This window comes from Delphinapterus leucas, chromosome 6, assembly GCF_059928025.1.
Source record: "Delphinapterus leucas isolate spDelLeu-1000000601 "Yukka" chromosome 6, BTC_Dleu_Yukka2, whole genome shotgun sequence".
Classification (NCBI taxonomy): domain Eukaryota; kingdom Metazoa; phylum Chordata; class Mammalia; order Artiodactyla; family Monodontidae; genus Delphinapterus; species Delphinapterus leucas.
The window spans coordinates 36286428-36358516 of record NC_143134.1 but is presented as its reverse complement, the minus strand read 5'-3'; the positions used below and the strand labels follow the sequence as shown (position 1 = coordinate 36358516).

At 41.4% G+C, this 72089-nt stretch overlaps 1 protein-coding gene across 1 annotated transcript; it reads right to left on the bottom strand.

The window, feature by feature from the left end:
• Positions 1-48165: 48165 nt before the first annotated feature.
• Positions 48166-70482, bottom strand: LOC149748903 (tripartite motif-containing protein 54-like). The gene is made up of 6 exons (XM_089912620.1): positions 70377-70482; positions 69245-69306; positions 67385-67714; positions 64146-64304; positions 61900-62070; positions 48166-49721 (listed from the first exon to the last, which is right to left on the bottom strand). The coding sequence occupies exons 1-6, from the start codon at positions 70480-70482 to the stop codon at positions 48939-48941; spliced, it is 1611 nt and encodes a 536-aa protein (XP_089768746.1). The 3' UTR covers positions 48166-48938.
• Positions 70483-72089: the final 1607 nt, after the last annotated feature.

Here is a 72089-nt window from a genome sequence, read left to right as displayed (position 1 = left end):
ATCTTATAACTTGATAATAAGAAAACTAGCAACTCAATTTAAAAATGGGCAAAAGAATTGAACAGGCACTTCAGCAAAGAATGTATAAAAACAGCAAATAAGCCCGTAGACAACATGTAGCATCAGTCAAATGTAAATTTAAACTGCAATGAGACACCACTACACACCTACTAGAATAGCTAAAATGAAAAAGATAACCTGTACCAAGTATTAGTGAGGGTGTAGAGCAACTGGAACTCTCATTGCTGGTGGCAATACAAAATGGTACAGTTACTTTGGAAAACAGTATGGCAGTTTCTTATAAAGTTAACTATCACTTAACATATGACCCAGAAATTCCAATCCTAGGTATGTACCTAGGAGAACTGAAAGCTTAAAGACTTGTACTTGAATGTTCATAAAAAGCTTTATAGCCGCAAATTGGAAACCACCCAAATGTCCATTCAACCATGCTGAATGGTTAAATTATAATGTATCCATAGAATAGAATAGTACTTAATAAAAAGTACTACCTTGATATATGAAGCATAAGAATATGGATGAATCACATAATCCATACGCTAAATGAAAGAATCCAGACAGAAAAGATTATATTCTATATTGTTCCATTCATATGCTATTTTGGAAAAGGCCATCTTATAAGGCAGAAAACAGATCAGTAGTTGTCAGAAGCTGGGGTGGTGGTGAGGGGATTAACTGCAAAAGGCCAAAAGGGAACTTTATGGGGCAGTAGAAATGTTCTATATCATGATATGGTTGTGGTTACATAACCATATACATTTTTCAAAACTCATCATATTGTACAGTTAAAATAGTGAACTTATTATATGTAGATTATTATCTAAATAGAGCTAATTTTTTAAATAAGGCTATTACTTATCTATCAAAATTTTAGATGCACATATATTTGGGCCCAATAATTTCAAGAAACTTATTCTACTGATATACTTGCACATGTAGAATAATTGTGTACAGGGTTATCATGGCATTGCTTGTATGCTTCACTAAATGGGAATGGGGTAGTTAGGGGGCAGGGATGGGAGGGAGACTGTTTGCTTTTGTACTTATCAGATTTTGAATTATTGGATGTATTCATTAGGGAAAAAAAAAAAAAGTACTTTTTAAAGTGGCTTCCATGGTCCATGTGAGAGATTCTGGAGGCCTGGCCAAGAGTCTCCTTACCTCAGGGCAACTGTTTATCATGTGGCCCCATGCAGGTCATTCTCCTCTCCATCTGTGAAATGCCTCCTTGTTCCTAGAACCTTCTCACTTCTCTGCTATCATCCTTGGTGTTTCCAAATCCCAGAGCATTGTAAGAGCCTTCTCTTCTGGGACTTTTCACCCTCTGAAGGTTGGTTCTTTCTGACCACCTTTTCTCTCACTGGGATTAAGGCACTCCGGAGGAAGGAAGCATGTAATTTCTGTGTCTTTGGTGTCAGCACAGGGCCTGGCCCAGTGTGGGTGCTCAGGGTGCTATTTGATGACATAACCACCAGATGGCAGCATGGCTCTGTTTCCCGAAGGTCGAGTCCCGCTAGATCTGTCCTGTATGGCTATTGAGCACTTGGAATGTGGCTAGTCATAATTAAGATTGTTTTTCATGTAAAACACACATGGGAGTTTGAAGACTTAGTATGAAAAAAGAATAATTTATCTCATTAATAAATATTTTTATATTGGTTACATGTTGAAACAATATTTTAGATATACTGGGTTAAATAAATATATTAGCATTTTCATATCTTTTCATTCTTTTTAATGCGACTACTAGAAAATTTAAACTTATGCATGTGGTTCACATTATATTTCTACTGGACAGTGCAGTGCTACACCCTCTGTAAAATCTCCCAACAGAATTGGCACAGAGTCAAGACGGAGAGCCACATGGCACGTAGATGTCACAGAATTGCTTCACCATCACAGCAGGGTTGGTCCCAGAGGTCCAGGCCACAGTGAGGCCTCGAGAGCAGCAAGTAGCTTCTCTGACCATCCTGACTGCTCTCCCCTCCACTGGGTCTCATAGGGAATCCGTGTGGGAGAAGGCAGACCCCACCTAGCTCTGGCAGCGCCAGACAATATGCAGCACTTGACCTGTATTCTCTCACTGACACCTCACATCAAAACAATTTCAGGGAAGAACCAGGATCAGAGAAGTGGAGGGACATGCCCAAGTTCCTCAGCCGTTGACTCCTAGAGCTGTAATTAGACATCACTTGATGCAAACTGTGTCTTCCTCTGCATCACATTGCTGTCCTCGTGAGCACTGTCCTTCCACGTGCTCACTACTCTGTTGGAAACCTGGACTGCCAGTCATCTCTATTCTGTTCTGTTCATGGATCGCCTGTGTGTCCTTGAAGGCAAACACTGAGTGCCCTACCCTGCAGGTTATGCCCACACACAAGGACAGCTTTCTTGTGTCCTCAGACACACTGTGAATGGAAAGTGCTAGAGGGAAGACTGTCCCAAGGCAAGGCCAGGGAAGAAGAATTTAATGGGGGCTGGCTTCATGCCAGACCCTGTGCTATACACTTTTCTTACATTCTCTCATTTACACCACATAATACCCCTCCAAAGTAGGTGCTCTTACTCCCAATTCACAGTTGAGGAAACTAAGGCACAGAGGGATTTCAATGTGGACGAGCAGATGTTGAGATCTTGTGGTCATATTCTATGTTTTTTCTCAGAACTTCAAGCTGTGGTGTCTCAGCAGTATGAGGCTATAAAGAGTACCCTTCTGATGGTGGGTGCGGCTGGGCCTTTCAGAGGCTGCCAGGAGAACAAAGTGGGAGAAGAGCCCTGAGAGTCTACTCCAGACTGTCTGACCTCTGAAATAGTTGGAGTGAAACCAGGAGCGAGAAGCCCTGCAGGGAGTGCAGATTGCCATGTCTTTACCTCTCAAACCAATTTTATGGATTCCCCATCACCTACTGAACAAAAATTAGGCAGCTTATACCTGTGCTCATGGTCCAAACAGTCCATCTGTGGATGTTACTCCAGCCTCACCTTCCATGGTGCACATCTTTCATGCACCCAATAGCCTGCTCTCTGCTTCCCATACATGCCACCTTCCTTACCTGTCCCTTGGTCTTCACCCCCATCATTTTTCCCCTGGAAATGCCCTCTCCCATACAACCTACAATAGCCCTCTACATCTTTGCCTGTCCTCAGCTTACCTATTGTTCAAGACACAGCCAGAGCGCTTGTGAGCTAAAACATAGCAATAAGGCATGCTTAACAGATAAGTTTTATCCACAACAGTCAAGAACCTTGAATGCTGGGAAAATTCATCTGGAGATGTGAAGAGAGTTCCTGGCATTGAGTGGCAAATAAAAGTTTTAGGGCAAGGGAAAGACCTTAAAAGTGTTTATCTGGAATGTGTAACAAAGGTGAGGTGGAGAGCCCAGAAAAGCTATTTGGAGACCACATAACTCCATGATTGAAATGATGCCTTTGGCATCACCAACTTGGGCTTCAGGCTAGCCCAGATGCAAACTGACTACATGGCCTTGGGGAAGTTACTTCCAGTATGCCAGGCACACATCACAAACATGGCATTTAATTCTTACAACAACTCTATGAGATTATATGCTACTTTTATCCCCAGTTTACTAACAAAGAAACTGAGGCTTTGGGATATTACACTATTTCTCTAACTTCACACAGCTGGTAAGAGTTGGAGTCAGGAATCCATAGAACATATCTGTAATAAGGATAGCACAGTTGCCTAAAGTGCTCAGGCAGGGTAGCTATCACATGGTAAGCTCCTGCTGAGAAATGATGGGCCCAAACCAGAAAGTGGAAGTACCAATGGAGAGAAGACCTGGGTTCCATAGATAATGAGGTAGTGGAAAAAACAAAACTTTAGGTACTTCCCTGGTAGTACAGTGGGTAAGACTCCATACTCCCAATGCAAGGGGCTTGGGTTCGATCCCTGGTCGGGGAACTAGATCCCACATGCATGCCACAACTAAGAGTTTGCATGCCACAACTAAGGAGCTGGCCAGCTGAAACTAAGGAGCCCACGAGCCACAACTAAGGAGCCCACCTGCCGTATCTAAGACCCAGCACAACCGAATTAGTAATAACATGCATATTGATTGTACATGCTACAGAGCTCATTCACATCCATTATTCCAGAAGACTCTCCCAAGAGACTTGTGAGTAGATAGAGCAGGGAATCTTAGCCCCATTTTGCAAGTAAAGAAATGGAGGCATTTCTAGTAGAGGGCAGTTTCTGCATAACGTCTTCCCAGTGTTTTCCCACTGCAGTGTTAGGACACGGGGCATTAAAATGAGGTGAACCAGACTCTACTCAGCTTAAGCAACAATGGAAATTCAAGGATGATGGGGCAGGAGTGCCACTGGACCTCAGGGACAACTGGAAATGGAACTTAAAAGACATTAGGAACTTCCACTCCTGCTTAGGACATAGAAAGCCACAGGGAAATGTCTCTCCTACCCAAAAAACCAATCAACAAAAACAAAGGCAGATGACCTATAAAATCATAGTATCAAAAAAATGATTGCTTAACCCATCAGAAATCTGAGGTCACCAAGAAAACTGCTAAGCAAAAATACAAAAAGTGGGCTTCCCCAGTGGTGCAGTGGTTGAGAGTCCGCCTGCTGATGCAGGGGACACGGGTTCGTGTCCTGGCCTGGGAAGATCCCACATGCCGTGGAGCGACTAGGCCCGTGAGCCATGGCCGCTGAGCCTGCGCGTCCGGAGCCTGTGCTCCGCAACGGGAGAGGCCACAACAGTGAGAGGCCCACGTACCGCAAAAAAAAAAAAAAAAAGGTGACAGACCCCTCTTTAAAAAAAGGCACCCGAGTTAATTTTATCATTGAAAGTGCAGCAGGAGGGAGAGGGGGGTGCCACAGACAGGGATAAGAAGAATTTTTGAAGGCCAAATGTGAGCTAGTTTGAGGGTTTAGAATCTTTAGTAGCCCCAGATATAAGGGGAGCTTATATAGAGAGACACTGCTAAAAATTGGGGACAAAAAGGAAAACAAAGAGAAACCCAACAGGAATTCCTGGGCCTTATACTGAGTATGAGGTAGTGGTGGTCTACAGCTGGGAGAAGGATAGGGGAGCTGAGAGAGAACTTGCTGAGGTGTGGGCAAGCAGTGTCTGCTGAAGTCTGGGGCAGAGTAGGAGAACTGAGGGAACTCTAAGACTTTTGGGTCTTAGAATTAACACAGGCAATGGCAGTCTATGTTAGTCATCATCAAGAGAGGAAAGATTCTTGATCCGGAGAGGGCCCCAATATGGGAATTACCAGACAGAAACTTTAAAATAACTGTGATGAGCATTTTAAAGGAAAGACAGGAGGGACAACATGAATAGTGGAGAATTTTAGCATACAGATGAAAATTATCCCTTTTTTCAGAAAGAGTCAATGAAATGCTAGAAATGAAAAATATATCAGAGGAGAAGTCTTTCAGTAGACTTCCCAGTAAGACAACAGAGGAAAGAATCAAACTTAAGACAGGTCAATAGAAAATATTCAAACTGAAACACAAAAAGTAAAGAGTGAAAAGAAAAAAAACCATGTTAAAAAAGGATTTTTAAAAAACTGAATGCCTTATAACCAAAGGGTCCCAGAAATGCAAGATTTATTTAACATCTGAAAATCAATCTATGTAAAGCCCCATATTAACAAGCTAAAAGAGAAAATAAAGATTATTTAAATAGACACAGAAAAGCATTTCACAAAATCCAATCCATTCCTAATTTGTAAAAATTCTCAGCAAACTATGAATAAAATGAAACCCCCTCCACCTGTGAAACATATAATCAACATAGTGAATGAAAGCTTTTCAACAAATGTCAGAAATGAGACAAAGATGTCTACTCTCACCACCTTTATTCAATAGTGAATTGGAGCCCACTGGAATAAGTGCAAAAAGGTAAATAAAAGGCATCCAGAATGGCAAGTAAAAACGTCTTTATTCACAATGGGATGATCTCCTATGTAGAAAATCCAATGATTAGTTTTGATGAAACTAAAATGTCTAGCATCTTGCAGGAAACAAGATTTTAAAAATTGTGTTCTTATAAAGAACAACCAGAAATTGAAACCTGAAAGATTATAATATTTACAAAATCATCAAAAATATGAAATTCTGAGGGATAAACATGACAAAAGATTTACAAGATTTTAAAATACAAAACATCACTGAGAGGTATTTTTAAAGACATTAAAAAAAGACCTTGTTCATGCATAGGAAGACACAACCACCTGTTTGTTCTCTACATCTATGACTCTGCTTCTAGTTAGTTATGCTTGTTCATTTGTTTTGCTTTTTAGATTCCACACATAAGTGAAACCATACAGTATTTGTCTTTCTGTCTGACTTGTTACACTTAGCATAATAACCCCTATGTCCATCCATGTTGTCACAAATGGCAGTATTTCTTCCTTTTTTGGGCTAATATTCCATTATACCATATATATATATATATATATATATATATATATATCACATCTTCTTTATCCATTCATCCATTGATGGACATTTAGGTTGCTTCCATATCTTGGCTTTTGTAAGTAATGCTCCAATGAACATATGGGTCTTATATCTTTTCGAATTAGTGTTTTTGTTTTTGTCAGACAAATACCCAGAAGTGGAATTGCTGGATCGTAGAATAGTTCTATTTTTTGACTTTTTGAGGAATCTCCATACTGTTTTTCATAGTGGCTGTATGAATTTACATTCTCACCAACAGTGCATGAAGGTTCCCTTTTGTCCACATCCTTGCCAACACTTGTTATTTCTTGTCTTTTTGAAAATAGCAACTCTGACAGGTGTGATGTGATATCTCATTGTGATTTTGATTTGCATTTGCATTTTCCTGATGATGAGTGATGCTGATAGCTGTTGACTGCGTGTCTTCTTCAGAAAAATGTCTATTCAGATCTTCTGCCCATTTTTTAACTGGGTTGTTTATTTTTTGATGTTGAGTTTAAAAGTTCTTTGTATATTTTGGATATTAACCCTATATCGGATGTATCATTTGCAAATATCTTCTCCCATTCAGTAGGTGGCCCCTTCATTTTGTTGATAGTTTCCTTTGCTGTGCGAAAGCTTTTTAGTTTGATGAAGTCCCATTTGTTTATTTTTGCTTTTGTTTCCCTTGCCTGCAGAAACATATCCAAAAAAATGTTGCTAAGACTGATATCAAAGAACTTATTGCCTATGTTTTCTTCTAGCAGTTTTCTGGTTTCAGGTCTTACATTTAAGTCTTTAATATATATACACACACACATACACACATAAAGTCCATCTTGTCTTGTGTCATATAAGGCCAGTATTTCCTTATTGATTTTGTCTGGATGATCGGTCCATTAATGTAAGTGGCGTTTTAAAGGCCTCTTCTATTATTGGGTTACTGTCAATTTCTCCCTTTATGTCTGTTTATATTGCCTTATGTATTTAAGTTGTCCTATGTTGGGTGCATTTATATTTACAATTGTTATATCTTCCTGGATTCGTCCTTTGATCATTATGTAATATCCTTCTTTGTCTCTTGTAACGGTCTTTGTTTTAAAGTCTATTTTGTCTGATATAACTATTTCTACCCCATTTTTCTTTTGAATTCCATTTGCATAAAAAAATCTTTTTCCATCCCCTCACTTTCAGTCTGTGTGTCTCTCTAGATCTAAAGTGAGTCTCTTGTAGGCGGCATATATACGGGTCTTGTTTTTGTATGCATTCAGCCACTCTAAATCTTTTGGTTCATTTACATTTAAAGTAATTATTGATAAGTTATGTACTTATTGCCATTTTGTTAATTGTTTTTGGTTTGGTTTTGTAATTTTTTTTTTTTTTTTTTTTGCGGTACATGGGCCTCTCACTGTTGTGGCCTCTCCCGTTGCGGAGCACAGGCTCCAGACGCACAGGCTCAGCGGCCACGGCTCACGGGCCCAGCCACTTCGCGGCATGTGGGATCCTCCCGGACCGGGGCACGAACCCATGTCCCCTGCATTGGCAGGAGGACTCTCAACCACTGCGGCACCAGGGAAGCCCCTGTAGTTCTTTTTTGTTCCTCCCTTCTTTTACTACCTTCCTTTATGATTTGATGACTATCTTTAGTGTTATGTTTGGTTTTCTTGCTCTTTTTTGTGTGTATATCTATTATAGATTTTGGTTTGTAATTACCAGGTTTATATATAGCAATCTATATATTTATGTGATTATTTTAAGTTGGTGATCTCTTAAGTCAAACTCATTTTAACAACCTTGTGTTTTTAACTCACCCTCCATGTTTACTGTTTTTGACATTATATTTTACATCTTTTTGTTTTGTGTTTCCCTTAACTAGTTACTGTGAAATAGATGATTTTACTAATTTTGTCTTTTAACCTTCCTGCTTGCATTATAACTGGTTAGTCTACTACTATTGCTATATATTTACCTTTACCAGTGAGATTTTTCTCTCATAATTTTCATATTTCTAGTTGTGGCCTTTTCTTTTATGCTTAGAGAAGTCCCTTTAACATTTCTTGTAAAGCTGGTTTTGTCATGCTGAACTCTTTTGGCTTTGCCTGTCTGTAAACTATTTTATCTCTCCTTCAAATCTGAATGATAGACATTGGATAGAGTATTCTTGAGTGTAGTTTTTTCTCTTTTATCACTTTAAATACATCATGCCATTCCCTCTGCCCTGCAGAGTTTCTGCTGAAAAATTAGCTGATAGCCTTATGGGAGTTCCCTTTTACATAACTTGTTACTCTTCCTTGCCGCTTTTAATATTGTCTTTGCCTTTACTTTTTGCCATTTTTATTACAATGTGTTTTGGTGTGGTCCCTTTTGGGTTGATCTTGTTTGGGACTCTCTGATTCCTGGACCTCGATGTCTATTTTCTTTCCCAGATTAGGGAAGTTTTCAGCTATTATATCTTCAAATATGTCCTCTTCTCCTTCCGGGACCCCTATAATGCAAATGTTACTATACTTTATGTCACCCCAGATGCCCTCATTTTTTAAAATTCTTTTTTCTGTTCAGCTTCAGTAATTTCCACTACTCTGTCTTCCAGTTTGCTGATCCATTCCTCTGTATCACCTAATATACTTTTGATTCCTTCTATTGGGACCCCAGGGGTCCTAGGGCTAGTGCAGGCCCACTGGTATGCAGGGCCGGGTCCTGGGACAGTTGCGGGCTCAGGGGATTCTAAGGCAGCCGGCCTGCTGGTGAGTGGGGCTGTGTCCTCATCCAGTTAGCTGCTTGACCTGCGGTGTCCCTGGAATGGAGCCCACTGGCTGGTGGGTGGGATCAGATCTTGTCACTAATAAGCCAGAGGAAGGATTCCAAAATGGAGCTCACCAGCACCAGAGTACTCATGGTAGGATGAGCTCCCCTAATGGATTCTTCCAGCATCTATGTCCCCATGGTGAGTCCCAATTGCCTCCTGGCTCTCCAAAATCAGCAGGTGTGTCTGATCCAGGCTCCTTTTAAATTACTGCTTCTGCCCTGAGTCCCAGAGCATGTGAGATTTTGTGTGCCCTTTAGTGGAGTCTCTATTTACCTCAGCCCTCTGGGTCTTCCAAAATTAAGCTTGCCTTTAAAGCTAAATGTTCTGGGAGCTCATCTTGGTGCATGGCCCCTAGGTTGGAGAGCCCAGTGTAGGGCTCTGATGCCTCACTCCTTGGGGAGAACCTCTGCAACTGTAATTATCCTCCCATTTGTGGGTCACCCACCCATGGTATGGGTCTTGACTATACCCCTCCTACCCATCTCATTGTGGTTCCTTCTTTATATCTTTAGTTGTAGAAGATCTTTTTTCTTTTTTTTTACATCTTTACTGGAGTATAATTGCTTTACAATGGTGTGTTACTTTCTGCTTTATAACAAAGTGAATCAGTTAGACATATATATATATATATATATATATATATATATATATATGTTCCCATATCTCTTTGCTCTTGAATCTCCCTCCCTCCCACCCTCCCTATCCCACCCCAGCAGGAGGTCACAAAGCACTGAGCTGATCTCCCTGCGCTGTGCGGCTGCTTCCCACTAGCTATCTACCTTACGTTTGTTAGTGTATATATGTCCATGCCTCTCTCTCACTTTGTCAGAGCTTACACTTTCCCCTCCCCATATCCACAAGTCCATTCACTAGTAGGTCTGTGTCTTTAATTCTGTCTTACTCCTAGGTTCTTCATGAAATTTTTTTTTCTTAAATTCCATATATATGTGTTAGCATACGGTACTGGTCTTTCTCTTTCTGACTTACTTCACTCTGTATGACAGACTCTAGGTCTATCCACCTCATTACAAATAGCTCAATTTCGTTTCTTTTTATGTCTGAGTAATATTCCATTGTATATATGTGCCACATCTTCTTTATCCATTCATCTGATGATGGACACTTAGGTTGTTTCCATCTCTGGGCGATTGTAAATAGAGCTGCAATGAACATTTTGGTACATGACTCTTTTTGAATTATGGTTTTCTCAGGGTATATGCCCAGTAGTGGGATTGCTGGGTCATATGGTAGTTCTATTAGTAGTTTTTTAAGGAACTTCCATACTGTTCTCCATAGTGGTTGTACCAATTCATATTCTCACCAGCAGTGCAAGAGTGTTCCTTTTCTCCACACCCTCTCCAGCATTTATTGTTTCTACATTTTTTGATGATGGCCATTCTGACTGGCCATATCTGAGATGATATCTCACTGTAGTTTTGATTTGCAATTCCCTAATGATTAATAATGCTGAGCATTCTTTCATGTGTTTGTTGGCAGTCTGTATATCTTCTTTGGAGAAATGTCTATTTAGGTCATCTGCCCATTTTTGGATTGGGTGTTTGTTTTTTTTGTTATTGAGCTGCATGAGCTGCTTATAAAATTTGGAGATTAATCCTTTGTCAGTTGCTTCACTTGCAAATATTTTCTCCCATTCTGAGGGTTGTCTTTTGGTCTTGTTTATGGTTTCCTTTGCTGTGCAAAAGCTTTGAATTTTCATTAGGTCCCATTTGTTTATTTCTATTTCCATTTCTCTAGGAGCTGGGTGAAAAAGGATCTTGCTGTGATTTATGTCATAGAGTGTTCTGCCTATGTTTTCCTCTAAGAGTTTGATAGTTTCTGGCCTGACATTTAGGTCTTTAATCCATTTTGAGCTTATTTTGTGCATGGTGTTAGGGAGGGATCTAATCTCATACTTTTACATGTAGCTGGCCAGTTCTCCCAGCACCACTTATTGAAGAGGCTGTCCTTTCTCCACTGTACATTCCTGCCTCCCTTAGCAAAGATAAGGTGACCATATGTGCGTGGGTTTATCTCTGGGCTTTCTATCCTCTTCCATTGATCTTTCTGTTTTTGTGCTAGTACCATACTGTCTTGATTACTGTAGCTTTGTAGTATAGTCTGAAGTCAGGGAGCCTGATTCCTCCAGCTCTGTTTTTCGTTCTCAAGAGTGCTTTGGCTATTCGGGGTCTTTTGTGTTCCCATACAAATTGTGAAATTTTTTGTTGTAGTTCTGTGAAAAATGCCAGTGGTAGTTTGATAGGGATTGCATTGAATCAGTAGATTGCTTTGGGTAGTAGAGTCATTTTCACAATGTTGATTCTTCCAATCCAAGAACATGGTATATCTCTCCATCTATTTGTATCATCTTTATTTTTTTCATCAGTGTCTTATAATTTTCTGCATACAGGTCTTTTGTCTCCTTACGTAGGTTTATTCCTAGATATTTCATTCTTTTTGTTGCAATGGTAAATGGGGGTGTTTCCTTGATTTCACTTTCAGATTTTTCATCATAAGAGTATAGGAATGCCAGAGATTTCTGTGCATGAATTTTGTATCCTGCTACTTTACCAAATTCATTGATTAGCTCTAGTGGTTTTCTGGTAGCATCTTTAGGATTCTCTATGTATCTGTCATCTGCAAACAGTGACAGCTTTACTTCTTTTCCGATTTGGATTCCTTTTATTTCCTTTTCTACTCTGATTGCTGTGGCTAAAACTTCCAAAACTATGTTGAATAAGAGTGGTGAGAGTGGGCAACCTTGTCTTTTTCCTGATCTTAGTGGAAATACTTTCAATTTTTCACCATTGAAGATGATGTTGGCTGTGGGTTTGTCATACATGGCCTTTATTATGTTGAGGAAAGTTCCCTCTATGCCTACTTTCTGCAGGGTGTTTATCATAAATGGGTGTTGAATTTTGTCGAAAGCATTCTCTGCATCTGTTGAGATGATCATATGGTTTTTCTCCTTCAATGTGTTAATATGCTTTACCACATTGACTGCTTTGCGTATATTGAAGAATCCTTGCATTCCTGTAATAAACCCCACTTGATCATGGTGTATGATCCTTTTACTCTGCTGTTGGATTCTGTTTGCTCGTATTTTGTTGAGGATTTTTGCATCTATGTTCATCAGTGATATTGGCCTGTAGTTTTCTTTCTTTGTGACATCCTTGTCTGGTTTTGGTATCAAGGTGATGGTGGCCTTGTAGAATGAGTTTGGGAGTGTTCCTCCCTCTGCTTTATTTTGGAAGAGTTTGAGAAAGATAGGTGTTAGCTCTTCTCTAAATGTTTGATAGAATTCCCCTGGGTAGTCATCTGGTCCTGGGCTTTTGTTTGTTGGAAGATTTTTAAACACAGTTTCAATTTCAGTGCTTGTGATTCGTCTGTTCATATTTTCTATTTCTTCCTGATTCAGTCTTGGCAGGTTGTGCATTTCTAAGAATTTGTCCATTTCTTCCAGGCAGTCCACTTTATTGGCATAGAGTTGCTTGTAGTAATCTCTCATGATCTTTTGTATTTCTGCAGTGTCAGTTGTTACTTCTTCTTTTTCATTTCTAATTCTATTGATTTGAGTCTTCTCCCTTTTTTTCTTGATGAGTCTGGCTAATGGTTTATAAATTTTGTTTATCTTCTCAAAGAACCAACTTTTAGTTTTATTGATCTTTGCTATCATTTCCGTCATTTCTTTTTCATTTATTTCTGATCTGATTTTTATGATTTCTTTCCTTCTGCTAACTTTGGGGTTTTTTTGTTCTTCTTTCTCTAATTGCTTTAGGTGCAAGGTTCGGTTGTTTATTTGAGATGTTTCCTGTTTCTTAAGGTAGGATTGTATAGCTAAAAACTTCCCTCTTAGAACTGCTTTTGCTGCATCCCATAGGTTTTGGCTCATTGTGTCTCCATTGTCATTTGTTTCTAGGTATTTTGTTATTTCCTCTTTGATTTTTTCAATGATCACTTCGTTATTAAGTAGTGTATTGTTTAGCTTCCATGTGTTTGCATTTTTTACAGATCTTTTCCTGTAATTGATATCTAGTATCATAGCGTTGTGGTCGGAAAAGATATTTGATAAAATTTCAATTTTCTTAAATTTACCAAGGCTTGATTTGTGACCACGATATGATCCATCCTGGAGAATATTTCATGAGCACTTGAGAAAAATGTGTATTCTGTTGTTTTTGGATGGAATGTCCTATACATATCAATTAAGTCCATCTTGTTTAATTTATTATTTAAAGCTTGTATTTCCTTATTTATTTTCATTTTGGATGATCTGTGCATTGGTGAAAGGTGGGTGTTATAGTCCCCTACGATGAATGTGTTACTGTTGATTTCTCCTTTTATGGCTGTTAGTATTTGCCTTATATATTGAGGTGCTATGTTGGGTGCATAAATATTTACAATTGTTATATCTTCTTCTTGGATAGATCCCTTGATCATTATGTCGTGTCCTTCTTTGTCTCTTCTAATAGTCTTTATTTTAATGTCTATTTTGTGTGATATGAGAATTCCTACTCCAGCTTTCTTTTGGTTTCCATTTGCATGGAATATCTTTTTCCATCCCCTTACTTTCAGTCTGTATGTGTCTCTAGGTCTGAAGTGGGTCTCTTGTACACAGCATATATATGGGTCTTGTTTTTATATCCATTCAGCCAATCTGTGTCTTTTGGTGGGAGCCTTTAATCCATTTACATTTAAGGTAAATATCAATATGTATGATCCTATTCCCATTTTCTTAAATGTTTTGGGTTCGTTATTGTAGGTCTTTTCCTTCTCCTGTGTTTCTTGCCTAGAGAAGTTCCTTTAGCATTTGTTGTAAAGTTGGTTTGGTGGTGCTGAACTCTCTCAGCTTTTGCTTGTCTGTAAAGGTTTTAATTTCTCCATCAAATCTGAATGAGATCCTTGCTGGGTAGAGTAATTGTGGTTGCAGGTTTTTCTCCTTCATCACTTTAAATATGTCCTGCCAGTCCCTTCTGGCTTGCAGAGTTTCTGCTGAGAGATCAGCTGTTAACCTTATGCGGATTCCCTTGTGTGTTATTTGTTTTTTTCCCTTGCTGCTTTTAATCTGTTTTCTTTGTATTTAATTTTTGACAGTTTGATTAATATGTGTCTTGGCGTGTTTCTCCTTGGATTTATCCTGTATGGGACTCTGTGCTGCCTGGACTTGATTAACTATTTCTTTTCCCATATTAGGGAAGTTTTCAACTACAATCTCTTCAAATATTTTCTCAGTCCCTTTCTTTTGCTCTTCTTCTTCTGGAACCCCTATAATTCGAATGTCGGTGCATTTAATGTTATCCCAGAGGTCTCTGAGACTGTCCTCAGTTCTTTTCATTCTTTTTTCTTTATTGTGCTCTGCAGTAGTTATTTCCACTATTTTATCTTCCAGGTCACTTATCCGTTCTTCTGCCTCAGTTATTCTGCTATTGATCCCATCTAGCGTTTTTTTTTTTTTTTTTTTGGTTTTTGGTTTTTTTGCGGTACATGGGCCTCTCACTTCTGTGGCCTCTCCCATTGTGGGGCACAGGTTCTGGATACGCAGGCTCAGTGGCCATGGCTCATGGGCCCAGCCACTCCGCAGCATGTGGGATCTTCCTGGACCGGGGCACGAACCCGTGTCCCCTGCATCGGCAGACGGCCTCTCAACCACTGTGCCACCAGGGAAGCCCTAGAGTATTTTTAATTTCATTTATTGTGTTCTTCATCGTTGTTTGTTTCATCTTTAGTTCTTCTAGGTCCTTGTTAAGTGTTTCTTGCATTTTGTCTATTCTATTTCCAAGATTTTGGATCATCTTTACTATCAGTATTCTGAATACTTTTTCAAGTAGACTGCCTATTTCCTCTTCATTTGTTAGGTCTGGTGGGTTTTTATCTTGCTCCTTCACCTGCTCTGTGTTTTTCTGTCTTCTCATTTTGCTTATGTTACTGTGTTTGGGGTCTCCTTTTTGCAGGCTGCAGGTTCGTAGTTCCCGTTTTTTTTGGTGTCTGTCCCCGGTGGCTAAGGTTGGTTCAGTGGGTTGTGTAGGCTTCCTGGTGGAGGGGACTAGTGCCTGTGTTCTGGTTGATGAGGCTGGATCTTGTCTTTCTGGTGGGCAGGTCCACGTCTGGTGGTGTGTTTGGGGTTGTCTGTGGACTTACGATTTTAGGCAGCCTCTCTACTAATGGGTGGGATTGTGTTCCTGTCTTGCTCGTTGTTTGGCATAGGATTTCCAGCACTGTAGCTTGCTGGTCGTTGATTGAAGCTGCGTGCTGGTGTTGAGATGGAGATCTCTGGGAGATTTTCGCTGTTTGATATTATGTGGAGCTGGGAGGTCTCTTGTTGACCAGTGTCCTGAAGTTGGCTCTCCCACCTTAGAGGCACAGCACTGACTCTTGGCTGCAGCACCAAGAACCTTTCATCCACATGGTCCCATGGCTGTAGTTAAGAGGCCTCAGTTCCTTGCCAAATGGATCTCTCCTTAGGGCTGCTTGAGTGTCCTCATGACATGGCAGCTGGCTTATCCCAGGATGAGTGATCTGGCCTGCTGTCCCCATGATTGTTGCGGCTTCAGCCGCCAGGGCCCCTCCAGAGCCAGCAGCCTCAGTGAGGCCGCCCTCCCCTTGGGCTCTGGGGCAGTTCCGTGACGACAGAGGGAAGAGACCCTGAGCTGGGCGTTCCAGCTCTGCAGAACAAGATCTTTTCTGGTAGTCTTCAGGCCATCTTATGAATAGTTGCTCTATAAATAGTTGTAATTCTGGTGTTCCCATGGGAGAACATAAACTGAGGGTCTTTCTATTCTGCCATCTTGGCCATTCCACAAATTTTAAATTTTATGTCAAATTTTAGTATACACTTTATCAAATTTTAAATGTGTCACTTATTGTATGTCAATTATTCTTCAATAAAACTATTTTTAAAATACTGGAACAGAGCTCAGAAGTATGTGAGACAATATCAAACAGTCTAACTTATGTGTTATCAGAGTATAAGAAGGAATAATGAGATGATATATTTGAAGATATGATGGCCATGATTTATCAAAATTAGTGAAATATATCTACCCACAATTCCAAGATGCTCTGTGTACCCCAAGCAGGATAAATTCAAAGAAATCCGCATATAGTCATATTCTGGTCAAAATTCTGAAAACCAAGATAATAACAAAATCCTGAAAGCAGAACAAAAGACAATCTATGTAGGAAACAGTGAAAAGAAAAATGGCTGACATGTAATCAGAAGAAATGACATCCACAAGACAATGGAACTACATCTGTAAAGTGATGAAAGACAAAAATTAACAGGTTACAATTCTGTATCTAGGGAAAGTAGTCTTCAAAAATGAAGGCAAGGGCTTCCCTGGTGGTGCAGTGGTTGAGAGTCCACCTGCCGACACAGGGGATATGGGTTAGTGCCCTGGTCCGGGAAGATCCCACATGCCACGGAGCGGCTGGGCCCATGAGCCATGGCCACTGAGCCTGCGCGTCCGGAGCCTGTGCTCTGCAACGGGAGAGGCCACAACAGTGAGAGGCCCGTGTACCGCAAAAAACAAAACAAGAAGCTATTTTTCAAAACAACAGAAATGGGGAAAAGAGTGGCATTGTTTTACATTTTTTGCAAATCTCTTTAATGTCTGACTTATTAGAAGACAAGTAGTTTCTCCTATGTGCATCCTCATTCAGTCCGTGGTGATGCACTTTTCTGGTTGAGGTGTATGAAGAAAATCCAGCCTCATGTCAACACATCATTGCAATAGGGGTGCTGTGTTTTAATAGTTCTTTTAGATAATTATGGATATGCTGCTTTGATACTGCACCAAAATTCAACAACTTGTCTTCTTAAAGGTTAGTTGCAATGTGGAATCTAAATACCTATCAATAAATTCTCATACCATTACATTAAAATCCCTTAGCCTATTTTTTGCATAATGAATAAATCTTTTACTCATAGATTATGCATGTTACATTATGCATTGGTCACTTGGAAAATACTGGTTCACTGAGATATGCAGGTCTTTCAAATGTTAATACATTCTATTACATAATATCAAAAATATTGTTAATATCACCAATGATCTCATCAGAAACATTTTTAAATATTGAGAAGCTGACAAACTCACTGGCATTTACAATTATAAATTACAAATTCACTTGAAAGCTTAAATTTTATCATTGGTAACAAATGCTGTCATAAGTGGTTGGCTCATTTTATTTGTTTTTGAGAAAATGTCTATTGATACCCAGGTCTGAATATTTATATTTTATCTGTCAGTAGTTCTTTCAAGGAAAAGTGGTTTCCCATGAAAAAAAGCATCAACTTCAGGTCACAAATTCAAACAATTGCTCAAATGCTTTTGTATATTCCTATTTTGTCACACAGAATATTAAAGTCATTACTAAAGGGTGAAGATTTCCATAAAATTAATAAATTTTACTTCAAGAAAGAGAATCTTAAGTGAAACTGACTTTAAAAAAAAACTTTGAGTGTGTCAGTAAAGAAAAGAATGACTACTAGTACACTGGTACCACTGCCCTGATTCATGCTAAATGGGCCAATAGGTTTACTCATTGCTTTTGCACCATCTTTTGCAAAGATTAACACATTTAAAAAGGCAAATAGCATCTGAAATATTATAAAAATAATTTTGATACTTTGGACCCCTTGAAAGGATCCTAGGGCCCTCCTAGGGCCCCCAAGGAGTTCACGAACCACAGTTTGAGCACTGCTACTTGTCAAGTGATCAGGCAATGAGCCACTTTTTTAGTTGTGGTTCTCCCAAGTGTCAGTATTTGAAGATCTTTTCTCTGAGATAGTTGTTTCTACAATCTTCTGCCTTTAGGGGATAGGAAGGAGGTGAAAATTAGCCCAGCAACAGAAGTTCTGTGAAAATGAAGAGGCTAATGGTTTCACATTCAATATTTAGACTTTACCTAAGTCGACTGTTTTCTTTCCAGCATATCATTCCCAGCTGGTGCCTGTAAGTCACATCCCCTCTTCTTCAACTTCTCCAGAGAATTTCACCTATCTGCATGGGTGGAATAAAGGAACTCTGGGTTGGGCCATGCTGTGTTCATATTTAAACAATCTGTCCTCATTTCTCCCTCATATTTCATGGTGCCTGGTACTCCAGTTTGTCAACTTTTCTAGCCAAAGAACATTAAACAACTCATATAATGAAATGTCAGGGTACACATGAATTTTCTAGGGTCAAGATCAGAGCTGATACTCTACTCCATTTCTGACACCCTGTTAGCCACCTTTAGAGCCACTGGATGGCCATTATGTATATGTGGCCTGTATCTACACATAATCTTCCTCTGCTTTTCATGACTTCAGGTCTGAGGTGGATGCTGTGACACATCACCTAGATCCCTCTTCAGGAATGAAGAATCATTATCCCAGCTACTGGGAGTGTTGCTGGTAGGGAGCACCCAGCTGTCAGACTCATTTGGGGATTGCCTCAGCTGTAGATAGCCAGTTCACACAAGGTACATTGCTTTCACAGAGTGATTGCAACCAAGCAAATGCTCAATCAAGAAAAATTAAAAAAAACCCACTTTCAAATGGTAGGAAATTTTATGGTCTTTTTACCCACCCTCACTCCACTTTCTCCCAGGTGTGGCATGGTTGAGAGGAAGTAACCTAATTCCCAGTTCCCTCCCTCAGGTCAGAAGGACTTGTCTGTGGGATACCCGAGAAACTGATTTCTGTTGCACTTGACTCCAGAGTTCCGACAGGGAACAACAGCACAGCTCAGATCTCAGATTGGCAGAAGTCACTGAAGGAAGTGGAAAGCACAACAGCACATGAAAACTGCAAGGGGATCACTGACCCGTGGATGCCTGGGTCATGCAAGGCCCTGAGAAGCAGTCGTAAGATTCTCCGAGAAGATAACACACTTAACAGCAGCCATGTATTCCAGGGAAATTGGAGGGAGGGGAATGCACACATATGGCGCAAGCAAGATTCATGCCCAGGAAAAAAAACCTGAGAAGATGTTAGCTTCATCCCAAGTGGATCCCAAGGCTGAGGATATACCCTGCCAATTACTGAAGGTATTGCATGGTAATCTGCAAAGACAAGGGGAGGTGGCTGTTTTCTCACATGCCAAATTTTCAACAAAAGATCATAAGGCATACACAGAAACAAGAAAAAGGGCCTATTCAAAGGAACAAAATAAATCTCCAAAAACTATCCTTGAATAAACACAGGCAACAGACTCACTAGACAACATCTTTAAAACAACTTACTTAAACATGCAAAAAAGCTAAAGGAAAACCTGGACAAAGAACTAAAGGAAATCAGGCAAATAATATATGAACAAAATAAGAATATCAACAAAGAGAGACAGTGTTGAAAGGAGCCAAAAAAAAAAATTCTGGAGGTAACAATACAATAACTGAATTAAAAAATTCACTGGAGATGGAGGGGTTCAACAGCAAACTCAAATAGACAGAAGGAAGAATCAGTAAACTTGAAGACAGGTCATTTGAAATTGTTGAGTCTGAGGATCAAGAAGAAAAAAAGAATGACGAAAAGTGAATAGAACCTGAGGGATTTACAGGACACCATCAAAAGGACCAACATATACAATTATAGGAGTCCCAGAAGATGAGAGAGATTATTTGAAGAAATGACGGCTGAACACTTATGAAATTTGAGGAAAGACAAAGCTCTACAAATTCCAGAAGCTCATTGGTGCTTTGTGACCACCTAGAGGAGTGGGATAGGGAGGGTGAGAGGGAGATGCAAAAGGGAGGGGATATGGGGATATATGTATACATATAGCTGATTCACTTTGTTATACAGCAGAAACTAACACAACATTGTCAAGCAATTATATGCCAATAAAGATGTTAAAAAAAATTTAAAGCAAAAAACACAAACAACAACAACAAAATTCCAGAAGCAGCAAATTCCACGTAGGATAAATCTAAAGAGACCCATGCCAAGACATATAATGATAAAACCAAACGTAAAAAGAGAATCTTGAAAGCAGCAAGAGAAAAGCTACTCATCATGTGTAAGGGATCCCAGGAGGCAATGGAATGATACATTTAAAGTACTGAAGAAAAGAAACTTGTCAACTTAGAACTTTATATCTGGCAAAACTGTCCTTCAAAAATAAGGGAGAAATTAAGGAATTCCCAGACAAAAAGCTGAGGGAGTTCATTACCACTAGATCTGCCCTGCAAGTAATGTTCAAATAAGTCCTTCAAGTTGAAATGGAAGCACAGTAGACTTGAAACTGTAAAATTCCTAGAATTAAACACAGAGGAAAAGATATTTGACATCGATCTTGGCCATTTTTTTCTTTTTTCTTTGGATATGACACCAAACTCACAAGCAGCTAAAGCAAAAATCAATAAGTGGGACTACACACATCAAACTTAAAAGCTTCTGCAAAAGAAACAGTCAACAAAATGAAAAGGCAAGCTACAGGATGGGAGAAAATGTCTGCAAACCATCTATCTCATAAGGGATTAATATTCATAAGGGGTAAATACATACAGAACTCAATAGCAGAAAGCAAATAATTTGATTAAAAAATGGACAGAGGACTTCAATAAACTTTCTTCCAGAAAAGACATACAAATGGCCAACAAGTACACAAAAAGGTGCTCAACATCACTAATCATCAGGAAAAGGCAAATTAAAACCACAATGAGATACCACCTCACATCTGTTAGAATGGCTATCAAAAAAAAAGAGAGAGATAACAAATGCTGATGAGAATGTGGAGAAAAGGGAACCCTTGTGCACTGCTGGTGGAAATGTAAATTGGTGCAGCCACTGTGGAAACAGTATAAATATTCCTCAAAATTTTTTTAAAAAGAACTACCATGTAATTCAAAACTCTCATTTCTGGGTATATATCCATAGGAGATGAAATCAGTATCTCAAAGAGATATCTGCACTCATGTTCATTGCAGCATTATTCACAATAGCCAAGACATGGAAAAAATCTAAGTGTCTATCGACAGATGAACAAATAAAGAGACACACACACAGAGGAATATTATTCAGTCATTGAAAAGAAGGAAACCCTGCCATTTGCCACAACATGGATGGACCTTGAGGGCATTATGCTGAGTGAGATAAGCCAAAGGCACATACTGTATGACCTCACTTATATGTAGAATCTAAACACCTGAACTCACAGAAGCAGAATGGTAGTTACCAGGGGTTGCAGGGGTGAGAGAAATGAGGACATGTCAGTCAAAGGTGCAAATTTTCAGTGATAAGAGGCATAAGTTCTGGGTATCTAATGTAAAGCATGGTGACTATAGTTAGTAATACTGTATTGTATGCTTTAAAGTTGCATAGATTTTAAATATTCTCACAATAACAACAAAATGGTAATTATGTGAGGTGAAGGATGTGTTAACTAACTTTACTGTGGTAAACATTTTTAAATATACACATGTATCAAATTATCATATGGTACAATTTAAACATAAACAATGTTGCATGTCAATTATATCTCAATAAAGTTGGGGATGGGGGAACTACAATGAGATATCACCTCACTCCTATTAGGATACTGATTATCAAAAAGCCAAGAGACAACAAGTGTTTGAGAGGATGTGGAGAAAAGGAAACCCTTGTATACTCTTGGTGGGAATGTAAATTGGTGCAGCCACTATGGAAAACAGTATGGACATTCCTCAAAAAATTAAAAATAAAATTATGATGTGATACAGCAATCCCACTTCTAAGTATATACCCAAAGGAAATGAAACCAGGACTTGAAGAGATACCTGCACTCTCATTTTCACTGTAGCCTTATTCACAATATCCAAGATACAGAAATAATCTATGTCCATTGACAGAAAGGTGGATTAAAAAGAATGTGATATGTACATGCAATGAACTATTATTCAGCTGTGAGAGGGAAGAAAACACTGCCATTTGCAATAACATGGATGAATTTGGAGGACATTAAGTGAAATAAGCTAGATACAGGAAGACAAGCTGGAAAAATAAAGGAATAGAAAGAAGTAAAGCCTCATATGTATGATGAATTGATTTTCAATTAATGTGCCAGGCCAATTCAACTGGAAAAGGATAGTCTTTTCAACAAAGGGTGCTGAAACAATTGGATAACCAAAAAGATAAATTTACACTTTTACCTCATACCATTCACAAAATTAAACTTAAAATGGATCACAAACATGAATGTTACAGCGACAATAAAACTTCTAGAAGAAAGCTCAGGAGAAAATCTTCATGACCTTGGGTAAGGCAAAGACATGATCCATCAAAAAAAAAAAAGGATTAATGAGACGATCAAAATTTAAAACTTTTGCACTTCAAAAGACTCCATTAGGGGACTTCCCTGGTGGTCTAGTGGTTAAGACTCCACACTTAATAAAAAGGAATAAACTATTCATATATGTTACACGATGAATGAACTTTAAAAATATGCTAAGTGAAAATAAAACCTTAAATTCCACTCCTACTCCATGCTCTCCCGCTTCTGTAAATAAGCAATAGGCCTTATGTAATACATTGTTCTCTGTTGCCCTTATTTTATATTCACTTTCTTTTTCTTACGGCATTGAAAAGTCTTTAATTCTTTATGATCTCTCACAACAGATTCAAATTTCTCCTCTTAAATTTGGAGATCAGGTTTTACAACCTTTAATATGTGTTAGGTTGAAAATTTAGCTACTACTTATTGTGTTTTGTGTACCCATGATATTTTAGAAAAGTATGCTCTGTAATTATCTTGTTCATTTATCAAATGATCTCTATGAGGTAGATATTATGATTCCTCTTTATCAAAGAAACAGGATAGAGAGATTACATGGCATGCCAAGGATTGGCTTCAGTGACTACGTTTTTGAAGCCAGAATTTTTTATGCAAGATCATGTTGACTCTACTTGATGTGCCCTAAAGGTATATATGCATTTAATTTAGGTGTGAGTTTGTGTCCTTTTATTGGAGCTATGGACAACTTATTCAGGATAGCTTGGGATGTTATATATATATAATTCTGGTTTGTTGAGTCCATCATATACTATAGATGAAATTTAATAGCACTCCTTCATCCTACCTTGGGAGACTAAAAACATCAAGGGGTTTATCCAGGAATTTTTAATATCATAGCTTTGAAATGGTAACTATGATAAAGGCTATATTCTAGATGCATGCCTATATTTTAGTTCTTAGGTCTTTATTCATTGTCTTTTGGATTCTTATTGAATTATGTTTACTTCAAGTAAATTCATGTTTTATAGCAACTTTGGTTGTCTGGTAACAAAGCTCTGTACATACTGAAGGCCAAAAACTTGCACGGAGGCCCAAGTTGGGAGTTTGCTCGAAAACGGAACACCTCTGTAGGAAGCAGAAGGACAGTAAAAGAAATGTTACTTGGGAATAGAGTGAGGAGGCTGAAAACCTGAGACAGACACACATTTGTACACAATACAAAAACAGTTGTGTAGGATCATGATCCTGAATTTTCAAGAAAAGGTTTAATTATGGTTATTGCTCTCCATCTTAAAAAAATAAAGAAAATTTAAAATCTGTAAAAAAAATATGCTAAGTGAAAGAAACCATATTCAAAGGACTACATATTTCATGATTCTCTTGGGGACTAGGTCACCATCCTCTCAATCACAACTATATATAAATCAGATACTATTTTTTAATGGAGTTCTCCAGTAACTGGAATATATTTTCTCACTATTCAGACATCCTCTGCTTTGCCATTCACCATTCCCTGTTTCCCTAGTCTCTATATTGGGGTATCCAAGATATTAAAATAATCATTATAAGATGACTTAGGGAGCCTTATTTACAACCTTAAAAGTTATTAGACCAATATATTTGAACCTCCTTGTGCATCTCTTCAGCTTTTCTCAGCCACCTCCTTTCTCATTTTGGCCAGTGCCCCACTTCTGCTGGGTCACTTCTCCATTTTCAGACTTGGTTGAAACATCACACCTCAGGATTTAGTGTTTAGCTTCCTAACCAGCTGCCAATGGGCTGGATGATGCAACCTGGAAGTTTAGAGGAGTTAGCTTTTATGAGAATCTATGACTAATTGGTCCTAGACTAATGGGATGGGAAGCATGACATGGAAGGGAGCTGGGCATATTTTAAGAAGAAAAGGGTACAAAGATATTCAGGCAGTTCTCACTTTGCACGGTACCACGTTAACGCAAACGTGTTCATACTGGAGCCTTGTTCATTCTCACTTTTTGTGGTTCTCTATCAAGCAAAGCAAAAGAAGAACACAATTCTTATGTGCATGAATTTCTGCTAACAAGGTACCACGCAAAGCAAGGACTACACACACACACACACGCACACACACACACACACACACACACATACTGCATTTACTGAGAACCTGTCATATGAAACATGCTCATATTAAGTACTCTGGCTAATATACCTAGGAATATAAAATGAGATATTAGAAACTTAGTCTACATTACCTGTGAGAAATAGATAAGCTATATAGTTCGCTTTTTTTAACTTTTTTAAAATAAATTTATTTTATTTATTTATTTTTGGCTGCATTGGTTCTTCATTGCTGCGTGCGGGCTTCCTCTCGTTGCGACAAGCAGGGGCTACTCTTCATTGTGGTGCGCTTGCTTCTCACTGCGGTGGTTTCTCGTTGCAGAGCACAGGCTCTAGGCACGCGGGCTTCAGTAGTTGTGGCTTGCAGGCTCTAGAGCGCAGGCTCAGTAGTTGTGGCACACGGATTTAGTTGCTCCGCGGCATGTGCGATTTTACTGGACCAAGGATAGAACCCGTGTCCCCTGCATCAGGAGGCGGATTCACAACCACTGTGCCACTGGGGAAGTCCCTGTATAGTTTGCTTTTTAAATGTTTCTACATCACTATTTCATTGTAAATCCTCAAAGAAGCTCTCTACTTACAAACAGTGGGTTCTGCATTGGTATAACTGTACAGGTTCAAAATTTGCAGTTACCATTCAAGAGCATAAAAATGTAACTTAAATTTTTTTATTTTTACATTTTTTTTAAATGTTGAGCCTTCTTTTAATTTATTTATTTTTATTTTTGGCTGTGTTGGGTCTTTGTGCAAGGGCTTTCTCTAGTTGTGGCAAGCGGGGGCCACTCTTCATCGCAGTGCGCGGGCCTCTCACTGTCGTGGCCTCTCTTGTTGCAGAGCACAGGCTCCAGACGCGCAGGCTCAGTAGTTTTGGCTCATGGGCCTAGGTGCTCCGCGGCATGTGGGATCTTCCCAGACCAGGGCTCGAACCCGTGTCCCCCTGCATTAGCAGGCAGATTCTCAACCACTGTGCCACCAGGAAGCCCTATTTTTTAATTTTTAATAATAGTTTGCATCTGCTAATCCCAAACTCCCAATCCTTCCCTCCCCTTCCTCTTCTCCCCCTTGGCAACTACAAGTCTGTTCTCTATATTTGTGAGTCTGTTTTTGTTTCATAGATATGTTCATTGGTGTCACATTTTAGATTCCACATATAAGCGATATCATATGATATTTGTCTTTCTCTTTCTGACTTACTTCACTTAGTATGATAATATCTAGGTCCATCCACACTGCTGTAAATGGCATTATTTCATTCTTTTTAATGGCTGAGCAATATTCCATTATATATATATATATATATATATATATATATATATATATATATACACCACATCTTTATCCATTCATCTGTCAATGGACATTTCGGTTGTTTCCATGTCTTGGCTATTGTAAATAGTGTTGCCATGAACATAGGGGTGTATGTACCTTTTCAAATTGTAGTTTTGTCTGGGTATATGCCCAATGTGTCCCCTGCATTGGCAGGCAGATTCTTTACCACTGAGCCACCAGGGAAGTCCCTGGAAACTTTTTAATGATGGCCATTCTAACCAGTGTGAGGTGGTACCTCATTGTAGTTTTGATTTGCATTTCTCTAATAATTAGCGATGGTGAGCATATTTTCATGTTTATTAGCCATCTGTATGTCTTCTTTGGTGAAATGTCTATTTAGGTCTTCTGCCCATTTTTTGATTGGGTTGTCTGATTTTTTGTTATTGAATTGTAGGAGCTATTTGTATATTTTGGAAATTAAGCCCTTTTCTGCTGCAACATTTGCAAATATTTTCTCCCAGTCTATAGGTTGTCTATTCTTTCTGTTTGCTTGCTGTGCAAAAGGTTTTAAGTTCAATTAGGTCCCATTTATTTTTGCTTTTATTTCTATTGCCTTGGAAGACTGATCTAGAAAACATCATTATGACTTATGTCAGAGAATGTTTTGCCTATGTTCTCTTCTAGGAGCTTCATGCTGTCTTGTTTTATATTTAAGGCTTTAAGCCATTCTGAGTTTCTGGTGTGTGTGTATGGTGCAAGGGTGTGTTCTAGCTTCATTGATTTACATGTGGCTGTCCAACTTTCCTAACACCACTTGCTGAAGAGACTGTCTTTTCTCCATTGTATATTCTTGCCTTTCTCGAAAATTAATTGTCCATGGGTGTGTGGGTTTATTTCTGGGCTCTCTATTCTGTTCCATTGATCCATATGTCTGTTTTTGTGCCAATACCACACTGTTTTGATTACTGTAGCTTTGTAGTATTGTCTGAAGTCTGGAAAGGTTATGCCTCCTGCTTTGTTCTTTTTCCTCAGGATTGCTTTGGCAGTTCTGGGTCTTTTATGGTTCCATATAAATTTTAGTATTATTTGTCCTGGCTCCGTGAAAAATGTCATGGGTGTTTTGATAGGTATTGCATTAAATCTGTAGATTGCTTTGGGTAGTATGGCCATTTTAACAATATTCATTTTTTCAATCCAAGAGCATGGGATATCTCTCCATTTCTTTGAATCATCTTCAGTTTCCTTCATTAATGCCTTGTAGTTCTCAGCATATATGTCTTTCATCTCCTTGGTGAGACTTATTCCTAAGTATTTTTTTGATGCGATTTTAAAAGGGATTATTTGTTTACATTTCTTTTCTGATATTTCATTGTTACTGTAAAGAAATGCAACCAATTTCTGTATGTCAATCGTATCCTGCTACCTTGCTGAATTCGTTTATCAGTTCTAGTAGTTTTTGTGTGGAGACTTTAGTGTTTTCTAGATATAATATCATGTCATCTGCGTATAATGACAATTTTACCTCTTCCCTACTAATTTGAATACATTTTATTTCTTTTTCTTGTCTGACTGCTGTGGCTAAGACTTCCAATGTATGTTGAAGAGAAGTAGTGTTACCATTCAAGAGCACAAAATGTAAGTTAAAATTTTTTTATTTTTGAATGTCTTAAAATGCTCCCATTTCTGCTAATGACAGAAAACTGAAATTATTTTGATTTAAAACAGTTTTAATAGTCTATCAAACTCAGGGTTCTTCCCTGACCCATTTTCCTCCTTGAGGGTGATCTGTTTCTCAGGGGCTGACATCTCAGCACCAGGAAGGAGTGTCTGGTCCACATGTTGTCTGAACTTGGTCCTTGCTGGCCGCCACTTCTAAGATCTAGGTTTCTGAAACATGGTCTTTGGCATTAGCCTCTCCTCATAGCATGTTCAGGACCCTGCTCCTGTTCAGGGTCCTACCATGGCCTCCAGATACCAGAGATCCAGTCTCTATCATCCTTATCCCACAAGCCTCCTTCCTAGTTGATGGTCTTCACACCTTCACTCCTCTCTCATACTTAAACACACTTAGGGGCTTTCCTTAGACTGCCCTGAGATATCTGGGATCCTGTGAAGGGAGCTTTCTCCTGTAAGTAATAGCATACCCACTCACTGTGCGGTAGTTCAATTTTCTCACATAACTAGAAGTATGGAGGTGGGCAAATGCTGACATTGGCTCAACAGCTCAATGATGTCAGAATTCCAGGTTGGCACTGACCTCCCTCCCTCTCTGTGGTCTCAAGGTATCTGCAGTAACTCTGGTCATCACACAACCACATTCAAAGGTAAGGATGCAGCACAAGGCAGTTTCTCCTCCAGAAAATTCCTTATGAAACCCTCTCCCCTTCCACCACCACTCCTTACACCTCATTGGTCGGATCTGGTCACAGTCTACCCCTAGACCAAGAGGTAGGGCACCTTTCCTGAGACAAGGATCCATACTTCAATAAAATTTGAGGTTCTCCTGGAAGGAAGTCATTTGGATAGGTCTTCCACAGCACTCTTCCAACCTTACTGCTTAGGTGCCATGCTGTAGTCTTCCCTACAGGTCTCCTAGGTTATGGTGTAGGAAAAGAAGGCAAGTTTGCCACCCCCTGCTCTTGGATTCCCCCCAATCCATTGATGGAATTCCACCATACCCATCCCAGAGTGCTAAGCTCAGGGACCTCTCCTCCAGCACTCATTAAAGTATAACTGCAGTCCCATTCTCTCCTTACTCGCTGGTAACTCTTCTGGGGTGGAAAGTTCATTACACATTTTCTTGTATTCTGTTGCCATAATGCAACTCATTGTCCTTGTCCTCTTGACAAGTTTATGAAAAATTTCAAAGTCATTTTAAGTACCTGCTTCTGCCATTAATTTTCCAGAGCCAATTTTGTCACTCAAAGCCAATAATTTTTCCCTTGGTCACTGCTGAGTTATATACTCTTACTTCCATGGGGCAATAAGCTAAGCCTTTTTTGGCCTAATTCTAATGGCGGAAGAACTTCAAAACAAAGGGAAAGACAAAAAATGCTTTATTAAAATGTACCACTGGGACTTCCTGGTGGCGCAGTGGTTAAGAATCTGCCTGCCAATGGAGCGGACACGGGTTCGAGCCCTGTTCCAGATAGATCCCACAAGCCACGGAGCAACTAATCCCGTGTGCCACAACTACTGAGCCTGCACTCTAGAGACCGCAAGCCACAACTACTGAAGCCCATGCGCCTAGAGCCTGTGCTCCACAACAAGGGAAGCCACCACAATGAGAAGCCTGTGCACCGTAAGAGTAGCCCCCACTTGCCGCAACTAGAGAAAGCCCACGCGCAGCAGTGAAGATCCAACGCAGCCAAAAATAAAATTTTTTAAAAAGTACATTTAAAAATAAAAATTTAAAAAAAGGTAGCACTGTGGTCAGGATGTCAATAGTGGGGAAGTTTTGGGTGGGGGCAGGGATGTAGGGCATATGTGAACTCTGTATTTCCCGCTCAATTTTGCTGTGAACCTAAAACTGCCCTAAATAATAGTTTATTAATTTAAGTAAAACAACAACAAATAACTTATTAGTTCCAGTTTCATACCTGACTCTGTGCTAGGGGTAATCTGTTAGGATCCTTGCAGGTCCCTCCCTAACCAGCTCTCTCAGCTGAGATAGAAAGTCCCACAGAGCCCTTCTGACTGAACCTTTCCATCTCAACTGAAACTTCTCATCAAGCCCACAAGGGCTGAAGGGGCCCTGACCAAGGCCACTCAAGTATGGCAGGGGTGGAACAGAGGCCATTTGTCTTTATGCCAATTTTTTTCCTAATGCCCTCTGCTGTGTCGTTACCTGTGCAGTTCCTTCTCTCTCGTCTCCTTACTAGTGGAACCAATTCTGCTCAGCCTGGAAACTGGCCTGCTAAGCCTCTTCCCAGCCTTCCCCATTTCTCAGCATTCCTTGCAGCTACTGTAGTGTGCCATAGCACCAACCGATGACTCACAAGTGAATCACTACGTGATGTTGCTGGGAAAACTCTTCAAACAGGTCTGGCAGCTGAAATGTTCCTGCCTTTCCCCTTACATCTTCCTGCCTGGAAAAGGGGTGATGGCCAGTTAATAGCAGTCATAGTGTGACAAAGAGGTGACCTTAAGAATGCAAACCACGCTAGAGTCCGCAGAAAAGCTAGAATCTAGACAGCAATCATGAAGCTTCCATACTAGCACTAGGCAACATTCATACTTCTTTGAAATGTATTTAACCCATTAATGTTAACAGCAGTTCAATGCAATTACTCCACAGGTAGGCTCTTATTTAAAATAAAAATAGCCTAAGTCAATCTAAAATTTTAAGTTACAGCTTTTAAGCAAATAGGATTTCAGAATCCCAAGGAGTTAATACAGCAGATGCTTCCTTCAGGTGGGCCAACAGCCAAACTTTTTTTCTTTGAAATATAGCTGATTTACAATATTGTCAGTTTCAGGTGTATAGCAAAGTGATTCAGTTCAATATTTTTTCAGTTACTTTCCATTATAGATTATAAGACATTGAATATAGTTCCCTGTATGATACAGTAAATCCTTACTGCTTACCTATTTTACGTAGTTTGTTAATACCATACTCCTAATTTATCCCTCCCCTCCACCTCCACTTCCCCTCTGATAACCACGTTTTGAGTCTGCTTCTGTGTTACATGTAGACTCCTTTGTATTATCATTCAGATTCCACATATAAGTGATATCATGTCTTTCTCTAATTTCACTTAGCTCTCCAGGTCCACCCATGTTGCTACAAATGGCAATACCTCATTCCTTTTATGGCTGAATAATATTCCAGTGTGTATGTACACACACACCTTAAACCAATTGTCTGTTGATGGTCACATGGCTTGTTACCATGTCTTGGCTATTGTAAACAGTGCTATGAACATTAGGGTACTTGCATTTTTTTTTTCCACCAGATGTATGCCCTGGAGTGGGATTGCCGGATCATATGGTAGCTGTTTTTAGTTTTTAAGGAACCCCCATACTGTTCTCCACAGTGGATGCACCAATTAACATTCCCACCAACAGTGTAGGAGGGTCCACTTTTCTCCACACCTCCTCCTGCATCTATTATTTGTAGACTTTTTGCAGTCATTTTGACTGATTTGACACCTGTGGTTTTGATTTGCATTTCTCTAATGATGTTGAACATCTTTTCACATGCTTGTTCAACCATCAAATATTTCTGAAGGCACTGATGTCCAATCCCCAAGGAGCCCCTCAGCTCCCCTGCCACCAAGATCCCAACCATGGGAGGCCAAATAGAAAACACAAAATAGAACAATCTGGAAAATTAGTTCAATGGAATGGGGGAAAAATGAGGGCTGGCTGGGGTGTACCAAATATTTTAAAAAGGAAGATGGTTAAAGATCATTTAGAATACCTTTATAAGCAAAACTAGAGAAATTTTGAATTACTGATTAAAAAATCATCCCTAACCCTGGTAGAGCCAGTATCATTTTCATTTCTTTTCCTATACATTTTCACTCACACAGGTGTACATGAAATTGATGCAGTTTTGCCACTCATCAAGTGAAATCTTAAAAACCTTTGATTTTAAAGGACTGAACATAAAAAATGCCACAACCAACTATCTCAATTTATAGAGGAAATTTAAAGCCCCAATCAGTCAGAGGCGTGGAACATGCTGAGAACCCACCTCATGACCTTCATTCCACTGTAACGGTCTCTAAGGAGTGGGAAACAGGATGGGAAACTTCACTGACCCTGTAGTATTTTAAATATATTACTGTTCAAATTATTTGAAAAAATTTTAAGCTACTTCTTAGCTATGCTAACTGTACACAAATCCTAGACTCAGCACCATTCCTAGTATATGGTAAATGTTTGAACTAGACTGGGAATTGAAGAGGGATAATGAGCCAGGTAGTGTCTGCTTTAGTAAACTCAAAAGAATGAGAATTATTTCAAGAAAGTAGGATGTCCTAAGCTGGTGTAACTGTGTATACAAAGACACATAAGCATTTACAAAATTGGAAGTGTAGGATACGGCTCGAGTTAGCTTCATTAACATACATCTGTGAATAACAGTAGAATCAGCAAATTACTGCAAATAAAAAATGAAGTTAAGTACTTCAACAGACCTTAAAACAAATCTAAATACTCACAAATTAAAAAATGCATCTAATTCGGCAAGGATGATGATGAAGGTTAAGAATGATTTAAAAGCACAAGTTTTAAGGTAAAAGTAATATTTTTATTGGAAAGATGTTTAACAAAATATGACTCTATCTTATAACCCTTCATTTTTGTTGACCTTCCAGTCCTTGTACACATTAAAGATTCAGTCACAGGATTACATACCATAATGAGTGCTCAATACAATGATGGATTCCCACAATATAATACCACCCCTAAGAAGTGCTCCAAATTTTAAGTCCCAAAGACAAAGAAACATAGAAACTTAGCAAGGTAAATATTTATAAATACAGTGGAGGAAAAAGCAAAATATTTCAGTAGTTTCATTAAAATGCCTTCTTTCAGGTGTAACAAAGGCTACAGAGGGGGATAGAGCTGGCAGTCTCTTGATCAGAAAAGGGATCTTAACCAAAAACAAAACAAACTGTGCTTTCCCAAACTTTCCAGCAACCCCAAAGTGAGATTACATGAGCAACTCTATATTTCAGAAGTCTTAAATCCTCAGTAGTTGATTGATGTTGGTACCATGCTGCTGTTTATAAATCACTAATGCAAGCATGGCTTCCCTTGGTAGTCCTGCAATGTTTTCATTTGTGAGAAAACCTCCAGAAAGAACTCTGTTTACACCAAAGCAAGGTAGCAAAGAAACCGGTTACCGTGGAATAATAAGGCCCTAAGAAAGGCAGCAGGTCGTATAGTTACCTCCTTGTGGGCAAAATCCCTGCCCTAAAACTATGCAACCTACTACCTCTTCCTAGGAACCCATTTTTTTCTTGCCAGTCTTCTACTTAGCAGATGGACTTCAAATTAACCTGTTAAATTAGGCCATATTTTTTTGGTTTTATTTCAAATTCAAACCAATTAGAATTCTGTCACTGATGCTTTTAAAGTTACTGGCCGGAATCCCATGGCGGTCCAATGGTTAGGACTCTGTGGTTTCACTGCTGAGGGCCTGGGTTCAATACCTGGTCAGGGAACTAAGATCCCACAAGCCACGAAGCCAAAAAAAAAAAGAAGTTACTGGCCATACGCCTTTGGTAAAAACCACAAATGTGTTTGCTTAAAATCAAACCTCTTGTTATGAAGGGATAAAAAGTAATTCAATTACATCAAGAGGATGCAAACCAGAAGCCTAATACCCAGCCCATCATGTACTGTTGGAGCCACAGACTTTTTGAAACATTTAATATAGTACTAAAATTTAAACATATTTCATAAACTCTCCACCTCTCTTGATAAACTAGAGAATTAGGTGAAGTATGTATAAATCCTTCTTACCACCGTCAACTGAAGCAAATTAACTTAGGGCCTGTCCCCTTTAGATGCTGTTTCCTAGTTATAAACCAGCCACTTCTAGGCCCAGGTTATTTGGATTTTTGACCCTTGACTTCGAGTAAACAGAAGCAAATTCTGATCGTGGTTTTTGTTACCATCAAAAACAAGATTTTAGAGACTCTCTCACTATACCATAAGGTACTTTTAAAGGTTTTCACAAAACGTAGTTCTCCACAACTTGAATCAATTACTGGGCTTGGCCAATAAGGTTATGAAATGTGTCCTTGTACAATCAATAAATGATACAAATTCATTTTTCACTAGACCTAAGGTATTAGTTGTTTCCAAATGCAGAATGGTGAAGATATCCACACTGGAGGCACATGTATTGGAAACCCACAAAACAACTGCACTTGCCAAACAATTTCTCAAATATTCCCACTTTTCTTTGGCACACCAAAACGCAATGACTACAAAAGGCCCCCGCCCAGCATGTGTGTATGTCTAGTCTATAACAAAGACCAATTCTGGACCATGCAGGTTTCCATCTATATGCCAGGGATGAAATAAAACACACAAATCTGACCCAGGATAAATTACCTGGTTTGGACCATCCAAGAGAGAATTTGATGTTTTCTCTCATGCAAAGTTCCTGCTGCCAATGGCACTGCACAGGGATTATCTTAGATATTAAGATTCAGGACAGATGGAAATATTTGGGAAGAGGTGACCTCTCCCTCACCTCCACTTTGCCTCTTTTTCTTCTCCCAAAATAAAAATGGCAAGTACTTAAAACAGGGAGCTTTAGCCTTGCTTGATGGTTTGGCCATTGGAAGAAAACTGAAACATGAACCTCCATGAGTGTTAAAAACTCAAGTAGCCCTTTCTAGCATTATCCTCACATTCTCTTAAAAACAACAAACTATGGATTTCCTTATCTGACAACTTCAGGAGACCTCCCTTTGTGAATGAAGGCCCACTTCAGGTTTTGGGGGGTAGGGCAAAGCTAAGATCCTAAGGACTTAACCAGGGAACAAGGGCTGAATGCAAGAGCCCATTTCTCCTTTCCCAGGCTGGAGAGCGAAGTTGTCCAAATCAACAAGCCAGTGAAACAGAGATTACAACGATGCCCAAGGCACCCAAAAATCCAAACCAGGGAATGAGTCATAATCAACCTGACTCCATTTTAGCTCAGACAGTGCTTTTCCAGTTTGTATTTACCTTTACCACCTAGGATCTCACCCTGGACATCTGTACCAAGAGCAGTTAATCTATTCACAATTCCAAAGAGTCCCCTATTAAGATTTCCTGAAGGTTATTTACTTTCTCCACTCTGAGATTTTTGCTTAATTTCAAATTTCTGAAATATACCACATGTGAAAAATTTAAATGTTACATTACTGTGTCTATTGTAGGTACACCATATTTGACAGAGAATGTTATTAGCAAAGGACATAAGCAAATTGTAAGTTCAAAGCAATGTCAAAATTCATTCTTCTGAGTTTTTATATGATCTAGATAGAAACAAAATGCAGCAAGTCTACTCCTCAGGGAAGGCAATAGATTGTATAGTTATCTCCTGAACAGGGTAAAATCACTACCCCACAACTATACAATCTACTACCTCACTCTGACAGAGCAATATTTTCTTCTGGAATGAAGAGTACAATCTCTTTATGTTGCATTATCAGCATCAATCAAAATAAAACATACACTTATTCTGACACACAGAAATGAGAGGCAAAAAGTATCCCCACCCCCGATCAGTCTACTTGGTAACGTTTTTAGTCTCTAAAATAAGCAGCAACTTGTACACTATAAAGAAATGCTGCGCTACAGCATTTTTACACAAGTTAATCTCAAATGTTGTACAATTAGTTATTGATTTTATATGAGGCTGCCTGGATGCAGACTTTTCTATCACGTTAGGAAAGACAGTAGATTGTATAGTTATCTCCCAGTGGTGGGTGTGACCCTAAAACTATACAACCTACTACCTCATCCCACAGTGACGAGAATGCCCAGGGTGAATGCTGAAAAGAGACCACAGCTGAGCACCACAGGAAGGCTTTCTCCTAGGTAATCCTGGTTCTCCTGTGTGATTAAAGGAGAAAAAAAAAGTATTAGACCACTTTCATTCACTTAACTTGAACTAAGTTTAACTGAACAAACGCTCCAAAAATCAATTTAAACTGTAGCTATATTCCTGAATTATACAGTGCTTTTATTTCTTATTTTTGATTAGTATTATTCTAAATTCTTGATTATATGAAACCATATGCTTACAAGATTCAGAAATCACGGTTTTATCACATCTCTTACTTGACTTACACACTTTTGATTTTCTTACAGTTTCCTTCCTTGAGAAACCCCCCAAAAAATCCATTACAAAGGAGGAATACAAGACCCTCTAACAAAGTCTCAAAAACTCAAAAGTCCTGTAAAACGCATAACCCACGATTAAACGCAATAATGTACAAAGGAATTATCCAAAAATATACACAAAGAGAACATAATTTTTAAACTAACCTACTCATATATTCCATGTCAGCAAACACTAGATCTTATTAACAGAAAATCAAAGATAATCTACTAGATCTGAGTCAGGATCAGGATCCTTCCTTTAGCTAGAAAGGTACTGTGAAGATCAAAGTCAGAAACCAAGCTATTTAACACTTTGGTACAATACTCTCTGAACTAAGCAACATGATCAGTTTAGTTTTATAATCAAACCCTTAAGCTAAACCATATTAAATATCAGTCTTCAATTTACAGACTTCATACTTGAGATAGCTACTATAAAGATTTGTTAAGGAATGCCCTAAATTTAACGCCAAAAAAAAATTACTAAGTAGTGACTTAGTAGTAATAAACAAGACCTATAATCAAAACCACTCTTATGACATATAGCTCAACGTATTAGAATTCAAGGTTCAAAAGTAAACCCCATACACACTGGGTCAACTGATTTTCAACAAGAGTGCCACGACAAGTCAATGGGGAAAGAATAGTTTTTTCAACAAAGAGTGCTGGGACAACTGGATATCTACATGCAAGAACATAAATCAGAGTTCCTACCTCACACCACATATAAAAGTAACTTAAGACAAATAACTTATTTTAAAGAAGGGTAAAGAATACCCATTTCTCCAAAGATATGACCAATAAGCACAAATGGCCAATAAGTCCATAAAAAGACCATCATTTATTAGTCTTTAGGGAAACCCGAACCAAAATCATAATGGGATAGCACTTTCAGACCCACTAGGATGGCCATAATCAAAAAGAGAGATCAAAAAGAAAGGAAGTGTTGTTGAGGATATAGAGAAATTAGATTATATTCCCACTACTGGTTGGAATGTAAAATGGTCAGGTGCTTTGAAAAAGTTTAGAAGTTTATCAAAGTTAAATAGTTACCAAATGACCCAGCAATTCCATTCACAGGTATATTCCTAAGAAAATTAAACACAAAACTTGTACATCAACGTTCACAGCAACGTTACTCATTTGGAGTCAACAAAAACCGAGGTTCGTATCCTGGCCCTACTCACTCACTGTCACTGAACCCTTGTACAAGTAACTTAGCCTTTCTAGAGCCTCTGTAACATCAATTCATTGGACTAAATGATCCGTAATAATAAAGGAAAAGATTTACCACACCCTCAATACACGTAAGGCCCCACATTAAGCCCTGACATCTGTGCCACCTTATTTAATAGTCTCATCATCTCTATTTTACAAAGGCAAAAACTGGTGCCAAGAAGTTTAGTAACCTGCTCCAAATTACAAGAGATTAACACACTGGATCTCCAAACTTACCATACCTGAACTTATTTCAATTCTAAAAGGCCAGATGATTCAAGGTATGAACGTGCAGGCAACTATCTCTAAAAAGTCAAGCACTTATAAACCAATTATCTTTCTCCAGAACCACCAACAGTCCTTACTTTTAAGATGACAGCCAACAGTAGAACCAGCTGGTACCTCTATCCCAATCCTCAAGTCCAGCTGAACTTTCTCGTTTAAAACATGTTTGAATCCTCATCAAACATAGGAATCTAAAATAAACGTAGAATCTAAAATGTATTCTTTTTTCAATCTTGGCAAGTGTGGCATGCTTACTTCATACTATTTTTCTTGATCCAGAAATTCTACCCTTCCTACCCATATTAGTAGAAAGCGATATGACAACTTATATACCAAGGGCTGTTAAAATGCTCCCCAATTTGGGGGGAAATATATACAAACATAATCCAAAAGTTGGGTGTTTATCGGTGAGGGGCACAGGGAACAAATATATACTATGTAGCATCACTATTCATTAGTGTAGTGGTTTCCACCTTTCCATGATCCACACAAGAAAAATATATTTCTGAATAGTACTCATCATATGTCTATACATACACAATACGAAACACAAATACAGTAAGATACTAATATTTAATACTGTTCACAAATCAACACTAACCCCTACTGTTTTACTTTATACTTTACTATACATATTATATTGATTTTATGATCCACTGATGATTTTCAGCCTGCAGTTTTTCAGATAACACTGATTAGAGCAAATTTTGGAAACTAAATCTTACAGCGAAGAGGAGGTAATGTTTAGTTAAGTAAGCTTTCAGAACACAGAACAGAATCCATATACTAGAATTTATGGATTATAAGGACCCATGGAAATGTTCATTAAGAAATAAGGTTAAGTAAAAATCCTAACATGTACACTGATCACAAGTATACAATGTTTTGGCTAGAGAAAGAGAAAGGAGTTGGGTAACTAGCTAGGTGTTATTTTCAGTCCTTGAGACTTTCCCCTTTACAAGTATACTTCAGAATCAGAGACCGGGTTTGAATCCTGGTACCCCATTTACCATGTCTTTAGACACATCAAGTAATCTCTGGGCCTCTGTTATTTCAACTCATAAAAATCAGACAAATCTTAACAAACAAATGTTAAGAGGGATTAGAAATAAAATACAAAAAGCACGAAGTACAATGCTAAGTGCACAGTAGATGCCCAATAACTTGTAGCTGAAACCATCAGTATTAGATTTTTAACTAAAACATTCTTAGACAAGAATATTAGCTAAAACTATCTGAATCTGACCTTTCACGTAATTCCTTTTTCTAAAAGGAACATAACTTTACATGCATTTTCTATCCTTATTCACTTACTACCTCAATCTGCAGCTTGAACTCCTCCCCTCCCCATTAAAAATCCTAGTGATTGAAAGTCACAATTCAACTTGGACAAAATGTTTCTGTGTAACATAGCAGTACGGGAAAGAAGCGTAGAGCGACGGCTTTGGGGTCAAGCAGCTACCTAGCTGCTGTGTTCTTGGGTAAGTTAAATAAGCTCCTTGAGGTTAAGTTCTCCTCTCCAGCTGGGGAACTAACATCCACACCTTATACAGTTGTTCTGAGTTTTAGAACACATGCAAAGCACCTTAATGACCCAGAAGTACTCAACAAATGGTAACCATTTTTCTTAATAAATTAAATCAATTTGAGAAACTAGGAGAGTAATTTTACCTTCCTGGATATACTTGTGACAGTCAAAAATATTGTACTTATCTTCAATTAAATCATGCTGTGTCAATTTAAAACGTGCTGTGAAGAGGCAAATCTACTTCATGATTAGAAATAAGCTTGTTTATCTATTTACATCAAGGTTTCATAACACTCATACTTGAAAATCCACTTACATCTTAGTAAACGACAATGTTATGACATCATATGTTTAACATACTTGTATAGTCAACAACTAAAAGTCAGGGTTCTTAACCTGCATCCATAACCGGCTTCAGTAACCACCAGAAATTGTATGTACAATTTTTCTGCAAGAGTCCATAGCTTTTACCACATTTGCAAAGAAGTCTATAACCAAAAGGTTAGGTGTTATGGTCCTAAAAACATATCTGTATGTACATTCTGAAGGCTACATACTAATTAAAATTATAAATACCACCTTCACATTTGTCAATCTTCCTAAGATAGTATTTTAAACAAATGGCTTTCTAAATTCTTAAAAGTATGCTAAACAAACATAGTGCAAACACAGGCACACTCTACCTTCTGTATACTTAATACCTATTAAGAGTTTGAACTTCTGAGCTAAAATGTTGTTCTTCCAGCAGTCTAATTTCCCATCTTTTATATTAATTTACATATTCCTATAAACAAAGTAGCTCAGAAGGCTTTATTTTTAAAAACCTTTATTCACATGCCATCTTATGGTTGTATAAACTGAATATTGGCTACTTAATACAGATTTCCTTCAAATATTTGGTTGAATATGAATGAAATTATCTGATGATTCTGGCTGAATATTAAAACATTATGCAAAATATAAAAGCATTTTAAATAAGAATATATGCAAACTCTCCAATAATATTTTGATTCCTTTGACAGAACATATGCATTATTTTTACCCAGGGATCACTCCACCAGTGTTGACATGTGAAATTGACAAGATTACATTTTTAGATATAACTAAGTTTTTGCTAATGAAAATCAACCTACTTCTAATCTAAGATCTTACTTTCTTGGGTTTTTGTTGGGGGGGGTGGAAGAATTTTTTTAAAACGGAGGTATAACTGACATACAGCATTGTATAGTTCCAGGTGTACAACATAATGATTCGCCATTTGTATACACTGTAAAATGATCACCACAATAAGTCTAAATTTGTTATCCTACCAAATACTGCACTAAGCCTGAGACTCACATTAAATTTTAAATAGCTAAGTACTAGGTATGTTTTCCAAAAGGACTATTTCCTTTCATTCACTCTTAGACACACAGCAGGTACATAAGATGTTCTGGATTAGATGAAATTATCTAAATTCTGAAATTTTTTAAGAAGTTACCTAATGTCAAGTCAACTCCCAGTATTCCTTTGTCGGTTTCCCAATGCAAAATATTAATTTGGGGCCAACTTCCCTACAAGTGCATTCTATCCTACTTCCCTGTATTCGTAAGAGAAGTAAATTCTGCTACAAACCCTATAATGCACACAAATACTTACGGTGAGGCAGGGTATTCCACTTGGGTGGCTTGTTCTGCTTAATGGTCCTTGTATAAACACCATTACTTCTCAATCCTCCCATCCTATTCTGCCTTCTGATCCTGCATTACACTGATATGTTCCCAGGTTGAAAAGCCACTGTATAATCTACACATCCCCCAAAGCCAAGAAAAGGTGGGTTCCTGTCATTAAATCCATATTCCCCAGTTTACAATAATTGACCATATCCTTAGTTTACAATGTACAAGAAAAATGTTCCCTTCTATGTATTAAGCAATATAACTGACCAAATAAAAACTGGGGGGAAGGGAAGAAATTACCAAGTGAACAAATAGCATAACTTCATGATAATGAATACTAACACAAAGCAAAAAAGGATGACTACTTAACAGAAAAACTCCTAAATCATATGCATCATTAATATCAGTTATTTTAAAACAGATCATCTCAAATCTCTTAACACATTCCTAGAGAAGCAAAAGTAAAATGTAGTTGTCAGCTGCCTCAGCATACTTAAGTTTTAGACCTAAAAGGAGCCTAAGAAATCACCTGATGCAATTTCCTCACATTTGAGATGAGGCTATAGAAAAAGGGGAAATTTTTGGCTGATAATCTGAAACAGCAAATACTTAGCTAGACAAAGCTAATTTTTGAAAAGCAGCTAAGCAATCCATAATGACTACTACCCATTTGGTAGTCATTAGCCACATGTCACTACTGAGTACTGGAAATGGGACTAGCCCCAAATGAGATGTGCTGTAACTGTAAAATACACTCTAGATTTCAAAGACTTGATATAAGAAAAAAAGTAGTGGCTCTCATTTTCTCTTAAGTGATTGTGCAATGCTTAGAATATCCATACAGTCAAGGAGCATGCAGTGACCAGGCCTCCTTTCCTCCAGTCCTGAGGTCACATGAGGGCAATGCTGACAACTCATTACTGGGGATCCAGATTCTTCTATTCTCATCTAGACATGGAAAAATCATTGGAAGTTAATATTCTGGGATGGAGAAGAGCCTTTACTGTCTAAATAAAAGCTTCTCAGACTATTAAAAATATTAAGTGATTAAACTGCATGGTCACTGATAGCAAATTTACTTCCCCCAACTCCTAAAAACAAAAGTGAGGGAACATGTTCCACCAAATATAAATAAGCTGGGCTACTTTTAATACTCCTTGGAGAAAACCAGTGCTATAAATGAGAAAAATATCTATTAAAAGGATTGTTCTTCAAACTTTTTTGACACCCTCAGAAAAGGTATTTTTGAAGGAATAAACATGGATATAGCTGAATCAATAGTCTCATGTAACAAACTAATATTTTCTATTTTTAAAAAAATTCTGATCACCACCCACTAAAGTGATTTCATGACCCAATAAGCCAGGACCTACAATTTGAAACACTGGTCTAGAACTCTTAATAACGAGCAATTCCCACTATTAACAAAGCTACCATTACATTAGCTATTGAAAGAAAAGGTACACAAATACCTAGTGTGCTGTATTCTAAACCAAGAAATTCTAATTAATGCTAACTATTCTCAAAAAGTTCACAAGTTTCAAAACAATACTTTAACAGCTGTACATTAAATCAAACACCCCCCAAAAACCCAAAGTAACTTACAAAACTTTACTGCCTTTACTACATATACTCCCTGAATATACTGTAAACGAATCAGGCTGCCATACAGCAGAAAAACTTGGATAAAAACAATTATTCTACTTTCTGAATTACGTTTAAATTTAGAATTTAACATTAAATTTTCTTAAACTATTGCATGATTTTCAGGCCAACAGATATAAACGAGGACTGCTAAATGAGGTTTTAACTAGCAACTAAGTGCCAAGAAAGCAATAATTATCAGCAAAGTTAAAAAAAAACAACTCATCCCGTCTTCTGGTTTACTTCAAGAATTTAACACTCATTATCTCCAATGCCTTTTTCCCATCTGCCAAGCCTCTCAAATGTGAGAAGTCTATTTTAAAAAGCCGGAGAGTTAAAAACTGTGCAAAACACACACCCTCATCTCTGATACAGAAGGCAGGAGACCAGGCCCTACTGTAAAAGTTGGAAAGACCGAAGGCTATTGCTAGCCAAGGACATAAAGGTTACGCGTTCCTCACACCGCAGTCCTCCGGGAACGTGTATTAGCCAGCCTGGTTCCAGGGTGGACAGCCCCGAGTAAGGGCTGGGGCCGCTGGCTGTGGCCCAGGTCGCCATGCACGTGCCCGTCCCCCGGGATACCACTTCCTCCTGTCCGCCCCCTCCCCCGCCAAGGACGGCCGCCGGGGTGGACCCGGCCGCACAACTGCTGCGGGACCCGAGGCTGCGCTCGGCCGGCGGATTAGGGGAAGGGATCCAGCCCAAGGCCTGCCTGCCCGCGAGGCCCGGCCCTCCCCCGCACTTCCTACCTTCCCAGCCCCCAAGGCCAAGGTCTCCCAGGCCCACAAACCTGATAGCGGAAGTGACGTCAGGGGGACCTGGCGGCGTCCACAACCAGTCACGCCACCGCAGGAGGCAACGCCGGCCAATGGGCATAGCGCGAGGGCGGGATTTCCCCCGCCCAAGTTTGATTGAAGTGGGGGGAAGGGCGGGGTGAAGAATGTGAAGAATGACCCCTCCCCCCAGTCCGTGAGGCGCTGGGCGGGAAGCGGAGGGGGTTGGGGCCGGCCGCGCCACGCGGCGCCCATCCCCCGCCCGAGCTGCCGCCTCTCGCGACCTCTGCTCGGAACCCGCCCGCCCGGCTCACTCCGGCCCCCAGGCTTCCACCAACCTGCCGGCAGCGCTCCCCTTCTCCCACCGCCTCAGGGGGTCCGAGAGAAGGAAAATGGCGGCGGGCCCGCGCTCGCCGTCCCGTCTCTGTACCCACCTCAGGACCGCGGAGGAGGCCGCCGCCCGCCGCCGCCGCCGCCTCCGCGGAGATGGCCCGGCCCTCGCACCCACCGCCACCCGAGACCCGCACACGAGGACCCGGATGGAGGCGCGGGCTGGCGGGCCGCGGCGGCTTGAGGGAAGGCAGCGCGGGCGTCGGGAGGCGGACGCAGGGGCGGGCTCGAGAGCAGCGCGTGAACTCATTGGCGGGGCCATTTGACTGACGTTTGCATCTCCCTTTTGCCTCGGCCGAGCAGTGCTGGCCGGGACCCCACTGGAGGGCGGCAGCTGGGCCCGCCCCGCGCTGGGCGGCCTTCGGAGGAGGGGCGGGTGGTGCCCGCCCACCTTGTCTGCTCCCTGTCTCTTATTGGACGACTGGGAGAGTGGCGGTGAGGAGTCCTGCCCTCTGCTTGTGATGGACCGGCGCCGTCACGTGGCCTCCGAAATCGCGCCTGGCTGCTGTGCCCTGTGCTCTGGTTTTGGGAGTGTGTACTTTTTGCCCCATGAAGCACGGGTCCCCCAGCCGTGCCCTGAGGTCTTAGTCCCGCCCGCTTTGCCTCAATTTACCCAGCTGTATGTGAGGGAGTAGTGTCAGCCGGCTGCGCCAGGTTTTGAAGATACTTGTCTTTTCAAAGCAATCCGTAATTTTCCTACTTTAATATTAACCTAAAACATCGTTCCTTCATGCTTATTATGACTTTCCCAAACTAGGACCCGGGAAAGCACTGGTTGGGTACCCTTTCAGGTCTCCTTATGTATGGGAGCCCCACCACCTGGGCCTCACTGATTTTCCTAACTCGCTGTTACTTTGTGCACAAGATTTTAAAAGCAAACAGAAACAAAAAGACAAAACAAAAAATGCTTTCTCATGGATAACAGAACTGTTTTTAACAGCACGTACAGTTTACCTGGTGCGTTTACATTTATGATCTCAGGTGGCACTATACTACACTCGTATTAGTACATGCAATCAATGCCAAAGGAGTTAATTGGAGAGTTTATTTTGTGGGCTGAAGTGAACAAGAAACTAGAGGAAGGAAAAGTTAAGCTTGGGCCTGAAAGATTAGCATGATTTAGGACTTCTGGAAGGAAGATGTAGTTAGAAAGGAGAGCGCAGGCCCACTGGGCTGGCTGGAGTTGTGCTGTGGAGGAGTGGGATCCTCAACCATCTCTGTCCACAGTACCTCGCACAGTAGAAGGGTGGTAGTCTGGGAATGTAAAAAATTCTGTTAAATGGAACCAGTACAGTGATGTAGGCCGAGGTGAGAGGAAAGTGCAGCAAGGAGACCAGTTAGAATGTTGTTCAGTATTTGAGTTGAGAGGTGCTCTGGGCTTCTACTACACAACAGAGCCCCCATAGCACTATGAACTTTTCTGACATTTTCTTCACATATTCACCTGAAAGTTCTTAGTAAGTTTGAAAAAGTATGTATGAAATATATTACCCTCTACTTTCCAATGTGTGCTTCATATTCTACCCTTGAAGGCCAACCAAACGACCCTGAAGTCTATAAAGGAAAAGATTAATAGATTTGACTGAATAAGTGAAAACCCAATTTAAAAAAAAAACTTCAAAGTTAAATGACAAATTGGAAAAACAACTTTGTAAAATACACAACAAACAAAACATTAGCAGGAATGTCTAGTCGTCAAGAGCAAGGACCTGAAACCAGGCTGCTCAGTTTGAACCCCAGTTCAACCTCTTCCCAGCTACACAGCTACACATCCCACAAATCACTTATTCTGTCTGTGCCTCAGGTTCTCATCTGTAAAATGGGGATGATAACAGCATGTACCTTATAGGATTGTTGTAAGGATTAAATGAGTAAATATTGCAAGTTCTTAGAACAGTGCTTGGTAATAAAAGCACTTATATAAGTGTTTGCTAATATGTTATCCTTAATATATAAAGTGGATTTTTTTTTTCAAATCAATAGTTAAAAAGTGAATGGCCCCTTTAAAAAGAAAAAAAGTGAATGGCCCATTAAAATATAAACGAAAGATATAAACTGTCAGTTCACAAAAGAAATAAAAATGGCCAATAGATGCGAAAAGGTGTTCACCCTCATTAGCAATCAAATAAATAAAAATCACAGCAATCTCCTAGGTCATCACTTAAACATGCCATGAAAAACTATGATGGTGATATAGACCTAAATTTATCAATATAGGAAGATTATCAGGGTTATACTGTTAAGAGAGAAATAAAGTTACAAAATAACGTGTATGACATAACCCCATAAATCTTAAACAATGGTTAGCTCTGGAATTACTCATGACCTTTATTGTCTTTACACACTTCTTACTGTGTATTGCTTTCATAATCAGGAAAAGAAATAAGTGTAAAAGTTATCCAGAGAGGTTAGCTGTTCCCTAGTATCCATTGTCTCCTTTTTCTGTAGTAAACAGAAACCAGATTTCTAGGTGACAGCAGAAGTAGAGTGCCCTAGGATGTAACCATGTGACTAAGTGCTGGCTGTTGAGATGTGAGCAGGAGCATGTGCGAGGTTTCTGGGTTCTGCCCTCCAAGGGAGGGGCTTGCTCTTTCTCTCCCCCTTTATGATTTCCAGCTGCCTGGGTGGAATGGAGTGTAGTGGAAAACCACATGGAGAGAATCCTGGTCCCCTGCTGGCAACATAGGGTGCTCTCCACTGAAGCCTGAACTTGAAAGAGATGTGGCTTATTTAAGCCCCTAAAATTTGGGGAAACTTCCATAGGAAGCTAGCTTGACCAAGTGGGCATGCTCATGCAGTGTGCTCTCATTCTGCATGTGGATTCTTAGGAGATGGAGGGCACATATTGTGGAAGGAACATACCGCTTTCGGAATAGGGCAAACATGGGTGAAATTCCCAGTTCCTGGGCCCCAGAGGTACACCCTTGGACAGAGACGACGTGTTCATTTAAATCATAGTAGGGTGTGGTTTGGAACTGCTGAGTAATAAACAGAACCCGGTTGTCGTTACGATCATTATTTGAAAAGGTGGCAAGAGCTGCATTTGAATCCTCACTCGGGACCAAGAGGACGACCTTGCTGGCAATGCAGACCAGCCCACAGTAATCCTTAGGTTCAAGTTCGAGCTTGTCCCCATACTTCGCCCCACCCCCAGCCTGGCTTCAACCTCCCTTTCCACTCCCCATGCTTGTGGGAGTTCAGGGCCCACCGCTGTTCAGGCCACCTGGAATGCTCATCCCCATCTTTGCTTGGCTAGTTCTGGTCATTCAGATAGCACTTAAACCTGGCCTGCTCAGACAGACCACCCAGTCTAACTCCCCACCATCACTACTTCACCACTCTATTTTTATAACACCTTCAGCATTTTAGCACTCTCTGAACCCACCTTGCTTGTGTTCTTGTTCTCCCTCCAAGAGAGCAAGAACCTGTCTGAATAGTCACAGCTGTGTCCCCATCTCTGGAACAGGGCCCTGTGCGCAAAGTAGGTGCTCTAATATCTCTTGAAGTGTAGAATTAAAAGCAAAGACAATAGGGCAGTTCACAGTGGAGGCTGAACTCAGAGGATAAGAACTCCTGCAGCAGGAGTCCAGGTAGTGAGGGCCTCGACCAGCAGACAGCGTGAAAAGCAGAGGGAGCATAGCCGGCTGGGCCAGGAAGAGGAGGAGGTTCAGAGACCTGAGAAGACCCACAGACTTCCTTGGCTGGGTTTCCCGAAGTAGCCAAGCCCCAAAGGACCAGAGGCCCAGTGTCCCTGAGGCCCCAGGACAGAACCCTCCCATCACCTTTGTTTACCTGCAACAAAAACTACCCAAGCAAAGCAAACACACTCCTGCAACTCCCTCTGACCCCGCCCTCCATCACTCCCTCCCCAGGTGAGACTGGGGCTCTTGGTGCAGCTGCTCCCACTGGCCCCTCACTCAGCATGCTGGGTCCAGATAATCAATTTGCCTTTTGGTCTCCCTGCTTTACACAGCAGACACCCTTATCTTTAATCTTCCCCTTAATCCTGGGGCCCTGCCTCAGTGCGCCCAGGTTTTAGCTCGGAGCACGAGGAGCGCATTGATCTTGGAGGTTGATGTCTGGCCAGTGCCTCCCCAGATCTCACCCACTCTGACTGCCCGTGAGTCCAGGGGCCTCCTGCTTTCCTGTGTAAGTGCCAGGAAGTGCTGCTGCCTAAGGAGTCACAGCAGAAGGAGGGAGGCCCCAGGTTTGGCAAACACCCCAGCACCCCTGGGGTGAAGTGGGCTGTTATTACACTGTCCACCTCTGCCAGAGCTTGCAAACTGGTGATGGCCTGGGGGTCACATCTGGTTCACAGAAGTGCTTTGTGATGCCCATGCAATGTTTTAAATCTATTTTTAATTAACTGAGAGCATTCAAAAGAATCAAGATATTTAACGTTAAAAAGTCTGGATTTCTTGCTTTTCTTAAAAAATCTGGAGCACTCAGCTTACATTCCAAAAGGACAATGTTTTCTTTATGCCCAGCATGGGCTCTGCTATTTGTCACAGCCCCCACCTTCCCCCCACCTCTCGCCTTCTTCAATTTTATTACAAGCCTGGCTCCCGTGGTCATCTGTGTTTGTGTCCTCACTGCCTCTGCTCTGGGGTACTGTTCCTGCCCCACTTGGACCATGGGATTTTGGTCTAGGCCAAGCAGAGTCCTTTCCTTGAGGATGTCTTAAACAGGCACTGGGAGAAGAGAACCCCTTAGTCCAGCCCCCAAGCTGTGATGACAGGGGAGAAGGGGGTCATTCTACAGGAAAGAAGCAAAGCAAGCATTGAGAAGCAGAGACAAAGGTGGGGGGGGGGCGGGGGGCAGCAGGATCCTGACAGCAACTGAGTCTAGGTCCTATCATCCCCGAGGCTACTCCACCCTTTCCCCAGTTCACAGTCACGACTAACAGTGAGGTAGAAGGAAGGAGAATGGGCTTGAGAATGATAGATTTCTGGCCGCTGCGATTTTGGACAAATCACTGATACCCTTCTCAGTTTCTTCATCTGTATAACGGGGACTCTACAGCTTACTTCCTAAGGTGGAGTGGGTTCCAACAATGTCATTTATGTGAAGCATTAAACGCAATGTTTGTGCATAACAGGTGCTACTAAGGATTCCATAAACAGTGAATTTTATGGTAGATGTTTACCAAAAACTGGTCGGCTAGAATTGAGTGAGCTCCTTCCTGAAGAATGGTAGCAGTGTTCTTTAAGGAGATATATCTAGATCAGTACCGCCTTCAGAGACTCTGGGGTAGGTTGGAAGAAGCTAGGCCTCCACCAGGAGGAGTTTGATTTTGCATTACGATCCACCCTCTCAATGACTGTGTCATCTTGGGCTCTTTACTTAAATTCTCTGACCCTGAGGTTCCTCCTGTAAAGTGGAGGTGATAACTCTCATCTCTTTCAGTTATTCTGAGAATGGAATTAGCTCATTAACATAACAATGCCTAGTATTGTTTGTATCCTAAGCACTCAACAAATTGTAGTTATTGTGATGGGAAAGGAACAAAAGCCACAGTCCGGAGCTAGCCATAGGTTTCACTTCCGGGGAATCATTGCTATTGCGCTTTCTACTATCTAAGGCTCAACTGAGCTAAAAGTGCACCGTAAGTCATCAGAGCACAAAGCTGTCTGTTCAGTTGTGCCAAGAGCTCACCTCCTGCACCACCCACCCTGACAGCCAAGCCAGCGGCCCCCAGGATTCAAAGCCTCCTACATGAGCTTCAAGCAACTAGCTTTTAAAGCAGGTTTCCATTTAAAAAAATAAAGAAAAGAAAAAGCTTTGGCTGATCAATTAGCAACAGAAGACCCCAAATGAAGAGAAACCACCATGTAGAATCTTGTTTTTTTTTAAGAAGCAAAATCTAGCAACCTTCGCGTTACAGCCAAAATGATAAAAGTTGCTGACATTTTGAGACCAAAATACTACGTATACGGTTGATTCCCTAGACCCAACCTCACTTCCCTGTGCCAAGGACATGCTAGTGGAAGAAGGAGAGGAAGAATGAGATGGGTTCCCAGGAAGCTTTGCCTCGTCATTTGGTTTTGGCACTGAGCCCGACGCTGCCTTGCACAAAATATCCTCAAGCACTTGTGGGGACAGACGGCCCTGCGTGGCACAGCCTGCCTGCCAGGCCTCTCGGAGCCCAGCTGCGCTGGCCAGCACTTGGTCAGTCTCAGGGGGGACAAAGGCAGTGATGTCTATTCCTCTAATGAGTTCTTGAAAATAGCGCCTGATGGAAATAGTGTCCTTGATGGGGATCTGGGGGGACATGCTGCCCTCCATGAGTCTCACCATCTCCCTCTTGAGCCTTTTATGCTCGTGGAGAAATTGTACTGCATTAGCGTGATGCTGCAGGAGCATCTTCATCTGCTGGTAAAGCTGTTGGGGGGCTTCAAGTTCCCGGGCAACCAGCTGTAACTTCTCCAACTTGGAGGAGTGCTCGCTCTCCAGCTGCCTTTTCAAGGTGGCAATCCGGCATTTGATGCCCCTGAGCAGGCTGTCTCCAATGGTGGCGATCATGGCCAGTGTGTCCGCGGCACTGGTGGAGAGTTCCTGGATGAACTTCTTCGTGTCCTGTGGGGGCAGCGTGAACATTTCTTAGGAAAGGCTCCCAGAGTCCAGGCCTGGGCACCTGGTTCATGGCGTTGCCTCCTCTCCTCCCTGAACCAGGAACTCCTTAGGGGTGGTGGACACTTCTGGCTGCCTGCCCAGTACCAACTTTTCAACTCTTTCCTACCAAAGAACGCTGATTCTTCCAGCCAGCATGTGTGGGCAGCTAAAAATACTTACTCATTTCCTGCTTCCCTTGTAGTTAGGGGTGACCAGGTGTGCAACAGAAGCAGAAGTCTGAGTTGTTGGGTGCAGCTTCTGGGAAAGCTGCCTGAAAGTGGGCAGATGCCTCTGAGACAAGGCTTGACCCTTCCCCTTTCTCCTGATGGGACCCGGGGTCAATGCTCACATGGAGCAGGCTCCTCATGATCTTGCGCTGACAACAGCACACACTGCAAAGCTGAGAGAAGAGGGCGGAGCATCATGGGGTCACCAAGCTGGTGGCCTCGACTCCCTACCTGTGGGCATTTCATTAAGTAAAAATAAAACAGAACCCCTCATTTTTTAAAGAGCCATTGCTTATGAGTTTCTATTACAATCAAATGTAGACCCTTACTAAAAGAATACCCAAATGGAAGGAGTTACCTGAATAACTTTTAGGGGAATGAAATCACAAACCCACCCATTGTGATATTGTTAGAAAAAGTCAAGATGTCTCACTCTGGACTCTCCATGACCTACAGTGCCCTTTTCCTGTCCGGCAGGCCTGTCCTCCAGCTCATCCTGTCAACCTCAGCTCTGCATCACCTTTGTGATCAGGTCTTCCCTCAGGGGAGACACAAAGTGTAGGGGAAAGCACTCGGATGGTGAGGTCAGGCCAACCCTAGGTGTAATTTTGGCTCTTACAGCTGAATAGTTCTGTACCTTAGATCCCATGTCTTGTGAAAAGGGGATCATGGGTGCTGAAGAGAACTAAATGAGATGATGGATATATAGTGCCTAGCACCAAACCAGAATGCAGTAGGTACTTAACAAATTGATCTTCCATAGAATGGAGAGGTTCTTCCATTCTATATGCTTCTACAGGTCTCATATACATCACCATAGTTCACAATAGCACAATACAAAAACATTCTAACATTATGAGCGAACTTCGAAATAATGTGACTCTCCACCAGCTGAAGATTCATCATGAATCACCGTTCCCAAAACCATGTTTTTAAATTGCCAGTTTAGCTGGTAAATAGATTTGCCTGCCATCCTTCATCATCGTGAGTTGCCTGCCTAGTATGTGTTTAGGTGTGTTGTTTGACCCATTAGACTAGTCTCAAGGGCAACAAAAACAGACATAATAAATATACAACGGAATCTCATGGTACTGACAAGTGCTCTGAGGAAAGATAAGGAAGATAGAGCAGGATCAGGGGTAGGGCAGAGGGCTGAGGGAGGAGGTGTCTCTCGATTTTGGGTGGTTGGGAAGACATCTTGGAGATATCCGAACTCTGGATGATGGTCAAGCAATGGCCATATCTGAGGGAAAGATTTTTCCAGGCAGAAGGCCATGAGGACAAAGCTTGAGATGGAAACAAGGATGTCTGAGGAGCAGTCAGGAGCCTGGCTCAGAGTGGGATCAAGCAGGGCGGAGAGGCAGGTGGGGCCAGGCAATGGATTTATTCACAGTATAATGCACCCCTCACCAGCTGGGGATTTTGAACAAAAGAACGCCTGATCTAAAATGTTGAAGGATGATTCTGGCTACTAGTGGGGACACAGTGGGCACGAGGAGCCCATGTGAGAACCATTAGAGAGTCCAGGCCAATGGTGATGATAGTGGGCAGGAGAGATGGGAGAGGTAGGCGAATTGGGGAGGTGGAATGGATTGTAAGTGTGGGCCTGGAGCTCAGGACAGATGTCTGGGCTGGAGAAGAATCTCTGAGAGAGGTGGAAAAACATTGAGCAGGAGTTAGTGGCAGAACTGGGGACAGCCAGGAAAGGCTGGGGTCCCAGAGGTCAAGTGGCCATTTCAATTTACTCCAATCAAGAAAGTGTTACTGGCCATGGAAACAAATGTTTTCTGAGATGTTGGCTCAGGCAAGAGAGAAAGAAATGAATAAAGAGCAGGCCAATGATCTCATTTGTATCCTTCACCCACTTGGGTCTTTTAAAATTTTAAATATTTCTTTGTATTTCCTTTGAGTTTTGAACATTAGGTTGGTTGTTCTTTAGCTTCCAAGAAACTTTATACTTCCGTAACATACAGGGAATATTAAAATGCTACAAACTGTGGATTGTTTTACACTTGTAAAATGATCTATTTTCTGATAGATAAATGGAAAATTATATATTTTCTGATAAGTATTTTAGGCTTTATTTAGAGAACAGAGCCACAAATACTAAACAAGTAAATCAATAACAGATTTCAATACCTTATTCATTAGGTTGAATGAGTCATTTGAATTTTTGTCTTGATAAAAAGGAATAGGTGATGCAGTAAAATTATTTTTTGTAAAGGGACAGCAAGTCCCACAAAGTTCACAAAAGAACAAGTTTGCTTAACTCTGAATATCATTTAAAATACACTTGGATTCTCCAATCCATGGTGAGGTGGCTTTCCCAAGTGAACATAGGAGTGAGATCAGGAGGGTGTCCTGTAGCAGAGCCTTCCCACTCAGCATCTACCATGGGGGTATCTCACAAAACTATTTGTGTTCTTTCTTCACCACCATTGAACTTCAGTGTAACTCAATCCTTTTCCTTTGACAGAATCTAGATACTAAAGACTGAAAAATCTACTGGTCAAACCAAAGCATCTGTGAGCAGCAGGGGCATAAATTCATTGCACAGAGCCTCTGTCCTGCTCACCGTTTGACACCTGGTGTCTAGCACCCAATGGCACCCGAAAGAATGAAAGAATGAGAAAAGTGTATGCTTTCTTTACTGATACTGCCATATGCTTACTAGCTTTCAATAAACCCAATTTTTCAAAACATCCTTTAAGTTCTTAAAACAGCTTTGTTGAACATTATTGACATGGGAAAAGTATACAATTTGATAACTTTCAAGATAGTGAACTTATCCATCACCCCCAAAAGTTTCCTTGTGTCCCTTTGTAATTTCCTCCCTCACGACCATCCTTGACCTCCCCTACCCACGCAATCACTGACGTTCTTTCTGTAAATGTATATTAGTTTGCATTTTTCTAGAATCTTATATAAATGGAATCATACTCTTTTTGGGGAGAGGGTTTGGCTTCTTTAACACAGCAATTTTCAGATTCATTCATGGATTATTGTATGTATCAATGTGTTCATCCTTTCATCTGGACATTTGGGTTGTTTCCCGTTGTTGTCTATTACAGCTGTAGCTGCTATGAACATTTGTGTACAAGTTTTTGTATGCATATATATTTTCTTTTCTCTTGGGATTTGAAACCTAGGTGGAGTGAATGGATCATTTATTTAACTTTTTGAAAAATTACTAAACTGTTCTCCAAACTGTTTGTACCATTTACCTTCTCAGCAGCAGTGTATGAGAGTTCCAGTTCCTCCACATCCTCACCAACACTTGATATGGTCTAACATTTCTAATAGGTGTGTAGTGGTATCTCATTGTGGTTTTCATTTGCATTTCCCTAATGACTAGTGGTGCTGAGAATCTTTTCATGTGCTGTTTGCCATCTGTATAGCTCATCTGTGAAGAGTTTGTGCAAATACTTTGCCTATTTTTATTGAGTTGTTTTCTTATTGTTGAGTTTTGAGAATTCTTTATTCTTTATCTTTTATCAGATATGTATTTACAAAGATTCTTTTTCTCCTATGTTTTCTTCTACAGATTGTATAGTTTTAGGTGTTATATATAGGTCTACTATCTATGTAGGGTTAATTTTTGCACATGTTGTGAGGAATGGATGCAGTTTTCTTTCTTTTTCTTTTCCTTCCTTCCTTTCTGCCTTTTGTTGTTGTTGTTGCCGCATATGGATTTTCAATTGTTCCAGCACCATTTGTTGAAGAGGTTATTCTTTCTCCACTGCATTGCCTTTGCAGCTTTGTCAAAAGTCAGGTATCTATGTGTATGGGTTTATTTCTGTTCCACTGTTTTATTTGTCTATCTTTAGGCCACTGCCATGCTCCTTTGATTAACAAAGATTTAGAACAATTCTTGAATTCAGGTAGTGTTAACTTTGTTTTCAAACCCTAACCCTAACCCTTCCCTTTCCACATGAGCTTTAGGATCACCTAGTCAATTAAAAAACAAAAAAAACACCTGCTGAGATGTTAATTGTGATTGCAATAAATCTATAGAAATACTTGGGGAGAACTGACATCTCAACCACGATGAGCCTTCCCATGCATGAATAGTATATATTTCTCCATTTATTTAGATCCTCTTAATTTCTCTCAGCAATATTTAATAGTTGTCCAGGTACAGATATCACACATCTCTGGTAAGACTTAGATATCCACAAAGCATTTTAAATCTCTGTTGCAATTGTAAGTGATATTTAAATTTTAAAAATTATCAGTGGTTTGTTGCTAATATTTAGGAAAAACAATTGATTTTTGTATATTGATCTCATATCTTGCAACATTGCTAAACTCATTTATTAGTTCTGGTAGCTTGTAAAGCTCATCAGAATTTTTATAGAGACAGTGATGTCATCTATGAATAAACACAGTTTTGTTCTTCCTTTCCTATCTGGATGCTTTTATATTAGTTTCTCTTGCCTAATTGCACTGGTTAGAACCTCCATAATCTGCTCTGTTAAATAGCAGTGATGAGAAAGACATTGCTCGGTGTTCCTGATCTTGGAGGGAAAACATTCAGTGTTTCAGGATTAAGCATGATGTTGGTTGTAGGTTTTCATAGATGCCTTTTATTATGTTCTATTCTGTGGTATAATGGGAAATATATGGTCTTTGTCCCTGGTTCCTGGTACAGAGCTCCTAAAACTCTTGGAATTTCCTGAGTGATAGGAGCAGCTCTTATAATTCACAATAAACCCCTTTCAAACATATCTGAGATTATGCTAGTTAGGTGACTCTTGGTGGGTCCCTAGATAGTTTCAGGATGGGGCCTAGTTGCCAGAAAGACTAAACCTTGATTAGAGGTTTGGAAATTTCAGCCCCATCCTCAACCTCTGGGGAGAGGAGAGTGACTAGAGATTGAGTTCAATCGCCAATGGCCAATGATTTGATCAATCATGCCCTAAATAATGGAACCTCAATTTAAAAAAAACAACAACCAACTAACCAAACAAAAAACCTTTAAAAAAGGTTCGGGGAACTTCCAGGTTGGTAAACACATTGATATTCTGGGAAGATGGGGCACCCAGAGATATCATGGAAGCTACCCCTCTAACCACCCCCCAGCCCTTACCTTGTCCTGTGCATCTTTTCCATTTGGCTATTCCTGAGTTGTATCCTTATAATAAAGAGGTGGACATAGTAAAGTGTTTTCCTGAGGTCTTTGGTTCATTCTAGTGAATTATCAAACCTGAGGAGGGGGTTTTAGGAGACCCCCGGTGTATAACCAGTGAGTCAGAAGTACATGTGGCAACTTCAGAGCTGTGACTGGTGTCTGAAGTGGGACAGCCCTTAACCTGCAGGGTCTGCACTAACTAGAGATAGTGTCAGAATTGAATTAAGTTTTTGGACACCCAGTGAGTGTCTGAGAACCAGAGAATGCTAGATTGGTGAGTTTTCTAAAATTGATGTTAAATTTTTTTCTCTGTCTATTGAGATCATATGATTTTTCATTTTTCTTCTGTTATTATAGTAAATTATATTGATTGTTTCTTGAATGTTAAACCAACTGTGTATTCTTGGAATAAGCCCCTTTTTGTTATGATGTATTAGTCTTTTCATATATTTTTGGATTTGATTTGCAAAATTTTAAAAAGATCCTTGTATCAATGCATATAAGGGATATTGTAATTTTCTTTGCCTGGTTTTGGTTTCAGGGTAATCCTGGTCCTATAGAATGAGTTGGGACAAATTCCCATTTCTTCAATTTTCTGGAAGTTTGTGTATATTTGGTATTGATTCCTTAAATGTTTGGTAAAATTCATCAATGAACCTATTCAGGCTTAGAGTTTTTACTGTAGGAAAGTTTTTAACTAGAAATTTAACTTCTTTAATAGAAAATGGCTATTCTTGTAACTTATTTCTTCTGGAAGAACTTTGATACTTTGTGTCTTTCACAATCTAATCTAAGTTGTCAAATTTAATGGCATACACTTTTTCACAATAGTCCCTTATTATCTGTTGGAGCCACTCCTCAGAAACAGAAAGAGTGATGATGACATCACACAAACCAAGAGGTGATGAAAAGGGGCTATTACTCACCTAATGAGGCTTTCTGGAGGAGAGCAGGGCAGCTTCCAACCAGGTCTGAAAATAGCTTGAGAGAGCAAGGAACGCAGATTAGATTGGTTTGGAGTTTTTATGGTGGTTATGAGGTGTTGAAGGTTCCCACAGCCAGGCTGGGCTTACGTGGTTTAAACTCCCACAGGTGCCAAAGAAGGGAGCACCTACGCTTGCTTTTCAGCTTTTCTGGATGTGGAACAGAAGGCAAGGAGGGAAAATGGAGACTTAAAAGCTGTGAGCAGTCAAACATCAAACATGGAGTCTGACTCTTTATTATAGTATCTTTTAAATATCTATAGCATTTGTAGTGATGTTACCTCTCTCATTCCTGGTTTTGGTAAATTGTGTTCTCTCTCTCTCCTCTCCCCACTCCCCTTTCTCCCTTTTTCCCTCTCTCCCTCTCTCTCTCTTTCCTTGAGAAGCCTGCTGAGAAGTTTAATTCAGATGATCTTCTCAAAGAACTAGTTTTTAGTTTTATTGATTTTTCTGTATTGTTTTTTGTTTTCTATCACACTATTTTCTGCTTTTGTCTTTATTATTTCCTTTATTCTGCTTACTTGGGTTACTTTGCTCTTATTTTTTGCACTTTTTTAAGGTGGAAGGTGAGGTCAGTAATTTCAAATCTTTATTCTTTTCTAATTAAAATTTCCCACTGAGCGCTGTTTTAGTGGCACCCCATAATTCTGATATGTTTTGTTTTCATTTTCATCCAGTGCAAAATACCTTCTAATTTTCCTTTTTGTTTCTTCTTTGATCTATGAGATATTTAGAATATGCTTTTTAGTTTCCAAATAATTGGAGAGTTTCCAAAAATCTTTGTGTTATTGATTTCTAATTTAATTCCACTGTGGTCAGAACCCATACTTTGTATGATTTGAATCCTTTTTTTTTTTTAACTTATTTATTTTTCTGGCCACGCTGCATGGCTTGAGGGATCTTAGTTCCTTAATCAGGGCTTGTACCCATGCCGCCTGCAATGGAAGCACGGAGTCCTAACCACTGGACAGCCAGGGAAGTCCCTGAATCCTTTTAAATTTATTGAGACTTGTTTTATGGTCTAGCTTGGTGAGCTGTGTGCACTTGAGAATGTGTTCTGCTGTCGCTGGGTAGAATGTTCCATAAATGTCAGTCAGGTCTGATTAATAATGTTCAAGATTACTATTTATTGCTGAATTCCTGCCTACTTGTTCTATCAATTATTGAGAGAATGGTATTGAAAATTACAGATTTGTCTATTTCTCCTGGTAGTTCTATCAGTTTTTGCTTTATATGTTTTGAAGCCTCCTTATTAAATGCATAAACATTTCAGACTGTTATTATTCTCTTGATTAACTGATCCTTTAATCAAAATGAAATGAACTTCTTTCCCCTTGGTAATACTGTTGGAGTGAAATCTCCTTTGCCTGATGTTAACAGAGCCACTCTAGCTTCTTTGGATTTATGTTAGCATGACATGTCTCTTTCCATTCTTTTACTTTTAACCTATTTGTGTCTTTATACTTAAAGTGCATTTATCATAGGCAGCATAGAGTTGGGTCTTGATTTTGTTTCATTCTGACAAAAGCCTTCTTAATTGGAGTGTTTAGACCATTTTCATTTAATGTGATTATTGCTATGGCTAGATTTGAGTTTTATCATCTTGCTATTTATTTATATTTGCCCAATCTGCTTTTTGTTCCCTTCCTCCTCTTTTTCTACCTTCTTTAAGATTGCGTATCTTTTATAATCACATTTTATCTCTGTTGCTAGCTTAGTAACTATAGCTCTTATTTTAGTGGTTGTTTGAGGGCTTTATAGCACACATGTTTAACTTATCACAGTCTAACTTCAAGTAATGTTATGCCACTTCACATATAGTATAAAACCCTTATAATAGGGGCTTCCCTGGTGGCACAGTGGTTAAGAATCCGCCTGCCAGTGCAGGGGACACGGGTTCGAGCCCTGCTCCAGATAGATCCCACATGCTGCAGATCAACTAATCCCGTGCGCCACAACTACTGAGCCTGTGCTCTAGAGCCCACAAGCCACAACTACTGAAGTCTGCGCACCTAGAGCCCGTGCTCTGCAACACGAGAAGCACCGCAATGAGAAGCCTGCGCACCACAATGAAGAGTGGCCCCCGCTCGCTGCAACTAGAGAAAGCCCGCACACAGCAACAGACCCAACGCAGACAAAAAAAAAAATGCCCTTATAATAGTGTACTTCCATTTTGCCTCTCATAGGCTTCATGGTATTATTGTCATGTATTTTACTTTTATATGTTGTAAACCTCACAATATATTATTATTTTAAAAACAGTGAGTTATCTTTTGAAAGATTTAAATAATATGAAAACAACCTTACATAGTTACGTTTTTCATTACCATTTCCGGTGCTCTTTATTGTTTTGTGTAGATCCAGATTTTCCTTCTGCCTGAAGGACTCCCTTTAACATTTCTTATAGTGCGAGTCTGCTGGTTATGAATTCTTTCAGCTTTGTATGTCTGAAACAGTTTTTATTTTGCCTTCATTTTTGAAGATATTTTCACTAGATACAGAATTCTAGGTTGACTGCTTTTAAATCCATATTTTAAAAAAATAAATTTATTTATTTATTTTTGGCTGTGTTGGGTCTTCGTTTCTGTGTGAGGGCTTTCCCTAGTTGCGGCGAGCGGGGGCCACTCTTCATTGCGGTGCGCGGGCCTCTCACTATCGCAGCCTCTCTTGTTGCGGAGCACAGGCTCCAGACGTGCAGGCTCAGTAGTTGTGGCTCACGGGCCCAGTTGCTCTGCGGCATGTGGGATCTTCCCAGACCAGGGCTCAAACCCGTGTCCCCTGCATTGGCAGGCAGATTCTCAACCACTGCGCCACCAAGGAAGCCCCTAAATTCATATTTTAAAGATTTTTCTCCACTGTCTCCCTGCATGTATTGTTTCCAGCAAGAAATCAGACACATCTTTATTTTTGTTCTGTATGTAACATGCCTTTTTTCCCACTCTGGCTGCTTAATATTATTCTCTTTATCGCTGGTTTCAGCAATTTGATGTGCTTTGGTATAGTTTTAGTCATATTTATTGTGCTTGGTGTTTGTCAAATTTCTTGAATGTGGGTTTATAATATTCATCAAGTTTGGATAATTTTTGGCCATTATTTTTTAAAATACTTTTCCTGCCCCTTCCTCACTCTGTCATTTCCTTCAGGGACTCCAATTACCCATATATTGGGACACTTGAAGTTGTTCCATAGCTAACTAATTTTTTTTTTCTTTTTTTTGGCCATGCCACATGGCTTGCATGATCTTAGTTCCCTGACCAGGGATTGAACCTGGCCTTGGCAATGAAAACACTGAGTCCTAACCACTGGACTGCCAGGGAATTCCCCACAGCTAACTGATTCTGTTTTTTAAAAATTCTCATTCCTCTCTGTGTTTCATTTTGAGTAGTTTCTTTTCCTTTTTTTAAAAATAAATTTATTTCTTTTAGGCTGCACTGGGTCTTCGTTGCTGCGCATGGGCTTTCTCTAGTTGCGGCGAACAGGGGCTACTCTTCGTTGTGGTGCACAGGCTTCTCACTGTGGTGGCTTCTCTTGTTGCGGAGCGCAGGCTCTAGGCACACGGGCTTCGGTAGTTGTGATGCGTGGGCTCAGTAGTTGTGCCTCATAGGCTCTAGAGCGCAGGCTCAGTAGTTGTGGTGCACGGGCTTAGTTGCTCTGCAGCATGTGGGTTCTTCCCTGACCAGGGCTCGAACCTGTGTCCCCTGCATTGGCAGGTGGATTCTCAACCACTACACCACCAGGGAAACCCTTGAGTAGTTTCTATTGTTATGTCTTCAAGTTCACAAAGCTTTTCTTCTCAGTGTCTAACCTGCTGTTAATCCCTCCAGTATATTTTTTATGACATTGTAGTTTTCATCTCTAGAAATTCAATTTGAATCTTTTTTTATATCTTGTATGTCTCTAACTTTTTGAAATATGGAACACAATTGTGCTAATTTTAATATATATTTGTCTGCTAATTCTAACATCTGTCTCAGTTCTGGTTTGATTTTGATTGATTTATTATTGTTTTCATTATGGGTCATATTTTCCTGAGTCTTTGCCTGCCTGGTAATCTTTGGATGCCAGACATTGTGAATTTTACCTTGCTTGATGTTGGATTTTTTTTATTCCTATGAATCTTAATATTTGTTTCGAAGTACTGTTAAGTTACTTGGAAAGAATGATCTTTTAGTGCTTGCTTTCATTATTTGTTTGGTGAGTCTGGAGCAGTGCCCAGTCTGGGACTAAGACTTCTTGAGTTCTCATCCCAGTGTCTCAGGATTTATGAGATTTTCCAGTCTCATTCGTGGGAACAGGCATTGTTCTGATCCTGGTTGAGCTCCAGGCACTGTTCCCTCAGTCCTTTCCTATGGCTCCTTCCCTGGCCTGAGGTAATGTCCTCACAGACAAGTGCTGATCTATTCAAGTCTGTTGAATACTCACAGGGGACTCTTAACCCAGATCTCTGGACTCTCTCTCTGTGCAGTCCTGTCTTCTGTAGACTCTGTCATGTGCACTTGAAATGCCTTGACCTCCCCAGAGTCTCAGCTCCATCTCCCGAACTCAAGAAATCTGCCAGGCTTTGCTTGGGTTCCCTCTTTCTGCCCCTCAGACTTGAAACTCTCTCAAGGCAATAAGCTGGGGCAATTGTAGAGCTAACCTTGTTTATATCTTGTCTCTCAGAGATTAGTATCTTTTATTGCCTGAGGTCCAGTGTCTTGAAAACTGTTGTTTCATATATTTTTGTCTTATTTTTCCAGAAGGGAGGGTAAATTCAGACTTTGTTACTCTACCTTGGACAAATAAGGAAATAATAAATGAAATTTTAGCAAATATTTGGTATTTAGAAGAAGATCTACAAAAGTCAGTTGTGGTAGACACAGATATTATGCCCAGATCCCCCTTTCCAGAGAGGACTTGCTGCTTGCCAAGGTATGACCAGCTGCCAGCTGTCAGATCCTTCGGGGTTGCTGTGCCCTTCCCACAGCAGCCCACGTTTGGTGGCTGAGCAAGAGGACCTATAATAGCCTGGCCATTTCAGCCCAACGTGGGGTACACTGATGGGGAAATCTGGCTCCAGATTCCTCACTGGATCAGGAGCTGCTTGTCAAGCCTGTGGTATAGTTTGCCTTCCCTTCTGTTTCATCTATTCTTTCCTCCTTCTTACAGATGTCAATCTTGGATATCTTTTACCCCAAACTGTGTCTCATCTTCTGCTTCCAGACAACACAACCTGTGATACCAACTGTTAGGTGGCTAGTGTGGCCCAGAGGTCAGTCCCTAAGGGCCTCTGCCCTGGCCATTCTGCAGATGCTCCTTCTCTACAAGAGCTGAAATCTTACCACTAGAACTTGAATTTGTTTCTGAAAGACTATCTAGTCTTGGGTGTGTGTGTGTGTGTGTGTGTGTGTGTGTGTGTGTGTGACTTAAAATTTTGTTCTCTTGAAAAATGTATCCAGAGATTAATTCCTAAAACCTATATTTTGTGGGGAAAAGTTCATGAAATAAGGAAAATAAGCCATAGAAGCTAGGATACATCTTACTTAGTCATCTTAAAAGAGGGTGAAATAGCCATTAAATTATCATCTTGGAGGCCCTTTAAGCAATCAGAATTCAACCATTTCTCAAGGTGCACATTTCAAAACTTGACACACGTTTCAGGACACACTTAAGGAGAGTCAGTCTCTAGAGAATTTCCCCTTCATATTTAAACACCCCTTTGTCCGTCTAGTGCCCTCAAGAGAACAGCAACTGTTTGAACTGAAACCAAACATTGCCCTGCTGTTTACTTGGAGAAAGGACACGAGCCATATGAGCCATACCTGCACTGCCTGTGCTGTGCTCTCAGATTTCTGCAGTACCAGCTGAATATCCTTAGCAAAGCTCACTTTCCTCTCTGCATAGGCATCAGAAATCTTGGCTACTGGGTAAGACTCGTGGTCCCCAAAGAGCTTGCATATTCCACATATTGGTTCTTCATCCCTTAGGCACATCTGATTGACAAAAGAAAAGTCGATGATACTTATTTCCCTTCTTGTTCCAGCCCTACACACTCAGGACCTGCCATACCTCAGGCTGGTGACATTCTGAATCTATTCTTAAGCAGGTATCAAGAGTCAGTTACACAGGAGGCCCTGGCACCTGGAGGAGAGAGATGAGGGTGGTACTAAGATGCCTGAATTGTAATTTAGTAAGCACATACCACATCTGGTATTACACGGATTCCTCACAATGATCTTTTGACTTGGATAGTATTGTGTACATTTTATACCCGAGAAAGCTGAGAAGGCTCAAAGTTGTTAGGTGACTTGCCCAAGGACACACTACTAGGAAGGGAGAGCACTGGGATTAGAAGACGAGGACTTTCTGGGAATTCCCTGGCAGTCTAGCACTTTCACTGCTGGAGCCCGGATTTGATCCCTGGTCAGGGAACTAAGATCCTGTAAGCGACGTGGCACACCGCGCAAAAAAGATGAGTGCTCTCTGACTCCAGGAGCAAAGTCTTTCCCACCTGGCCAAGCCACTGCCTTGTGAGGATTAAATACCATGATGCATGTAACATGCTGCCCAGCATGCGGGATCTTAGTTCCACGACCAGGGATAGAACCAGTGGCCCCTGCAGTAGAAGCGTGGAGCCCTAACCACTGGACCGCCAGTGAATTCCCCAAACTGGGCCTATTTTAGATGAAAGGGATTGAGGAGGACCCTCACTGCCCTGCTGGCCCCTCTGCCTCTTCACTCGGCTAAAGGGCACCTTGGAATGAAAACTCTGTCTTGGAATTTTGGAAGGGGAGGTAACTGCTGAGGATGAGACAGAACCATTGAGATTTTGTGATAAGTGGAAGAGATTTTTAAAGCCAGAGTCCAACAGGAATACCAAATCACACCCTATTCTCTTGAGTCCTCTTAGTGGCTTGAGCTAGCCTGCCCCAAGCATGCCACTTATGTCCTTGTAGGAGGAGGGGCGGCTAGAAGGAACAGAGCAGAGTCTGGTGGAGCTCGGAGCAGCCCAGTAGATTGGCTGAGGGTGAAGACTTGCAGAGAAACCCTACCCTGTGAGGACAGACGCTTGATATTCTGCACTGAAGTGCTGGGGGCCCCCGGAGCTACGAAGCCCTCTTTTGGAGGCACATCTATGCTTTAAGATTTGGCTGCAGAGCTTCAAGCTAGAGCCAGTTTATGAAGACTCGGGGATACTTTTGACCTTCTCCAAGGAAATCACCGATTTAGTTCATCCCTGACCATTACCAAAGCAACCTAAACCTGGTGGTTGGTGCTACACAGTCTGTGAAACATGGAAGCTCTGCCTCATCCTGCCCCTCCAGGTTTGTTGGGAGAATCAAATGGGCTCAAGGTTGTGAAAGGGCTTTGTCGACAGTGAAGAATGAAAGCTGAAGTGGTTTTATATCTGATTCATATCTGAGTTATATCTGACATGGGGATCATTCTAAAGTCAGTACCAAAGGGGAAGATTACATGTGTCAAATTACCCGTGAAAATCCCTTAGCTAGGGAATACGGAATTAGAGTATAGTCCACATGGTTTTGTATAAATCACACTGTAGACGTGTGTAAAAATGTACAATGTGTACAGCATAATACAGAGTACAATAAAGAGTTCATATGACGTACTGTGTGAAAAACTCATGCTGAAGATTAAACATCGGAACCATACTCAGCTCTCCAAATAGGCATGTGTAACCAACAGGAGGAATGGCAGAATCATTGGTCCCATCTTACCCCACCCTCTCTCTCTGGGGTAATCAAAGGTAGCTAAATTCTCATAAATCTGAATATAATGCAACTTCGTTGTAACTATTTGAGCCTATCTGTGGTCCCTTAAATCTTGCCGTGGGTTGCATGGCTGAACACCACACACACACCCAAACCTGGACTCCAGCACTAAGAATGAAGAATGAAGTCAGCGTTGGTATGTGCATTTATTTGGAAAGTAATCCTCTACTATACTCGTGAGCAAATATCCAATTTCAACCATAACGTTGCCAAGTAATCTGGCAGATTGGGTAGCTAAGCAAGAATAAAATAAAACTAAAAGTGTAATTGAATACCAGATTCACGCTTTCTCCATGCTTTTCACATGTCTGAGCAAGCTGATTTTTTTCCTTGGTCTGAAGCATCTCAAGTTCTTCCTTAAACTTCTCCAGTATGTTTTCAGCCAGGATGTTCCTCTGCAATCCATTTGTTCCCCTTCCCCTCAGACAAATGACCTAAAACGCACAGCTGGCATGAGCTTGTGGCAAATTCCCATCATCAACTGTGACATCATCATGGGGAAGGATGAGACACCTCCCTTCCTGCACATAAACAGCAGCGAGCGGCAAGAGAGAACAGGCCACTGGCCTGAGTGAGCGCTGACCGGTCTTTCAGAAGGAAATGACTGTGAAGACTCCTCTTCCCTGCAGAATAACTCTTCCCGCTCCAAAGCCCTCTCACCTGGGCTAGTGTGGGCACCATCTGCAGAGACAGTCGCCACAAACTCCATCAGATGAAACAGGAACCTGCCTTCTTTCACCCTGTGAGTCTTGGTTAGTACCTGCTCTGTCTCCTGGAGAAGCCCAGCCCGGTGAGAAGACAGACCCTCACAGAGGACTGTGTTGTTGGATGTGCAGGGGAGCACAAAGAAGGAAGGACTAAGTCTCCCTGGGGTGATGGAGGAGAGCAGGACTGGGGTCTCAAGAAGATGCCTAAATTAGGCATTGAAGACCGAAGTGTATTAAACATGTATTTTATTTACTGTTTATTTTCTATTTACTGTATTTTATTTACATCCAGGCACCTGGGGCCTGGGATGGCCCCTCCCATTGGCTAGCCAATTCTTAGAGACAGTAAAGGATTCACCTGGGATCATGCCTTTCACATGCAAACCAATACATCTGGGGTCCACACCCAACCACCTCCTTTATATTTGCTATTCCCCTACCCCCCTGCCCTAATCATCCAGGGCTGGGTACTAGACATCTAGGGGCAGCCCTACCTGTCCCAGAGGCCACTGAAATTATTCAAACTGGCCAATCCTAAGTCTTCTCACCCTACTTCACCCGTTCCTTCCTGCAGAAACCACAACAAAGGTCTTTCTTGTCCTCATTTCCCCCATCTCCCTGTTTCCTGACCCACCCTGATTTCCACATGTGGCCACCTGTGATGCGGCATGGCCCCTCTTGGGATCTATGAGTTACAAACTATTTTTCAATGGCAGTTGTCCCCTGATCTGTTGGTCTCATATACCTGAATAATTATAAAACCTACATTTAAAAGCACAAGGAAAAAAGACAAGGCCATATGCCACCCTGAGTAAACATAGCAGTCCACCCATCTGGCAACAACCTTAAATTCCATTTGTTTAATAAACTTTTATTAAGCACCTACCGTGCTGGGAATGTGATAGTGAACAGGACAGACACACCTGGCCCTACCCTCAGGTGTTGATACGCTAGAGAGGGGAATAGATGCCAAACAACCAATATGCTAGATCCGTCTGCTGATTTCCAGCCAGGCAACTTAAATCCTTCTTGGACCCAGTTGTCTTTTCTGCAAAATCCAAGCTCAACAAAAGCCGCCAGCACACTTCCTGTGCTCTTTGCAATTCTCTCAGAGTGTGAGGGTCTCGTGTCTGCACCTGGAAGGGGGGAAGCTGGAGAGCAGCCTCACCCACAGAGTGGGTGGTCAGACGGTTCTGCTGTCTCTAGTCGTTGGGACAAGAAACAGAGGTTTAAGTGTGTTACTTAAAAATCACACTCTAGACACTAACGGTAATGATGAAGCCCCCTGGGGGTGGGGGAGGAGCTGTGGTCTGAATACTCAGCCATCAGAGGAAATGAACGCCAGTAGTGGCCACAACTGATGGTAAAGAAACAAGCTGAATTAGCACAGTATTTTGAGGTATGAAGGTAACCATGGGAAGAACTATCTAGAAAAAGTTAGAAGAGGCTGCTTCTGGGGAGTGGGACTGGGGTGGGCAGAGAGTGTGGCTTTTCATTATAAGCTCTTTTCTAGGGTTTGCCCTCTTAACCTTGTCCGTGTGTTATTTTGATATGATTTTAAAATAAATGCACAAATAAGTGAAAATTCCAGGTTGGAAAATGAAAAGCAGAAATAAATCTAAGCACCTGCTGCTTTTGAACTGCTGTCCCCCAACCCTACACACACACACACACACACACACACACACACACACACGCACACACAGCCTCCTCACTGGCACCCCCGCCTCCATATTCAGTTGGTTACCATTGGAGAGCCAGCACCTGTCTCTCCAATTGGCCCACCCTCTGTTCCTACTGACAGAGATTCCTACATAAGTTCCCTCTTTCTGAAATCTATTTGTTTTATATTTGCTTCCTCCCTTCCTCCCTCCCTCCCTTCTTCCCTCTTTCCTTCCTTTCTTTCTTCCTTCCTTCCTTCCTTCCACAAATACCCAAAGGACCTGGAGAAACACCAATCACAGTTCTTACGTCCCAGGTGGGGAGAGAGACTCTACACAAGTCATTGTACAAAAAGTTTCCGTGAGAGTACGTAATGTAGACAATGGTGCACTTTCAACACCAATGCTGTATGACCCTTTCCAGGTTAAACATTTATCCTGGCCCCCATTGCTTACAGGACAGAATGTAAAGCCTTTTGCATGACTTGTAAGACCTACTTCAATATGTCCTAACCTGCCCTCCTGGCGGATGCCCTACATGCCCTGATATCTCCCACAATCCCACACTGAAGCCTTCTTATCCACTAAGCAGCTCTAAGCATCTCGGCTGCAGGCCCCTTTCTTGGCCCTTGGCATCTGCTATCCTCTCTTTGTCTGCCCTGCTCTGTAGACTCTCCCCAGCTGTCACCTCCTCTGCAGCCTTTTGTGTCTCCACTGTGGGACCTCTCACTGTACACAGGGCCACTGGCTCCTGCAAGGATGCTCCTCACTCATCTGTGCATCCCTGGGGTCCTGGCACAGTGACAAGGCCCCTGGCAGGTGCTGATAAATGTCCCCCTACCCCAGCACATACTGAATAAGTGAAAACTGGCATATTTTATCTCTTGGTGGTTCTGTTAGAACCTTCTCTCTAACATTAAACCACAATGCATGTCTTCCTGTAGCTCCTGCCCCGGGTCCCACCATGTCTTCTAAGCCTGCTCCCCACCCACCCCCTGATAACCCACCAGAGATGTGAGTTCTGGCCAGCCAGTCTTCATTTTGCAGGCCAAATATCCCTAGTTCTGTTATGGAATAGATCCAAGAAGTGATGACCAGAAAGAAATCTGCTATCTCAGGCGCAGAAGGGCCCCAAACCTCTCTTACTTTCCTACACACTGGGCAGCAGAACTGTCCGTTGCTGTGGGTGCAGTTCTGGCACATCAAGATCAGCTCCAGGCACTGTTTGCAGAAGTTGTGGGAGCAGGAGAGGAGCAGCACCGCGGGTGTAAACAGCTCCACGCACACGCACACGGGACAGGACAGCACTGCGCCCAGCGCCTCCATGGCGTCTGCAGCCACCTGCCTCTCCCAGGCCGCCCGCCCCCACCAGGCTTCTAGAACAGGTGCGGAATACAGCCACTTGAGACAAGTCACAATAGACACCGTCAGGCTTTCCTCAGAGGATGGAAGAAGGAAGGGAAGCTCCACAGACACCTGGGGCACCAGGACGTGTTTGTGTGGAGGTGGCAAACCATGCCTGCCAGCCAAATCCAGCCCTCAGCTTTTTTTTGTACAACTTACAAGCCACAAATGTTTTTACACATTTTAAGGTGTTGTAAAAAACAAAGAACAAACAAATCAAAAAAAAGCAAGAATATATAATAGAGGCCACATTAGGCCTACAACGTCTAAAACATTTACTTTCTTTCCTTACTGAAAGGGTTGGCTGACCCTGTCTAATTTAGAGGATAAATATAAATAACTGGAATCCAGTCCAGCTCAAATGCACACTCAACCTCAGGAACCGGTGGGACTGAGTGAGGAGTGGGAGGCCTGCCTCCAGCCCACAGTCTACAAGCTGGGTGATCATAGGCCAGTGACTGCTATCCACTCTCCTATTCCTTCTTCCACACTATGTTGAACTGGGTCATCTCTAATCCTTACCAGCTCTGTACTCTGCGCATGTAGTCTCTGGCTTTCCTAACCTCCACCCCCTCTCACAAAGGGGACAATTGTACAGGTCTTACCTGGCCCATGGGTTCTTCAGAAGATGAACTAGTCTTAAAAAGAAGCATTGATTGGGCACCAGGCTGGGCCGGGCAGTTGTCACATTATCTGTCATTTAATCTCCACAACTGGAAGAGGCTCAAGTCATTAGCTCTCACCTGCATCAGGGAATCTGAAGCCCGGAGAAGTAGAATAACCTGCCCAAGCCTTCAGTTCATGAGGGTGGCAGAGCTGGTAATGCACCCGTACTCTTCCTTTGCTTCTGATGGGCTGTTGCCTCACAAATGAGGTCCTCCTGCAGATGTGAAGGTTCCCGGTGAAATGTACAGTTTCCTTACACTCCTAGATGTGCTTATGAGGCCTTGGAGAGCAGGGAGAAAGGAGTGAAAACCCACCTCATGTGCTCTCAGCCTCCATTAGACAAACACAGATTGAGCCTTGAACATGTTTGAGACACATGATGGGTCATGTGAGGGCTTAAGACGCTCATTATTCATGACAGTGACAGCCACTCTGCAGGCTCATTAGGACTGGTGCTCAGCACATACCACCCTGTTTACTTACCACATCACTCCTGTGTAATTGACTCTAATTCACGAACACAGACAAGGCAAATCCCTGCTCTCAGAGAGCTGTCAGTCCAAAGGAGATGGAAGGTACAGAAGGAGAGGTGTGGATGCCCTGGCTGGCCCACCAGCCATTCCTTCTCTGGCTGTCTTCAGGACAGTGGCCAGAAATACCAACTCTGTCTCATCAAAAGGTCTGACCTTGGGCAGTGGTCATGTCAGAGGCTTTTGGCCAATGAGACTTGTATTGAAGTCTGCCGAGAGAATTTGGGGGAAAATTTCTTGCTTCCCTGATAAAAGAGATTGATGCGGATTTCAGCACACTTCCCTTCATCTTCCTGCCTTGTATGAAGATGTAAAACTTGGAGTTGCAGCAGCGACTTTGCAACCATGAGGATCACAGATATGGAGCCCAACGTCAGTGAACAGCTGCAATGATGCCAGTACTCACCTTCCTCCGGTTCACTGTATGTGAGTAAACAAAGCCACCATGAACTGGGTTTGCAATCCTAACTGATAAAACAAGGCAGGAAGTGTTACGAGACATGGAGATAAGAAGCTGGAAGCATTTTGAGAATTATTCGCAGCAGAAAGGATTGGAGACAATGTAGCAGTGCTGTTGCTTACTCTGTAGAGCCATTGCCTTCTGTCTTCCTAACAGCTCCCAGCTACACTCAAGACTCCAAAGTGCTTCATCCTGAGATGTGCCCTGACTGAAACGGACCCTAAGAGAAATGTCATCCCCCCTGGCCAGTCACACAGACATTTAGAGCTAGCTTGGCTACATGGCCCACTTCTCTCCAATGAAAAATCAGAGGAATTTTGCTAGAAGGTTACTGGGAAATTTTTCTACCATAATAAAAGGGGAAATCTCCCACACCTTTTTTTTCTGGGCTTGAGTACAGTTGTGTGAAGACGTGATGGCTACAGCAGCCATCTATGATCAAGAGGTAAATCCCTGAAGATCAGCAGAGACACTGATCCAGACTATTAATACCGACATCAGTGAGCTGCTGAAAGAACCCTGGGACCACCTGGCTCCAGACTTCTTGTAAGTAAAGAGTAGACATCCTTGTTGCTTAAGCCCTCTCAGCTGGGCATGCTATAGATCTTTCTTGGCTTGTGCACAGGCTTTCTGGAGGACTGGGCATTTGGTTCTGCATGTCCAAGCCTCCCTAAGGGCGCATGGTCAGTCAAGACTGCGAGCTGCAGGCTGGGCAGGTAAGCACTGGCCTCTGTCCACTCCCCCAGCCCCTCCCTGTTTTGGGGACTTCCAACACTAAGCAGGCTTTTGTTCATTAAGCCGTTGCTTTTTTTTTTCATTTTTTTATTGTGTTAAAATATACGTAACATAAAATTTACTTTTTTAACCATTTTTAAGTGCACAATTCAGTGGCACTAAGTACATTCAAATTGTTGAGCCACCATTAAAAAGAAACCAAAAACAAATTGTTGAGCGACCATCACTACCATCCATCTCCAGAGCTTTTTCATCTTGCAAAATGAAAACTGCCCCTGTTCAATGACTACCCCCTTCTCTCTTCCCCAAGCCCTTGGCACCCTCCTTCACCACTCAAACTGACAGATAGGAGGTGTGGAGGTCACAGGAGGGTGGCTGGACCCAGGCAGGACAGCCTCCAGGGCCAAGTTCTCTCTGGTAGTGCCAAAGGATCTGGAGGGGGTGGACATAGCGGAGTGAACCTTCCTCCCACCCAGGCAGGACTGGGGTGGGAAGAACCCAGAAAGGGTTTGGAGCAGCCAGAGGGGCCAGGGGAGACAGAGCACCAAGGAGAGAGGGTGAGTCCATGCTGCCTCTGAGCAGGTGGAGGAGGACCCGGAGCCTCAGTCATCACCTGTGGCTTCAGGAGAGCAGGGGGTGGAACCAGCGTGGAGGCCAGATGGTTGGATTCAGGAACTGGGAACCCGGGAGAGGAGTGGGAGCATCAAGCCCACGCACACTCTGTGCGCCTGCCGGGCACCCTGAGCTCCTCCCCGCGAACGTCAGACTGAATGAGGGTGGACACCTTTCTGCCTCTTTGTCTTCCCTCCCTGTCCCCACCGTGTTCCTGCTGAGAGTGGGGTTTTCCCGCTTTTCTGTTTTTTCTGCTTGCCCCCTTTCTGGGGCAGAGTCTTCCCTGCCTGTGTCCCCCTCGGACACCAAATCTGTGCCAGGTGTCTGCTGGGTTGGGGGGGCCATACTTTAATGAGAAGCCACCCCTACGTTCCAGGACCCGGCAGTCGGGCAGAAGAGAGCACTCTCACCTGGCCTGGGCCCCGGGAAACTGCGCAGAGAAAGGGTCCCCTCCAGTGGGCCCAGGAGGACGGATGTCACTGAGGAAGGAGTAAAAACAGAGCAGGAGGGCTCAGGGACGTGGGAGTCCTGAGACCTCAGTGCTGCAGATGGCAGTTTGGTGCCCATCAGTCAGACCCCAGAGAGACTGAGGGGGACAGACGTGATGAGATGCGTCTTTAGAAAGGCATGGGCAGTGTGGAGGGAGACCCAGAGACTGGAGGGGGGAGGGAAACCAGGGAATGGAGCTGAAAGACAATTACCCATGAATCTGTGGACAAAGGGGAAGCTCGGGCATGTAGGACGGACCAGGCAGAGTCGAGGAGAGAGGGGAGCCGGGTTCTCTGGAGGAAACAATAAAAAAGAGCTGCTTCTTATAAAGTTACTCACCACCTGGCCCAGCCATCCCTCTCCTAGGCTTTTCACCAAGAGAAATCAAAACCGAGTTTTGGGGGGAGAGCTCACCCACACATGTGTATTGTCCCATCCTTTACTCACAGTTGGCAAAAGCTAGAACCAGCCCAAGCGTCCTTGGGTGAATGGCTAAACGTGCCATGGTCCATTCATACAATGGAAACTTCCTCAGCTCAGAAATGAGCAAACGACAGATAGAGCCAGCATTGGCAAATGGCAAATGCATTTTGTGAAGTGAGAAAAGCCAGACCCCAAAGGCTGCATATTGTATGACATTCTGGAAATGTAAAACCAGAGGGACAGAAAGCAGATGAGTGGGTGCGGGGCTCGGGATGAGGGCTGCCAAGGGATACCAGGGGCGTGGATGGAGCAGTCCTATATCTTGACTGCAGTGGTGATTATGTAACTGTGTGTTTGTCAAAACTTACAACATGGAGAACAGAGGATTTGACTGTATATTAATTATATCTAATGTACCTGAATTTAAAATAAGCAGCCACTGGGGTGACAGCCTTCTTGAGGGAGGTGGCTGATGCTGCTGTGAAGGGCTGAGGAGGCGCTGGAACGTGGGGTCAGGCACCGGGGGAGGATT

What these genes read in the sequence shown, in the direction of transcription:
- LOC149748903 (XM_089912620.1), bottom strand. Translation starts at nt 70,482, where the DNA reads ATGTCCACCCCCTCCAGATCCTTTGGCACTACCAGAGAGAACTTGGCC. An exon ending in ATACAGTGAACCGGAGGAAG is followed by an intron (nt 67,715 to 69,244) that starts GTGAGTACTGGC and finishes CTGGTGCCCCAG; the next exon opens with GTGTCTGTGGAGCTTCCCTT. An exon ending in GCACAGCACAGGCAGTGCAG is followed by an intron (nt 49,722 to 61,899) that starts GTATGGCTCATA and finishes CTGCCCCCACAG; the next exon opens with GACACGAAGAAGTTCATCCA.